Source organism: Ranitomeya variabilis, chromosome 6, assembly GCF_051348905.1.
Source record: "Ranitomeya variabilis isolate aRanVar5 chromosome 6, aRanVar5.hap1, whole genome shotgun sequence".
Lineage (NCBI taxonomy): Eukaryota > Metazoa > Chordata > Amphibia > Anura > Dendrobatidae > Ranitomeya > Ranitomeya variabilis.
In genome coordinates this window covers 490074009-490146097 of record NC_135237.1, presented here as the reverse complement: position 1 = coordinate 490146097, position 72089 = coordinate 490074009, and the positions used below count along the sequence as shown (strand labels likewise).

At 46.5% G+C, this 72089-nt stretch overlaps 1 protein-coding gene across 1 annotated transcript; it reads left to right on the top strand.

The window, feature by feature from the left end:
- Window positions 1-20806: 20806 nt before the first annotated feature.
- Window positions 20807-64232, top strand: ZBTB10 (zinc finger and BTB domain containing 10). Its single transcript, XM_077270710.1, has 5 exons — window positions 20807-21876; window positions 28572-29463; window positions 56252-56317; window positions 58669-58841; window positions 60389-64232. Exons 1-5 carry the CDS (start codon window positions 21166-21168, stop codon window positions 60785-60787), a joined length of 2241 nt encoding a protein of 746 aa, XP_077126825.1. The 5' UTR covers window positions 20807-21165; the 3' UTR covers window positions 60788-64232.
- The last annotated feature ends 7857 nt before the right edge of the window (window positions 64233-72089 follow it).

Genomic DNA, 72089 nt, shown 5'->3' with positions numbered 1-72089 from the left:
AACTACCTGCTGTGTTATTTACTCTCTTAGCTCTCAACAGCTGACTGTAGGGTAGAGATTTTTTCACGTGATTGGGGTGATAGCTGTCATAGTGTAATAAAGAATTGGCAGAAGTGGATTTACGGAAAATAGAGGTGTTAATCTCCCCTTCTACCACCTTAACTGCTACGTCTAGGAAATCAATACTCTGACCTCCAAACATGTGTGTGAAAGACATCCCCATCATGTTGTTGGTGTTGAGATAACTGACAAATAATTCAAAATCTCTTTTAGTGCCGTCCCATACTAGTATCACGTTGTCTACATACCTCATGTATAGTTTGATGTGCTTCGAAAAGGTATTTCTGTGGGAGTATATATAATCTTCCTGAAATACAGCCATATAGAGGTTAGCGAACGTGCATGCGACCGGGGTCCCCATGGCGGTCCCTGTGGTCTGCCTATACCAATTGTCGAGAAACATGAACGCATTGTGTGTGAGTATGAAGTTTAACCCCTCACACACAAAGTCTATGTATTCAGGACTTTTATCAGTGGTGAGTAGCACCCTCCTGATAGTATCCACACCCAAGACCTGGGGGATATTAGTGTACAGGCTTACCACATCGATGGACGCCAGGGAGAACCCCGGTTGCCAGACAAAATTATGTATTTGTCTTAAAAAAGAATTAGTATCTTTAAGATATGATGGAATATCTGTAAGAAGGGGACGCAGGAGCCAATCAATGTACTGGGACAGGGGCTCAGTGAGCGACCCTATCCCAGACACGATTGGTCTACCAGGGGGGCAGGTCATAGATTTATGAATTTTTGGTAAATAGTACCAGTGAGGTTTGGTGGGGTAGTTATGAAAAAGTTTTTCTGCCTTCCTCTGTGTCAGAATTCCGCTCTCCACTGATTTCCTAAGGAAGGTATTAAGGTTATTTTTATATCTTAGGGTGGGATCACCTGGTAATTTCACATATGTATTAATGTCCGACAGTTGCCTTTCCGCTTCCATTAAATAGGCTTCCCTAGGAATTAAGACCGTTTTTCCCCCTTTATCTGCGGGGCGTATAATAACGTCGGTCCAGCTGGCTATCTCGCTTAACGCCTTTTTTTCTTCCATTGCCAGGTTAGGGGGTGCTTTTTTATAGAAAAGAGCTTCTATATCTTTTGTTACCAATGTTTCAAACAGGTCGATGTTATTACCTGGGGACACGGGAGGCATGTATGTGGAAGGGACTCCCCCTGTAAATGGGAAAGATTTTATTACAACAGGAAGCCAAATGGATCTTGAGAACAAGAGCGACTGGTCCTGCTGGCTTTAATGACAGGACTGATATGTCCATCTTCCTGTAACAATTTTTGTATGTAACTGCCTGACTTATCCCCTAGTACAGAATTGATATATTTAAACTATATAATTTATAATGAAAATATCGAGGCAAGAGGCGTTTGTATTATTTCGCCGCATGCCTGTATGACAAGTATAGAAGTTACTGTCCATTTTTCTCCTCTTGTTGTATTTGTTTCCATTACAGAGAAAGATGCTTTACATAACCCGCCATGTATCCTAACAGGTATATTGAAAATGTATGTACCCTTAAAGAAAGAAAAAAAGGATAGTAATAGCTCTATATTTCTCTGTTTTCCCCATTAGGCTAAAACACCTATGTATGTCCTGTTATTGTAAGATTTTTCTAACGTTGTTTTTATAATTGCTTTTAATCTTACCCTTGCACGCTGCACTTTTTTCAGCCCGATCGGAGGTGACGCTGGAGGGGAGGAGTCTTCTCACCTTTTCTCCGGCGTGGCTTCCCCTCGGACTTAGACCCGTAGAAGCGCAACTATCTAGCGCAAAACGGCCGTCGTCCCACCTCACATGTTCTTTCCTCACTAAACTCCCCCGTGCCGTGAAGATTTGTTACCGCATGCCGTAATAAAGAAGATTTGACCACAAACAACGGTGAGTGCTGCGTTCTTTCTTTCATTTTTCAGTACCTGAGACTTTTTTCTAACGCTAGCACCGCCGTTTAGAATACGTCTATGGATTCCTTTTCATTGATATGCACCCTGTAAGATCCTCCGAAGTTGAGTTGTGCCACTTCACTGTTTTCTACTACATTGTCGGAACCATCTTAAAGATATCATCTGTAAACATTGGGAGGTACTGAGAGTGGATCCTGTTCTACGGTAGATCTGTTGTGAATTCCGCTCTTGGGCTCCCTCCGGTGGTTGTAAGTGGCACTTTTGTGAGTTCTGCTCTTGGGCTCCCTCCGGTGGTTTTGAGTGGAACTGCTGCTCCTTGGATTTAGCAGTCAGCAGCTGCTTCCACTGATCTTTCTGGCTCGGCTATTTATCCTGGCTCTATCCTTCAGCCTGGGCCAGTTGTCAATGGTTCCTGCTTGGATTCACATCTCTGCTTGGATTTCCCTGATATTCTGACCAGTTCAGCAAAGATAAGTCCTTGCTTGTTCTTTTGCTGTCCACATATTGTGAACTTAATCATTCAGCTTTTTCTATGTTTTTTCTTGTCCAGCTTGTCAATATGGATTTATTCAGTTAAGCTGGAAGCTCTGGGAAGCAGATTTACCCTCCACACCTTTAGTCAGGTGTGGAGATTTTTGTAAACTGTGGTGGATTTTTCTAGTTTTTTAATACTGACCGCACAGTATTCTGTTTTATTCTATCTATCTAGCTAGACTGGCCTCCTTTGCTACATTCTGATTTCATTCTGCGTATGTCATTTCCCTCTCCACTCACAGTCAATATTTGTGGGGGCTGCCTTTCCTTTGGGGATTTTCTCTGAGGCAAGATAGCTTTCCTGTTTCCATCTTTAGGGATAGTTAGTCCTCCGGCTGTGACGAGGTGTCTAGGGAGTGACAGGAACATCCCATGGCTACTTCTAGTGTTGTGATAAGCTCAGGAACTGCGGTTTGTACAGGTACCACCTCCTCCAGAGCTCGTCCCATGTTGCTCCTAAACCACCAGTTCATAACAGTACAACTGGACAAAAATGAATTAAATGCATCTCAAAAGAAGGAAAAAATAGTTCTGAGCCATTTTTTTTATTTGCAGTCTGTTTTGTCTTTTTTTTTCCTCTTAATCTCTGGGTGGTTCAGGATTTTGGCGCTGGCATCGATGTTCAGGGTTTGTTTTCTCGTGTGGATCAACTTGCTACAAGAGTACAGAGTATCCAAGATTATGTTGTCCAGACTCCGGCTTTAGAGCCTAAAATTCCTACTCCTGATTTGTTTTTTGGGGACAGATCTAAGTTTTTGAATTTTAAAAATAACTGCAAATTGTTTTTTTGCTTTGAAACCCCGTTCCTCTGGTGATCCCATTCAGCAGGTTAAGATTATCATCTCTCTGCTGCGTGGTGACCCTCAGGACTGGGCATTCTCCCTTGAATCAGGGAATCCGGCATTGCTTAATGTAGACGCATTTTTTCAAGCGCTCGGATTATTGTATGACGAACCCAATTCTGTGGATCATGCAGAAAAAACCTTGTTGGCCCTATGTCAGGGTCAGGAAGCGGCAGAATTATACTGCCAGAAATTTAGAAAATGGTCTGTGCTCACTAAATGGAATGAGGATGCTCTGGCTGCAATTTTCAGAAAGGGTCTTTCTGAAGCCCTTAAAGATGTTATGGTGGGGTTACCCACACCCGCTGGTTTGAGCGAATCTATGTCTCTAGCCATTCAGATTGATCGGCGCCTGCGCGAGCGCAAAGTTGTGCACCATATGGTAGTGTCCTCTGAGCGGAGTCCTGAGCCTATGCAATGTGATAGGATTTTGACTAGAGCAGAACGGCAGGGATTCAGACGTCAGAATAAGCTGTGTTTTTACTGTGGTGATTCTGCTCATGTTATTTCTGATTGCCCTAAGCGTACTAAGAGGGTCGCTAGGTCTGTTACCATCAGTACTGTACAGCCTAAATTTCTCTTATCTGTGACCCTGATTTGCTCATTATCGTCCTTTTCTGTCATGGCATTTGTGGATTCAGGCGCTGCCCTGAACTTAATGGACTTGGAATTCGCCAGGCGCTGTGGTTTTTCCTTGCAGCCTTTGCAGAGCCCTATTCCTTTGAGGGGCATTGATGCTACACCGTTGGCCAAGAATAAACCTCAGTATTGGACTCAGCTGACCATGTGCATGGCTCCAGCACATCAGGAAGATTGCCGTTTTCTGGTGTTGCATAACTTGCATGATGTTGTTGTACTGGGTTTTCCATGGTTACAGGAACATAATCCGGTGCTGGATTGGAAATCTATGTCTGTGACTAGTTGGGGTTGTCAAGGGGTACATTGTGACGTTCCTTTGATGTCAATTTCCTCTTCCCCCTCTTCTGAAGTCCCTGAGTTTTTGTTGGATTTCCAGGATGTATTTGATGAGCCCAAGTCCAGTTCCCTTCCTCCACATAGGGACTGTGATTGTGCTATTAACTTGATTCCTGGCTGTAAGTTCCCTAAGGGCCGACTTTTCAATCTGTCTGTGCCAGAGCATACCGCCATGCGGAGTTATGTCAAGGAGTCTTTGGAAAAGGGGCATATTCGGCCGTCTTCGTCACCATTGGGAGCGGGATTCTTTTTTGTTGCCAAGAAGGATGGCTCCTTGAGACCCTGTATTGATTATCGCCTTCTTAATAAGATCACGGTCAAATTCCAATACCCTTTACCTTTGCTTTCTGATTTGTTTGCTCGGATTAAGGGGGCTAGTTGGTTTACTAAGATTGACCTTCGAGGGGCATATAATCTTGTTCGTATTAAACAGGGTGACGAATGGAAAACTGCATTTAATACGCCCGAAGGCCATTTTGAATACCTTGTGATGCCTTTCGGGCTTTCTAATGCTCCTTCTGTATTTCAGTCCTTCATGCATGATATTTTCCACAATTATCTTGATAAATTCATGATTGTGTATTTGGATGATATTTTGATTTTTTCCGATGATTGGGAGACTCATGTGAAGCAGGTCAGGATGGTATTCCAGATCCTTCGTGATAATGCTTTATTTGTGAAGGGGTCTAAGTGCCTATTTGGAGTTCAGAAGGTCTCTTTTTTAGGGTTTTATTTTTTCTCCCTCGTCTATAGAAATGGATCCTGTTAAGGTCCAAGCCATTCATGACTGGATTCAACCCACATCGGTGAAGAGCCTTCAGAAATTTTTGGGCTTTGCTAATTTTTATCGCCGTTTCATTGCCAACTTTTCCAGTGTGGTTAAGCCCCTGACCGATTTGACGAAGAAAGGCGCTGATGTGACGAACTGGTCCTCTGCGGCGGTTGAGGCCTTTCAGGAGCTTAAACGCCGATTTACTTCTGCCCCTGTGTTGCGTCAGCCGGATGTTTCTCCTCCTTTTCAGGTTGAGGTTGACGCTTCTGAGATTGGGGCAGGGGCCGTTTTGTCTCAGAGGAATTCTGATGGTTCTTTGATGAAACCGTGTGCCTTTTTTTCCAGAACGTTTTCGCCTGCGGAGCGCAATTATGACGTTGGCAATCGGGAGTTGTTGGCTATGAAGTGGGCATTTGAGGAGTGGCGACATTGGCTTGATGGATCCAAGCACCGCGTTGTGGTCTTGACCGATCATAAGAATCTGATTTACCTCGAGTCGGCCAAGCGGCTGAACCCTAGACAGGCTCGATGGTCCCTGTTTTTCTCCCGTTTTGATTTTGTGGTCTCGTATCTTCCGGGATCTAAGAATGTTAAGGCTGATGCCCTCTCTAGGAGTTTTTTGCCTGATTCTCCTGGAGTCCTTGAGCCGGTTGGCATTCTTAAGGAAGGGGTGATTCTTTCTGCCATCTCCCCTGATTTGCGGCGGGTGCTTCAGGAATTTCAGGCTGATAAACCTGACCGCTGTCCAGTGGGGAAGCTGTTTGTTCCTGATAGATGGACTAGTAAGGTAATTTCTGAGGTTCATTCTTCAGTGTTGGCTGGTCATCCTGGGATTTTTGCTACCAGAGATTTGGTTGCTAGGTCCTTTTGGTGGCCTTCCTTGTCGCGGGATGTGCGTTCTTTTGTGCAGTCCTGTGGGACTTGTGCCCGGGCCAAGCCTTGCTGTTCCCGCGCTAGTGGGTTGCTTTTGCCTTTGCCGGTCTCTGAGAGGCCCTGGACGCATATTTCCATGGATTTTATTTCGGATCTTCCTGTTTCCCAGAAGATGTCTGTTATCTGGGTGGTTTGTGACCGGTTCTCTAAAATGGCCCATTTGGTACCTTTGCCTAAATTGCCTTCCTCCTCTGATTTGGTTCCATTGTTTTTTCAGCATGTGGTTCGTTTGCATGGCATTCCGGAGAATATTGTGTCTGACAGAGGTTCCCAGTTTGTTTCTAGGTTTTGGCGGGCCTTTTGTGCTAGGATGGGCATTGATTTGTCTTTTTCTTCGGCGTTCCATCCTCAGACAAATGGCCAAACTGAGCGAACTAATCAGACCTTGGAAACCTATTTGAGATGCTTTGTGTCTGCTGATCAGGATGATTGGGTGGCTTTCTTGCCGTTGGCCGAGTTTGCCCTTAATAATCGGGCTAGTTCGGCTACTTTGGTTTCGCCTTTCTTTTGTAATTTTGGTTTTCATCCTCGTTTTTGTTCGGGGCAAGTTGAGCCTTCTGATTGTCCTGGTGTGGATTCTGTGGTGGGCAGGTTACAGCAGATTTGGACTCATGTGGTAGACAATTTGACGTTGTCTCAGGAAAAGGTTCAACGTTTTGCTAACCGCCGTCGGTGTGTTGGTCCCCGGCTTCGGGTGGGGGATTTAGTCTGGTTATCTTCTCGTCATGTTCCTATGAAGGTTTCTTCCCCTAAGTTCAAGCCTCGGTTTATTGGTCCTTATAAGATTTCTGAGATTATCAATCCGGTGTCTTTTCGTTTGGCCCTTCCAGCCTCTTTTGCCATCCATAATGTTTTCCATAGATCTTTGTTGCGGAGATATGTGGTGCCCGTTGTTCCCTCGGTTGATCCTCCTGCCCCGGTGTTGGTTGAGGGGGAGTTGGAATATGTGGTGGAGAAAATTTTGGATTTTGGTTTTTCGAGGCGGAGACTTCAGTATCTTGTCAAGTGGAAGGGTTATGGCGAGGAGGATAATTCTTGGGTTGTTGCCTCCGATGTCCATGCCACCGATTTGGTTCGTGCCTTTCACTTGGCTCGCCCTGATCGGCCTGGGGGCTCTGGTGAGGGTTCGGTGACCCCTCCTCAAGGGGGGGGGTACTGTTGTGAATTCCGCTCTTGGGCTCCCTCCGGTGGTTGTAAGTGGCACTTTTGTGAGTTCTGCTCTTGGGCTCCCTCCGGTGGTTTTGAGTGGAACTGCTGCTCCTTGGATTTAGCAGTCAGCAGCTGCTTCCACTGATCGTCTTTCTGGCTTGGCTATTTATCATGGCTCTATCCTTCAGCCTGGGCCAGTTGTCAATGGTTCCTGCTTGGATTCACATCTCTGCTTGGATTTCCCTGATATTCTGACCAGTTCAGCAAAGATAAGTCCTTGTTCTTTTGCTGTCCACATATTGTGGACTTAATCGTTCAGCTCTTTCTATGTTTTTTCTTGTCCAGCTTGTCAATATGGATTTATTTAGTTAAGCTGGAAGCTCTGGGAAGCAGATTTACCCTCCACACCTTTAGTCAGGTGTGGAGATTTTTGTAAACTCTGTGGTGGATTTTTCTAGTTTTTTAATACTGACCGCACAGTATTCTGTCCTATTCTATCTATCTAGCTAGACTGGCCTCCTTTGCTACATTCTGATTTCATTCTGCGTATGTCATTTCCCTCTCCACTCACAGTCAATATTTGTGGGGCTGCCTTTCCTTTGGGGATTTTCTCTGAGGCAAGATAGCTTTCCTGTTTCCATCTTTAGGGGTAGTTAGTCCTCTGGCTGTGACGAGGTGTCTAGGGAGTGACAGGAACATCCCACGGCTACTTCTAGTGTTGTGATAAGCTCAGGAACTGCGGTTTGTACAGGTACCACCTCCTCCAGAGCTCGTCCCATGTTGCTCCTAAACCACCAGTTCATAACACAGATCCTACCTATACAACCTTCTTTTGTACCTAAAAGATCGGCAAATTTAAAAGACATCTTAGTACAGAGTCATTATGATCCAAAAAATACTGGTCTGAAATCGTTGCCTGGATCGCCTGGCTTCTTCCCCTGTGGCTTTTGTAAAGGCTGTCTCAACCACACTAAGTCCAAGACCTTCTGTAATCATGATGGATCTCGTCTCTTCCACATCTGGAAACACCTCAGTTGCAACTCCCAAGGGGTTATCTACCATGCGTGATGCCCGTATGGAAAGGTGTATATTGGCCTTACCACACGGGAATTGAAGGTAAGGACACGTGAACATGATAGAGACATAGAGAAGGCTAAGATGAGCGAGGATGATTCCTCGCTTAAACCTCTCCCCAGACATTTTAAAGGGTATCACAACTGTAACTCTAAGGGCCTGGTTATTAAAGCCATTAACCAGGTCAGTTTGGGTTCCGGGGGGTGATTTGGCCAAAGTACTGGCTCAGGCTGAGAGTAGGTGGATCTACCGTTTGGGTACTTTAAGTCCCAATGGCCTTAATGAAACTTTGGGGTTCTCTGCTTTTTTATAATGAACTATAATTAGTGCGGTCACTCCAAGCAGTTCTATTTAAGTCTTATAGGCTGTAGTTTACATAGTATGTAGTTTCCTGTTCTTTTTTAGGGGTTGAGTGTTTTGGGGTTTGTCTGTCTTTTTTAATAAAAAATTACTTATTTATTTTCTTTATTTTAGTATTATTATTTATATGGTTTTATGCATATTTCATTGATTAAATATCTTTTTATTTATAACTAATATATTTTTTTAATTAGTTCTCATTATCTGGGGTCGTGGTGCGTCCATCTGTGACAGTGTCGTAGGTGGTGTCTGTTGCTGGTTTGGCTGTCTCCCGGGAAATGGTGTTTCCATGTAATCAATGATAAGAATTGAAGAATCCGGGTTTTGGAAGCACCCATCTTTTCAACAAGATATAATAATAATTTTTTTGACATAAAGAAATAGTATATTTATGATATTCTTATTTATCTTGATGCTCTACACAATTTGCTGTTTTTATTATTATATGTGTGTATTATCTAGGATCACCAGCACCTTTTAATGGATTTGTATCTTTGTATTTTCAGTGGCCTTTTAATTATTACTATTCAGTTACATTATTATTATCCCCATATTGATTTTACGGAGCTCTTTAGAAGCTTTAAGAATTTGGGTGTTTGGTTTTTCTTTATTATTTTCTTACATATTTATTATTCACTTATATTTATTACTATATAATTATGGGTATATTTATGTCCTCAGTATTAAATTAAAGTATTTTCTCTGGGTATTTTGGCACTTTTTTCTTTAATTGTCACTCTTGTTATCATAGTTTGGCACACAGTATATTCATCCTTGGGGACGCTTCATTTTAATATAGTCTCCTATGTGCACATTTATGTATAAATTATTTGGCACTCTATTTAGTATATATTTAGTGTTTAGGATTTATATGCACGTTATAGGCACTCATGTGATGAGGTTAGCATTATTCAGGGGCACCGGCATGTGTAATTTCCGTCCTTGCCTTCACTTGCACTGAGCTCTCTTTCTATGGATATCTTATGCCACACTTTTTTATCCGGGATTCCAGAGAGGCGGCGCGCATGCGCTAGCTGTCAATCCTCCGTACACTTCCGACGACGCCTGATTGGGACCTGCATGCATTCCACATGCGGTCCTCTTGGCGCAAGTCAGGAAGTGTCTTTCCATTGCTGATCATTTTGATGGCCGCATGCGCCATGGAGCCCTCGCAGGACTTCCGCCCGGCGATCTTTGTTTTTTCACTGCCGGCACGGTCATTGGCTTCGGCCCCCTATAAAGGAACCCACTCTACCCCTTTAGTCACACCCCCGGAAGAAGAAGAGGGTGAAACGCGCGTCGGGGCGCCGGAGGGGAACATCCTTTATACCTCTTGTGCACGGTCCTTTTACTGATTCAGTGACCTTGGGTTAGGCAATATCTCTGGCTTATCATTATGCACCTGTGAGGACGAGCTTTGACAATGGGATTATTTTAGCTCTCACACTAGGACGGATTAGCTATTTGGTTATTGGGATGCTGTTTGGCACCTTTTATTCCTTCTTTTGTTACATGTCCTTTAGTTGTGATTATTGCTGTATATTTAACATTGTTGTACATACTGGTTAAGCATCGTCAGGTCTAACTTTCCCTTTCCTTTTCCCATGCATAGTGGATTATTTGATCTATATGTGTAAGGTTCTTATTGGATGTTCCCCTCTGATTTGGGGTATTTGTTCGTGTTAGGCTTCTTTCACACTTGCGTCGGTACGTGGCCGTCACTAAGCGTCGGCGCGACGTACCGATGGACGTTGTGAAAATTAAGCACAACGTGGGCAGCGGATGCAGTTTTTCATTGCATCCGCTGCCCATTGTAAAGTCCCGGGGAGGAGGGGGCGGAGTTCCGGCTGCACATGCGCGGTAGGAAATGGCGGACTCGACGTATGAAAAAACTTTCCCTTAAACGTTTTTTCGTGACGATGGTCCGCCAAAACATGACGCATCCAGTGCACGACGGACGTGACGTATGGCCATACGTCGCGATCCGTCGGCAATACAAGTCTATGGGAAAGAAACGCATCCTGCGGGCACATTTGCAAGATGCGTTTTTTTCCCAAAACGACGGATTGCGACAGAGGCCAAACGACGCAAGTGTGAAAGAGGCCTTAATTATTGAAGTGGTCTTTTTGGATCTTTTATACAATATTAATAAATGCTGTATTTTAAACTATTTCATGATTGGTGGGCTTCGTTGAGTCAGCGACTTAATTGCTGCTGCTCTGGTTGTATATGTTAATTGCTGCAGCAGAGCACAGTGTACATGTGTATGGGTGCAGCAGAGCACAGTATGCATGTTTATGAGGGGGCAGAGCACAGTGTACGTGGGTATGGGGCAGAGCACAGTGTACGTGTGTATGGGGGCAGAGCACAGTGTACGTGGGTATGGGGCAGAGCACAGTGTACGTGTGTATGGGGGCAGAGCACAGTGTACGTGGGTATGGGGCAGAGCACAGTGTACGTGTGTATGGGGGAGAGCACAGTGTACATGTGTATGGGGGGGGCAGAGCACAGTGTACATGTGTATGGGGCACAGCACAGTGTACATGTGTATGGGGACAGAGCACAGAGTACATGTGTATGGGGGAGAGCACAGTGTACATGTGTATGGGGGGGCAGAGCACAGTGTACATGTGTATGGGGGCAGCAGAGCACAGTGTACATGTGCATGGGGGCAGCAGAGCACAGTGTACATGTGTATGGCAGCAGAGCACAGTGTACATGTGTATGGGGCAGCAGAGCACAGTGTACATGTGTATGGCGGCAGAGCACAGCGTGAATGTGTATGGGGGCAGCAGAGCAGTGTACATGTGTATGGGGGGCAGCAGAGCATAGTGTACATGTGTATGGGGGCAGCAGAGCATAGTGTACATGTGTATGGGGCAGAGCACAGTGTACATGTGTATGGGGGGCAGCAGAGCAGTGTACATGTGTATGGGGGGGCAGAGCACAGTGTACATGTGTATGGGGGGCAGCAGAGCATAGTGTACATGTGTATGGGGGGGCAGAGCACTGTGTACATGTGTATGGGGACAGAGCACAGTGTACATGTGTATGGAGCAGCAGAGCCCAGTGTACATGTGTATGGCGGCAGAGCACAGCGTGAATGTGTATGGGGGCAGCAGAGCACAGTGTACATGTGTATGGGGGGCAGGGCACAGTGTACATGTGTATGGGGGGGCAGACCACAGTGTACATGTGTATGGGGGGTAGCAGAGCACAGTGTACATGTGTATGGGTGGGCAGAGCACAGTGTACATGTGTATGGGGGCAGCAGAGCACAGTGTACATGTGTATGGGGGGGCAGAGCAGAGTGTAAATGTGTATGGGGACAGAGCACAGTGTATATGTGTATGGGGGGACAGAGCACAGTGTACATGAGTATGTGGACAGAGCACAGGGTACATGTGTATGGCGGCAGAGCACAGTGTACATGTGTATGGGGGCAGCAGAGCAGTGTACACAAATCGCCGTCAGCTATAGGAGCGATCCGCGCTCCACCATATATACCTTACACTGCTGCCCCCAGGGTGGTATATACTGTACACTGCTGCCCCCAGGGTGGTATATACTGTACACTGCTGCCCCCAGGGTGGTGTATACTGTACACCGCTGCCCCCAGGGTGGTATATACTGTACACTGCTGCTCCCAGGGTGGTATATACTGTAGACTGCTGCCCCCTGGGTGGTACATACTGTACACTGCTGTCCCCAGGTTGGTATATACTATATACTGCTGCCCTCAGGGTGGTATATACTGTACACTGATGCCCCCAGGTGGTATATACAGTACACTGCTGCCCCCAGGGTGGTATATACTGTACACTGCTGCCCCCTGGGTGGTACATACTGTACACTGCTGCCCCCAGGGTGGTGTATACTGTACGCCGCTGCCCCCAGGGTGGTATATACTGTACACTGCTGCTCCCAGGGTGGTATATACTGTATACTGCTGTCCCCAGGTTGGTATATACTGTGCACTGCTGCCCCCAGGGTGGTATATACTATATACTGCTGACACCCGGGTGGTATATACTGTACACTGCTGCCCCCCAGTGTGGTATATACTGTACACTGCTGCCCCCCAGTGTGGTATATACTGTACACTGCTGCCCCCAGGATGGTATATACTGTACACTGCTGCCCCCCAGGTGGTATATACTGTACACTGCTGCCCCCAGGATGGTATATACTGTACACTGCTGCCCCCAGGGTGGTATATACTGTACACTGCTGCCCCCCAGGTGGTATATACTGTACACTGCTGTCCCCAGGTTGGTATATACTGTGCACTGCTGCCCCCAGGGTGGTATATACTGCTGCCCCCTGGGTGGTGTATACTGTACACTGCTGCCCCCTGGGTGGTATATACTGTACACTGCTGCCCCCCAGGTGGTATATACTGTACACTGCTGCCCCACAGGGTGGTATATACTGTACACTGCTGCCCCCAGGGTGGAGTATACTGTACACCGCTGCCCCCCCGAGTGGTATATATACTGCTGCCCCTCAGGGTGGTATATACTGTATACTGCTGCCTCCAGGTGGTGTACACTGTAGACTGCTGCCCCCCAGGGTGGTATATACTGTACACTGCTGCCCCCCAGGTGGTATATACTGCATACTGCTGCCCCTCAGGGTGGTATATACTGTACACTGCTGCCCCCCAGGGTGGTATATACTGTACACTGCTGCCCCCAGGGTGGTATATACTATATACTGCTGCCCCCAGGGTGGTATATACTTTACACTGCTGCCCCCAGGGTTACATAGTTACATAGTTATTAAGGTTGAAGGAAGACTTTAAGTCCATCTAGTTCAACCCACAGCCTAACCTAACATGCCCTAACGTGTTGATCCAGAGGAAGGCAAAAAAAAACCCATGTGGCAAAGAGTAACTCCACCATGGGGAAAAAAATTCCTTCCCGACTCCACATACGGCAATCAGACTAGTTCCCTGGATCAACGCCTTATCAAGGAATCTAGTGTATATACCCTGTAACATTATACTTTTCAAGAAAGGCATCCAGTCCCCTCTTAAATTTTAGTAATGAATCACTCATTACAACATCACACGGCAGAGAGTTCCATAGTCTCACTGCTCTTACAGTAAAGAATCCGCGTCTGTTATTATGCTTAAACCTTCTTTCCTCCAGACGTAGAGGATGCCCCCTTGTCCCTGTCTCAGGTCTATGATTAAAAAGATCATCAGAAAGGTCTTTGTACTGTCCCCTCATATATTTATACATTAAAATAAGATCACCCCTTAGTCTTCGTTTTTCCAAACTAAATAGCCCCAAGTGTAATAACCTATCTTGGTATTGCAGACCCCCCAGTCCTCTAATAACCTTGGTCGCTCTTCTCTGCACCCGCTCCAGTTCAGCTATGTCTTTCTTATACACCGGAGACCAGAACTGTGCACAGTATTCTAAGTGTGGTCGAACTAGTGACTTGTATAGAGGTAAAATTATGTTCTCCTCATGAGCATCTATGCCTCTTTTAATACATCCCATTATTTTATTTGCCTTTGTAGCAGCTGCCTGACACTGGCCACTGAATATGAGTTTGTCATCCACCCATATACCCAGGTCTTTTTCATTGACGGTTTTGCCCAGAGTTTTAGAATTAAGCACATAGTTATACATCTTATTACTTCTACCCAAGTGCATGACCTTACATTTATCCCCATTAAAGCTCATTTGCCATTTATCAGCCCAAGCTTCTAGTTTACATAAATCATCCTGTAATATAAAATTGTCCTCCCCTGTATTGATTACCCTGCAGAGTTTAGTGTCATCTGCAAATATTGAAATTCTACTCTGAATGCCCCCTACAAGGTCATTAATAAATATGTTAAAAAGAAGAGGGCCCAATACTGACCCCTGTGGTACCCCACTGCTAACCGCAACCCAGTCCGAGTGTGCTCCATTAATAACCACCCTTTGTTTCCTATCCCTGAGCCAGCTCTCAACCCACTTACACATATTTTCCCCTATCCCCATTACTCTCATTTTATGTAACAACCTTTTGTGTGGCACCGTATCAAAAGCTTTGGAAAAGTCCATATACACTACGTCCACTGGGTTCCCTTGGTCCAGTCCGGAACTTACCTCTTCATAGAAGCTGATCAAATTAGTCTGACATGAACGGTCCCTAGTAAACCCGTGCTGATACTGGGTCATGAGGTTATTCCTCTTCAGATACTCCAGCATAGCATCCCTTAGAATGCCCTCCAGGATTTTACCCACAGTAGAGGTTAAGCTTACTGGCCTATAATTACCGAGTTCAGTTTTTGCCCCTTTTTTGAATATTGGCACCACATTTGCTATACGCCAGTCCTGTGGTACAGACCCTGTTATTATGGAGTCTTTAAAGATTAAAAATAATGGTCTATCAATGACTGTACTTAGTTCCTGCAGTACTCGGGGGTGTATCCCATCCGGGCCCGGAGATTTGTCAATTTTAGTTATTTTTAGACGCCGTTGTACTTCCTGCTGGGTTAAGCAGGTGACATTTAATGGGGAATTTTTATCTCTAGTCATTTTGTCTGCCATGGGATTTTCTTTTGTAAATACTGATGAAAAAAAGTCATTTAGCATATTGGCTTTTTCCTCATCCTCATCCACCATTTCCCCCAGATTATTTTTAAGGGGGCCAACACTGTCATTTTTTAGTTTCTTACTATTTATATAGTTAAAGAATATTTTGGGATTATTTTTACTCTCTCTGGCAATGAGTCTCTCTGACTCAATTTTTGCTGCCTTGATTTGCTTTTTACAGAATTTATTTAATTTTCTGTATTTATTTAATGCCTCCTCACTACCTACTTCCTTTAATTCTCTAAATGCTTTCTTTTTGTCCCTTATTGCGCCCCTTACAGCTCTATTTAGCCATATTGGTTTCCTCCTATTTCTAGTATGTTTATTCCCATACGGTATATACTGTGCACAGGTCCTATCCAGGATGCTAATAAATGTCTCCCATTTTCTTTGTGTATTTTTGTGTCTCAGGATATCGTCCCAGTTAATTGCACCAAGGTCATCTCTCATCCGTTGGAAATTTGCCCTCCTGAAGTTTAGTGTCCTTGTCACCCCTCTACTACACATCTTATTAAAGGAGACATGAAAACTTATTATTTTGTGATCACTATTCCCCAAGTGACCCCCAACCCTTATATTTGATATGCGGTCTGGCCTGTTGGTTAATATTAGGTCTAGCAGTGCCCCCCTCCTTGTTGGGTCCTGAACCAGTTGTGAAAGGTAATTGTCTCTCATAGTTGTCAAAAACCGATTACCTTTGCTGGAACTGCAGGTTTCTGTTCCCCAATCTATTTCAGGGTAGTTGAAGTCCCCCATAATAATGACTTCTCCTTGAGTCGCAGCTTCATCTATTTGCTTTACGAGGATATTCTCCATTGCTTCCATTATTTTTGGAGATTTATAACAAATCCCTATCAGTAATTTATTATTTTTCCCCCTCCCCTTATCTCCACCCACAGGGACTCTACATTTTCATTAAATTCACCTATATTATCACGCAGGATGGGTTTTAAGGACGATTTTACATATAGACACACCCCACCCCCTCGCTTATCTGTACGGTCATTTCTGAACAGGCTATAGCCCTGCAAGTTAACAGCCCAGTCATGGCTCTCATCCAGCCACGTCTCAGATATCCCCACCATGTCATAATTATGCTCCAACAACATTAGTTCTAATTTGTCCATTTTGTTGGCGAGGCTTCTGGCATTAGTATACATGCACTTGATGTTACTCTCTGTACCTCTATTCTTTCTTAAATTACTAACTGTTCTAACCCCACCCCCCATGCCACCGCCACCCCCAACTTCCTTATTTGTGCCCAAGTCTCTATCTGCACTATCTTCCCCTCCTATAAAATGAATACCCTCCCCCCCAATCCCTAGTTTAAACACTCCTCCAACCTTCTAGCCATTTCCTCCCCCAGCACAGCTGCACCTTCCCCATTGAGGTGCAGCCCGTCCCTAGCGTAGAGCCTGTAGCCAACTGAGAAGTCGGCCCAGTTCTGCAGGAACCCAAACCCCTCCTTCCTACACCAATTCTTGAGCCACTTATTAACCTCCCTAATCTCCCGTTGCCTCTCTGGCGTGGCACGTGGTACAGGCAGTATTTCGGAAAATACCAAGTTGGAGGTCCTTGCTTTCAGCTTGCAGCCTAATTCCCTGAAATCATCTTTAAGGACCTTCCACCTACCTCTAACTTTGTCATTTGTGCCAATGTGCACCATGACCACTGGGTCCTCACCAACCCCTCCCAGTAATCTGTCCACCCGATCAGCGATGTGTTGTACTCGAGCGCCAGGTAGGCAGCACACCGTTCGACGATCCCTGTCTTTGTGACAGATTGCCCTATCTGTTCCCCTAATAATTGAGTCCCCCACTACCAGCACCTGTCTGGCCTGCCCTGCTCTCCTATTTCCCTCCTTACTGGAGCAGTCACTCCTCTGGCTTTCAGAGGACATGCCTGGCTGCAGCAGTGCTACCCCTGTACTGGCACCCCCCCTCATCTGCCAACTTAGCAAACTTATTGGGGTGTGCCAGATCAGGACTAGCCTCCCTGGCACTCTTCCCTCTACCCCGCCTTCTATCTGTCACCCAGCTAACTGCCTCACTGTCCTGCAGCTCCATCCTACCATCCCCCTCCTCATCTATCCCATTGAGCGTCTGCTCTGTGAGCAGAAGACTCCTCTCCATATTGTCTATGGATCTCAGTGTTGCCAGCTGCACATTTAGATCCAGTATCTGGGTTTCCAAATGCACAATGTGCTCACATCTCGCACAGCAGTATGCACCCTCGACCGGCTGGTCAAGGACTGCATACATGTGGCAAGATGTGCACTGGATGGCATTAACAATTGTGGAGCACATTTCCTAATGGGGATTGCACCACACAGAAACGTTAATTAAAAATTATATACTGTACACTGCTGCCCCCCAGGGTGGTATATACTGTACACTGCTGCCCCCAGGGTGGTATATACTATATACTGCTGCCCCCAGGGTGGTATATACTGTACACTGCTGCCCCCGGGTGGTATATACTGTACACTGCTGCCCCCCAGGGTGGTATATACTTTACACTGCTGCCCCCTAGGTGGTATATACTGTATACTGCTGCCCCTCAGGGTAGTGTATACTGTATACTGCTGCCCCTCAGGGTGGTATATACTGCTGCCCCTCAAGGTGGTATATACTGTACACTGCTGCCCCCCAGGGTGGTATATACTGTACACTGCTGCCCCCCAGGGTGGTATATACTACTGCCCCTCAGGGTGGTATATACTGTACACTGCTGCCCCCCAGGGTGGTATATACTGTGCACTGCTGCCCCCCGGGTGGTATATACTGTACACTGCTGCCCCCCAGGTGGTATATACTGTACACTGCTGTCCCCAGGTTGGTATATACTGTGCACTGCTGCCCCCAGGGTGGTATATACTGCTGCCCCCTGGGTGGTATATACTATATACTGCTGCCCCCCAGGTGGTATATACTGTACACTGCTGCCCCCAGGGTGGTATATACTATATACTGCTGCCCCCTGGGTGGTATATACTGTACACTGCTGCCCCCCAGGTTGGTATATACTGTACACTGCTGCCCCCCAGGGTGGTATATACTTTACACTGCTGCCCCCAGGGTGGTATATACTGTACACTGCTGCCCCCCAGGGTGGTATATACTTTACACTGCTGCCCCCTAGGTGGTATATACTGTATACTGCTGCCCCTCAGGGTGGTATATACTGCTGCCCCTCAGGGTGGTATATACTATATACTGCTGCCCTCAGGGTGGTATATACTGTACACTGCTGCCCCTCAGGGTGGTATATACTGTACACTGCTGCCCCTCAGGGTGGTATATACTGCTGCCCCTCAGGGTGGTATATACTATATACTGCTGCCCTCAGGGTGGTATATACTGTATACTGCTGCCCCTCAGGGTGGTATATACTGTACACTGCTGCCCCTCAGGGTGGTATATACTGTATACTGCTGCCCCTCAGGGTGGTATATACTGCTGCCCCTCAGGGTGGTATATACTATATACTGCTGCCCTCAGGGTGGTATATACTGTATACTGCTGCCCCTCAGGGTGGTATATACTGCTGCCCCTCTGGGTGGTATATACTATATACTGCTGCCCTCAGGGTGGTATATACTGTATACTGCTGCCCCTCAGGGTGGTATATACTGCTGCCCCTCAGGGTGGTATATACTATATACTGCTGCCCTCAGGGTGGTATATACTGTATACTGCTGCCCCTCAGGGTGGTATATACTGCTGCCCCTCAGGGTGGTATATACTATATACTGCTGCCCTCAGGGTGGTATATACTGTACACTGCTGCCCCTCAGGGTGGTATATACTGTACACTGCTGCCCCCAGGGTGGTATATACTGTACACTGCTGCCCCCCAGGGTGGTATATACTGTACACTGCTGCCCCCCAGGGTGGTATATACTTTACACTGCTGCCCCCCAGGGTGGTATATACTGTACACTGCTGCCCCCCAGGGTGGTATATACTATATACTGCTGCCCCCAGGGTGGTATATACTATATACTGCTGCCCCCAGGGTGGTATATACTATATACTGCTGCCCCCCAGGGTGGTATATACTTTACACTGCTGCCCCCCGGGTGGTATATACTGTACACTGCTGCCCCCCAGGGTGGTATATACTGTACACTGCTGCCCCCCGGGTGGTATATACTTTACACTTCTGCCCCCAGGTTGGTATATCCTGTACACTGCTGCCCCCCGGGTGGTATATACTGTAGACATGTACATTTGGGGTACACGGGGCTTTCTGTACACACCACTGGACGGTGCAGTAATGACCAGACTTGTGTATGGCCGCGGCAGGCTGCAGTCAGCTGTTCTCTGTTATCAGCCAGCAGCGGTGTTCCCTGCAATGACGGACGCGCAGTAAAGGCTCCTGTGCCCCCGTGCTGGCGGTGACGGCACCTGCTGCAGGTATGAGGTGACAGCCGGGCCGGGTACATGGGGTGCGGGGTGACCGTGTCCCCGGGCAGCAGTGGGGGGGTGCGGGGTGACCGTGTCCTCGGGCTGCAGTGGGGTGCGGGGTGACCCTGTCCTCGGGCTGCAGTGGGGTGCGGGGTGACCCTGTCCCCGGGCAGCAGTGGGGTGCGGGGTGACCCTGTCCCCGGGCAGCAGTGGGGTGCGGGGTGACCGTGTCCTCGGGCTGCAGTGGGGTGCGGGGTGACCCTGTCCCCGGGCAGCAGTGGGGTGCGGGGTGACCCTGTCCTCGGGCTGCAGTGGGGTGCGGGGTGACCCTGTCCTCGGGCTGCAGTGGGGTGCGGGGTGACCGTGTCCTCGGGCTGCAGTGGGGTGCGGGGTGACCGTGTCCCCGGGCAGCAGTGGGGTGCGGGGTGACCCTGTCCTCGGGCTGCAGTGGGGTGCGGGGTGACCGTGTCCTCGGGCTGCAGTGGGGTGCGGGGTGACCGTGTCCCCGGGCAGCAGTGGGGTGCGGGGTGACCCTGTCCTCGGGCTGCAGTGGGGTGCGGGGTGACCGTGTCCCCGGGCAGCAGTGGGGTGCGGGGTGACCGTGTCCTCGGGCTGCAGTGGGGTGCGGGGTGACCGTGCCCCCGGGCTGCAGTGGGGTGCGGGGTGACCGTGCCCCCGGGCTGCAGTGGGGTGCGGGGTGACCGTGCCCCCGGGCTGCAGTGGGGTGCGGGGTGACCCTGTCCTCGGGCTGCAGTGGGGTGCGGGGTGACCGTGTCCCCGGGCAGCAGTGGGGTGCGGGGTGACCGTGTCCTCGGGCTGCAGTGGGGTGCGGGGTGACCGTGCCCCCGGGCTGCAGTGGGGTGCGGGGTGACCGTGCCCCCGGGCTGCAGTGGGGTGCGGGGTGACCGTGCCCCCGGGCTGCAGTGGGGTGCGGGGTGACCCTGTCCCCGGGCAGCAGTGGGGTGCGGGGTGACCCTGTCCTCGGGCTGCAGTGGGGTGCGGGGTGACCGTGTCCCCGGGCTGCAGTGGGGTGCGGGGTGACCGTGTCCTCGGGCTGCAGTGGGGTGCGGGGTGACCGTGTCCTCGGGCTGCAGTGGGGTGCGGGGTGACCGTGTCCTCGGGCTGCAGTGGGGTGCGGGGTGACCGTGCCCCCGGGCTGCAGTGGGGTGCGGGGTGACCGTGTCCTCGGGCTGCAGTGGGGTGAGGCGGGGTGTTGTGTGCACGAGGCCTCCCCTCCCTCAGCTGCTCCCCCACCCCCCTGACTCCCCCTCTCCGGACAGCGCCCCAGTGCATTGTGGGCGCAGTCCGTTGTTCATTTGCCATCCGACCTCGGCCGCGCAGGAGCCGCCGCGTCTTGTGGGCGCTATCCGACCCCGGAGCCGGTGGAGGCAGAAGCCGCAGCATTTCAGGGGCCTGAGTGAGCGGAGCTGAGGCGGCGGTACCCAGCACCCCCCGCGGCGCACACAGCGGGCTCGTCACGTCTTGTACCGGGGGCGGCAGCGGGTCCCCCACCGGAGCTCCCGGGCGGCCTGTGTGCGTGCGGCGCGGACATGGCGGAGATGAACCGCAGGACCTTGGCCTTCCGGGGCGGCGGAGGCCTGGCTGCCGTGGCCCCCATGAACAATAACAACAATGGCGGCAGCGCGCTGTCTGTGGACGCCTCCGCGGCCTGGTCCCTAGGCCGGCAGCTGAATGGCGGGGGCAGCGGAGCTCCAGCCGGGGAGGAGGAAGAGGTGGAGGTGGAACTGGAGCCCGAGGGCCTGCTGGACGACGACGACGAGGAGACCGAGGCCTACCCGGGGGTCGTGCTGGCCGGCCGGGCGGAGAGCCGGCAGAATGCGGCCGGTGGCAGCGCGGTGACCGGGGCCTCGGGCAGCGGGGAGAGCAGCGACGACGACGAGGAGGAAGAGGACGACGATGAGGAGGACGAGGAGGCTGCGGGCGGCCGGAGGGAGGCGGCGGCCGCAGAGGACGAGGACTGCAGCATCCAGGGAGACGGGCCCCGCCGCTACGGCCTCCTCCCCGCCGCCCGCAGCCAGTCCCTGCTGCCCAGCCTGCACTGCTCCTTCCAGGGCTTCTGGCTGCAGGAGTTCCCGTGGCTGCGCTTCTGCCAGGAGACCGGCCTGATGTCCTGCGCCTGGTGCTACAAGGAGACGGGCGGACACGACGAGCTGGCCAAGGGCACCCGCAACTACAAGAAGGCGCTGCTGGTGCGGCACTGCCAGTCCCCGGAGCACCGCCTCGGCGACCCCTCCGCTCAGGTGAGCTGTTCTGTGTGGGCACTACAAGTCCCAGCATTCCGAACGATGTCCTCTACGCTGGGACTTGTAGTCCCCCGGCATAAATGGCGGCTCTAAACATTGTGATCACGTGTGCGCTCGTCCTTGGAGATCAGTGATCTAAGCTGATTACTGCACTGCCCGGGAGGGAGGGGGTGACCTACATTCTGCAAGAGGGGCCCAGGCCGGAAGTGTGCTCCCCGCCCCCCCTCCCCGCTGGCCTCAGGTGGGCGCCGCCTCGGACTTTCCCGGGTGACTACGTGGCTGCTCCCCGGTGGGTCCCTGCCTGTGCTGAGGTCATGTGCCCGGTCTCCAGTAATGGCAGCAGATGTACCCCGGGCACTGTACAGGGCGATTACGAGTAGAGGCTATACATCCACAGGGGCTGCACCTGCACTCACCATGCCCAGCAGGTGCAGGGGGTCCAACCTGTGAGAAGCCCCCCCCAGAGCATGTGAAGGGCTGCAGGTCTAGTGCTACAGACCCCTCACTGCATGTCCAGGGCAGCCGCAGCTGAAAATGAATGGGGTCTGCTGCACTGGGAGCGGTGCTGCGTTGGGGCGGCTGGGTGCTGTGCTGGGAGCGGTGCTGCGTTGGGGCGGCTGGGTGCTGCGCTGGGAGTGGTGCTGCGTTGGGGCGGCTGGGTGCTGCTGGAGCGGCTGGGTGCTGCTGGAGCGGTGCTGTGTTGGGGGGCTGGGCGCTGTGATGGGAGCTGTGCTGCGTTGGGGTGGCTGGGCGCTGTGCTGCGTTGGGGCGGCTGGGCGCTGTGCTGCGTTGGGGCGGCTGGGCGCTGTGCTGCGTTGGGGCGGCTGGGCGCTGTGATGGGAGCGGTGCTGCGTTGGGCTGGGCGCTGTGCTGCGTTGGGGGGCTGGGCGCTGTGCTGCGTTGGGGGGCTGGGCGCTATGCTGCGTTGGGGGACTGGGCGCTGTGCTGGAAGCGGTGCTGTGCTGGGAGCGGTGCTGTGTTGGGGCGGCTGGGTGCTGTGATGGGAGCGGTGCTGCGTTGGGGCGGCTGGGCGCTGTGCTGGAAGCGGTGCTGTGTTGGGGCGGCTGGGTGCTGTGATGGGAGCGGTGCTGCGTTGGGGGGCTGGGCGCTATGCTGCGTTGGGGGGCTGGGCGCTGTGCTGGGAGCGGTGCTGTGTTGGGGCGGCTGGGCGCTGTGCTGGAAGCGGTGCTGTGCTGGGAGCGGTGCTGCGTTGGGGCGGCTGGGTGCTGTGATGGGAGCGGTGCTGCGTTGGGGCGGCTGGGCGCTGTGCTGGGAGTGGTGCTGCGTTGGGGGGCTGTTCGCTGTGATGAGAGCGGTGCTGCGTTGGGCTGGGCGCTGTGATGGGAGCGGTGCTGCGTTAGGGGGCTGGGCGCTGTGTTGGGGTGGCTGGGCGCTGTGCTGTGTTGGGGGGCTGGGTGCTGTGATGGGAGCGGTGCTGTGTTGGGGGGCTGGGTGCTGTGATGGGAGCGGTGCTGTTATGGGGCTGGGCGCTGTGATGGGAGTGGTGCTGTGTTGGGGGGCTGGGCGCTGTGCTGCGTTGGGCACTGCACAGGGGAGGCGGAATCATTGCTGTATCCCTTAGTCTCAGTTATCCATGATGACACATCTTGGTGCTGTGCTGTCACTATATCTGCTGGGAATACTCCTGCAATTAGCGGTGCAGGGCCAGGACAGATATTGGCCTCTAGGGCACCAGTCACATTTGGTCACACAGGAGTTGTAGCTTTGCCATTAGTGTTTCTCTCTAGGGAAAAAGTTACAAAGAGCCATGCCGCCATTGCAGAAATCCTCACCATGACGCATTATTATAAGCAAGATTACGCACAACTTTCTTTTACATAGAAAAACATGAAAACTCTGGTCCTGCTGCGTTTTCTGGTAACGTGCAGGCAGCTCTGCTCAGTAAGGAGCCTTAGGATGTGAATGTAACCACTGCTTGCTTTCTGTGAATGGAACACGATCCTGAAAATGTGGAGAAACTGAAACTAAGCCCTCGTTCAGACGTCGGCTTCTCACGTGCATGTTCTTTAAACACGCACACACTATAATCTATATACATATTAGTCGTTGGTCCAGGGGTTATTTTTGTGTGTGGACTTCGTGTCTGCAAAAGATTTAGTGACGTCTGTTTTTTGATGCAAGTTGCATATGAAAATGCCCTATAGAGGTCTATGGATCTGTGAAAATCATTGACTCGGCCTTGTGCTGTGCGGCTATAGCATTGTAGTGGGTGATAGAACTTTGCCATATTAATTTTGTGTACAAGACAATCACTGAGGAAACTGATGGTTAAAACACTGACCAAATGCTGACTGCCATCAGTGTTATGGATCAGATTCTAATCTGTCCATTTTATTTTTTCACAATCAGACATGTGAATGAGGCCTAAGGCCTCGTATAGACGAGCGTTTATTCGGTTCTGGAGCCAGACTTCTTATGGATCAATGCGAGTGAGTTGGGTGGGTTAGTACTCTGCATGCACTTAAATCTGACTTTGTCCATTAATCTCACTGGGTGCTTAAAATAAAAAACGGCATACAGACACTGCACCAGAAAGATGTCAAGCGGATCTTACTTCAGCTCCTTTGATCGAGTCTAAGACTTCTTTCAGAAGTCAGTGTGTCCGGTACGTGTGGTGACAGTTTTCGCAAGTACCGGAGACACATAGACCCATTCTATGCACATGTCAGTGTGTCTCCACGGACCGTGTGTCTAAGGGCAAAATACGCGTAGATGTCCATTTTTTTTAAAAGCACGGACCGTAAAACGACCCACACATGGATGACATCCGTGTCATCAGTGTGACACGTAGCTGCGCCTGGGAAACAGTTCTCCGGCGTTGGGTGCTGAAGACCGCTCTCATCATTCTCGCGTCACGATCAGCGTAAGCAGGGGAGAATGTTGAGTTGTATTCAACTGATAACAGCGAGAGTAGACAACAGCTGATGGGGTTACTACTCCCATCAGAATACACCTGCTGCCGTTAATAGTGAGAACATTCGGCAGCTGGAGTATTCATCAGCCGGCACCTGCACTATTAATATATAAATAAAAATAAAACTGCATGCATTCCCCTGTATTTTTGATAACCAGCCAGGCAACACCGACATCTGCGAGCTGCAACCCCCATCTTTCAGCTTCAGTAAGGCTGGTTATCAAGAATAGGGGGGTCCCCAAGCCATATTTTTAACTATTTAAATAATGAAAAAAAAAAAAAAAACATCTGGACCCCCTCCCATTTTTGACAACCAACCTTGCTAAAGCTGATAGCTGGGGGGCTGGTATGCTCTGGCTGGTAAGGGGCCATTGATATTGCCCCCCCAGCCTAAAAATAGCAGCCCGCAGCCGCTCAGAAAAGGCGCATCTATTAGAAGCGCAATTCTGGCATTTTGCCCAGCTCCTTCCACTTGCCCTATGGCGGTGGCAAGTGGGCTTCATATTTGTGGGGTTGATGTCACCTTTGTATTTTCTGGTGACATCAAACCCATGGATTAATAATGGAGAGGCGTCTATAAAACATCTATCCATTACTAAACGTATAGTTGTATGCTAAATAAACACAGCCAGAATAAAGTCTTTTATTTGAAATAAAAACAAAACACACTCTTCCCTTTGTTTATTTAAAAAAAAAAAAAGTTAGGCTACTTTCACAGTAGCGTTAACTGCATTCCGTCACAATGCGTCGTTTTGCTGAAAAAACGCATCCTGCAAAAGTGTTTGCAGGATGCGTTTTTTCACCATTGATTAACATTAGGCGACGCATTGTGACAGATTGCCACACGTCGCACCCGTCGTGCAACGGATGCGTCGTGCAGTGGCGGACCGTCGGGAGCAAAAAACGCTACATGTAACGTTTTTTGCTCACGACGGTCTTCTTTTTCCGACCGCGCATGTGCGGCCGGAACTCCGCCCCCACCTCCCCGCACTTCCCCGCACCTCACAATGGGGCAGCGGATGCGCTGGAAAAATGCATCCGCTGCCCCCGTTGTGCGGCGGAGACAACGCTAGCGTCGGGAATGTCGGCCCGACGCTAGTGTGAAAGTAGCCTTATACTCACCTAACGCCCATACTCCTGTAATAAAACAAAAATAAAAAAACATCAGTGAGCAGCGGTGATCTCATCAAGGTTACTGCCGGTCACTGAGGCTGCATTCCCAGCTGGCCTGAACTGCGGTGGGCAGGCAATATCAATGGCCTCTTACCAGCCTGAAAATACCAGCACCCAGCTGTTTGCTTTAGCAAGGCTGGTTGTCAAAAATTGAGGGGAACCCCACCCTGTTTTGTTTTTGTTTTTTTATATTTATTTGATTAAAAATAGAGTGTGGGGATCCCTCTATTGATAACTAGCCTTGCTAATGCTGAAAGCTGAGGTTGCAGCCTGCAGCTGTCAGTTTTTCATAGCTGATTATCAAAAATACAGGGGAACACATGCCATTTTTTTTTTCTGTTTATTTGTAGCTCTAGCGGTGGCTGATGAATACTCTCATCAGCCGCTGCCTGCTCTTATTAGCGGCAGCAGGTGTAGGCTGATGGGAGTAATTGTCCCATCATCTGCTGCCTGCTCTTGGTGTTAGCAGTTGAATACAGACGGACACAGATTTTCTCCTGTACTGGTTTTTCTGGTACTGGAAAGATCAGGATGTGAGAGAGATTTATTCATACATTTGTGCCAGACTTCTGCAAGTTTGTGCGCATTTCATTCTTATAATAAAATTTGCAGTTGTTTTCCCTTCTTACTATTCTAAGGCCACGTTCACGTGTTCAATATTCGGTCAGTATTTTACATCCGTATTTGTAAGCCAATACCAGGATTGGAACCATCACAGGAAAAGTACAATAGAGACACGTCACCACTTGTGTATTTCTCAGCCTCTCTTGGTTTTGGCTTACAGATACTGATGTAAAATACTGAACGTGTGAATGTGGCCTAAGAGGTGTGAAGGGGCAGCACCTGCCACCAGCGCAGCAGACTTATCAGTTATGCTGGAGAATGCAAAATCTCTGTACGTCTTAGTAAATTTGCCACATTTCATTCCTGTTGAAAACAATTTGACCGGTTAGTGAATCGCTCATCTAAGTAACTATCTTGGTAATGTTGCATTCTGACTGGCAAACTGCAGCCTTTAAATGGCTTCCAATCGGCTACATGCAGTCATTTAATAGCCTGTTTAGACCAGCCTCCTTCTATTTCATGTACACAGAGGGTCTGCATTTTGTGACACGTTAGTTGGTCCCATCGGGGCTCATGTCTGAATGCCCTGCAAAACTGGCTGTACGGTATGCGCTGATGGGGCCATAGACTATAATGGTGCCGGCACAGCAAACATGCTCTGCTGTGCATCGTTTTCTGGAGTGTACACTTAATGGAGACGGACACCCAGACGTAGTAGACTACCGTTTTACCTGCTGATAGGCGGCGTGGTTAGACTGGCTGATAATTGGGAAACAAGCTCTCCTTTGAACTTGGAGCTCTCATTCCTGAATTTTTGTCCTGTTTAAATGCACCTTAGGGGTATGTGCCCATGATCCGGAGTTGCTGTGGGGTTGACTCTGCGTATTTTTGCAGCGTCAAACCTGCAGTGGCCAGATGTGACAGCATAGTGGATTGGATTTCTAGAAATCCCATGTCCACTATGCGTCCACAGACTCCTGCGCATCACCTGCGGACACTGACATGCGGTGCGTCTTTCCAGTTGTTACCATGACGCTAGTCTCCGCAATAGAAATGACATCAATAGAATTTATTGAACACGGTAAATCCGCATGGTGCAGTGAACACGTGTGGATTCACCTGCGTTCAGTAGAAGGCAGCGCTTTGGACCCAGCAAATATACACTGTGTCGAAAGCGCTGCTAGTTCTGGTTTGTGGGCACCCGGCCTAAGGGCCTGATTCATAAACTCTGAGCACGATGGTCTTGATGAGGGTTGTGCTGGAGTCACACACATGATACACTATGAGATACACACCTCTTCATGGGTTGGGAGCGGCAGACAAGTAGTGTACACCGCCGTGTGCACCTTGCTACAAATCCTACTGTAGTCCATGCCGGAGTAAGATTTGTCACCACGCTCCCGACCTACCCCAGCTCCATCCACTGGCGTTAAGACTCAAATAGTCTCAAAATTTAGGCACAACTCTGGAGTTGTGATTAAATTTTGCAGCTTTCCAAATCAAAGGCCTAGGTGTATTAGAAAGTTTTAGAACCAAATGATGGCTAAGTCTCCGCTCCCCAATCTGCTCTTAATTGGATGCTGTCTTCAGTTGATGTCAGCAGGATCACCCAACCATTTGGTGTGTATGGCAGATGCCCCTCGTGTCCGATCCTGTGTTTCCCAGCTGTCGGGGAGCATGCACGTTCTGCTGATTTGAGTGTGCACGCTCATTAGAAGGGGCTGTTATCTAAAAATCACTATATTATGGCTGCTTGTGTAAAATGCCTTCAGACTGATCACACGCTTTAAGCTGTAACCTAAATCTACCTTTTGGGAGGAACTGAAAAGGGTTCATGATGACAGGTAACGTGTTCTTGGTATTTTCTGTAATAAAGTTTCAGCATTACCCTCCTGGACAGTGATCATGTGCCAACGTTCTTATAATAAGATGGGGGTGTATGTTGTGGTCACAGATATTGTGTGTGCACACTACTGATGGTGATTTTGCCAAAATCATTAATTTTCACTTTTCTTTGCAGGAGCCTGTAGTAAAAGAGGAAGTGCCAGAAACCTTCAATGACTATAGTATAAAGCCAAATGAGAATTCCTACTGTTACCAGCTTCTGCAGGAACTAAATGACCAGAGAAAGAAGGGCATTCTCTGCGACGTCAACATCGTGGTAAATGGCAAGGTTTTCCGAGCTCACAAGAACATCCTGGTTGCAGGCAGCCGCTTTTTTAAAACTTTATACTGTTTCACAAACAAAGAGAGCCGTGACCAAACCACTGTTACGTACTTGGACATCGTCGCCGTTCATGGTTTTTCGGTCATCTTGGACTTCATGTATTCTGGTAATCTCGTACTCACAAGCCAAAACGCCATAGAGGTGATGACTGTGGCTAGCTACCTCCAGATGACTGAGGTGGTCCAGTCGTGTCGCAGTTTCATCAAAGATGCCTTGAATATAAGCATAAAGTCTGAAGCGCCGGAGTCTGTTGTTGTCAGCTATAACAAAAGGAAAAACAGCGAGGGGAAGCCTTCGCGTGAACAGAAGTCTGCTAGTTTCTGGGCCACCCGCAACCTTACCAGTTTAGCAAGCAACGTAAAGCTAGATACAGAAGGGTTCAGCATTGAAGAAGCCTCCACTGAAAACTTCCAGGCCAATGATTCAACATGGATTCAGGATAGTTCTCCAGAGGTTACGGAGATCGAGCCACCAGCTCAGGGAAAGGTGTTTGTATGGAATGAAATGGCTTCGAATGCAGTAAGCACGCAAGAGGGTAATAAGCAAAGGAGGAAAAACCAAACTACAAAGAGATTTGTGTATAACATCCCTCCAAACAGTGAACTTCAGGTAGATGGGAACACAATGCTGCAGCAACCTAACCCTTACCAGGAGGAGTATGTGCAATGCTTCCAGGACGGAGCAGGTAGGTCCCGGGCCCATATATCTTTATTACTCATGGCTTTTTTTTTTTACGTGGAGAATATATTAATTAAATGGGGTGTCTTCAAAGCAGGAATATTTGAGCATCAGCCTCGGGGGTTTTGTCCAATCAAAGATCTCAAGCATCATGTAAATGTAATTCCTAAATTACTCATTAACTAGTTAAGTTCCATGCACGTCTGCAAAACCATTTACGTCATTCTACTCCATCATATGAAAGTGACAGAAGCACTGGCTCCTTCATGTGATGGACACCATCAATACCCAAGTTATCCCATTGGTATAGCTGACAGGGTTTTTCTAGGGCAGAGAAGTGTTCTTTAGCCTTTCTGGCATCACTAATCTTTTAAAGAAACTGAATCTGTAGTACATATTGCTTAGTTGGTTTAAAGACTGGGATAGTGACATTGTAAGGTATTACATTGGTTGTACACTACTAGGGCAACCCCTTCCTGATCAAAATACTTGGCGCTGATAAAATCATAAAGCCTGTACTGGCCTCCCATGCCGGCGTCGTTCCCGCGGTGTCAGCACTCCCAGTCCCGGGGCTGCAGTGCGGTTGTTGTGACACCGGCTGTTAATTAGCCCTGGCGTCACTGTCTTCGTCTTCGGACAAATCGAGCATGAAGAGGAAGCCGGGGCTGCAGCTGATCTCGGACTTCCTCTTCCTGCTCCATTCCAGAGGAGGCAGGGACAGTGACGCCACCACGGTTTGGCGCCAGCGGCACATTTCTCAGCAACATAGGAGAATAGTGGCAGGATGGGATGGGAGAGGTGTATAAGCTTTATTATTTTATGGGGCCATGCGTGGGGTAGGAGAAGAAGTTGTTCAAGTACTGGACGACTTCTTTAATATTAGGAAGGATCAGGTGCCTACGTCGTGGTACCTGTGGTTGTACCAATTTAACCATAAAATCTCAGAAAGCTTTATAGATGGATCAACTGGAAATAAGTAAAAGGCAGAAGGCTAGCACTCGATTCTTATGGATATGACGGTGCTAGTGAACGGAGCCGATGGTCCCATAAACAATAGAGAATATAATCACTGCACTCGTACAAATTGAGGAATTTTGCTTCAAGTGAAAAATACAGGTGGCATGTGAACTGACAGGCAAATTAACATTTCGGCCAGTTAATGGCCTTGATCACAATGCCGCCCTTGGAAAATTTCTCTAGGTTAGAACAAGAAATGTCAATATGGATGGTTGCAGTAAAAATGAATGGACAAAATCCAAAATAGGGGAAGTTATGCCCAAGGGTCAACCCCGCGCTCTGACACACGTGTACCAGCGTCTCCCACTTGTCCACCAACGCCGGCTCCTGCAGCTGCGTCTCTCCTATGCTCCTGGAGTATCGCTGTACCGGTTTCCACACCTGCGCTATCGCCATTGAATTCGGCTCCCTAACCTATATGCCATCATTCACTAAATAGCCACTGGTGTCGGCTTCTGCTGCAACGCTACCCAGCTGTTCCCAAGACGCATTCGTGTCTGCATACACAACTTTACCACTTACGGAATTAGTCTTATTGACCTATATAATCAGCGTGGTGTCATTTTTGACCCTTGTGCATAACTTCCCCTATTTTGGATTTTGTCCATTCATTTTTACTGCAACCATCCATATTGACATTTTGTGTTCTAACCTAGAGACATTTTTTCCAAGGGCGGCATTGTGATCGAGGCCATTAACTGGCCGAAACGTTAAATTGCCTGTCAGTTCACCTGCCACCTGTATTAAATCTTTCACTTGAAGCAAAATTCCTCAATTTGTACGAGTGCAGTAATTATATACTCTACAACTGGAAATAAGGGTACTGATGGTGAGCGGATCAGCAGCGGTCTGCTGCTCCAAAGGAAATACTGCAGTTTCAAGTGCAGCCATTATCATTGGGTCTTCCTCTGTGCAGTGCCTCCTTTTTATGGGTAATTCTAGCTTAAATTTCTTCCTTGGATGGGTATTAGACAATTGTGTCTTCACTTTGGAAGTTAGTAAATCTCTCCATAAGTCAATATTCTTATTGATAAAGCTGTCGGAAGCAATTTTCTTTTTAGGTTTTTCCTAAAAGTAAATCCTTCAAACACTTGTGATGATTTCAGAGTATGTACAAGCCCATTAACACAATGCTGCAGCAACCTATCCCTTACCATGAGGAGTATGTGCAGTGCTTTCTGGACAGACCGTTAAGAGTACCCAGCAGTCGACTAGAATTGCTGTCGCTAGCCTAGCAGGATAACATCAGTATTTGAACATTTCATCACCTTGCTTATGGGGTATTCCAGCCCTATGGCAATAGTAGCTGTAGTCAGAATGTGGTCTTTGCAGGAGGTTGCTCCTGTGTATAGAATCCAGTAAATGAGGGTCGTTAAAATAACGCAGGGAATGAGCCCAGGCGCACTGACCCCTGCATAAAGAAGCATTCCCATTAAAATTATGGGCTAAACCTCTGTGAATGTATATGTGGCGAAGGTCCAGTAATATACCCATCGATCGCCGTCTTCTCTGATGTCCAGGTCCGCTTCATTCTCTTCTGAGTCACGTGACTGAAATTCTGACTCTACAGCTCACACTGCTGTGTATGTGTGACCTGGAAATCGCTATTAGGTCGGGATCACACAAGCGAGAAACACAGCTGAGTCTCGCATGTTAATACCCTGCCGCCTACATTTCGGAGCAGAGCGTGCGGCCAAATAGCAATACATGCAGCAGCACGCTCCGCTCCTGAGTGACGGCGGCAGTGACGGGTATTAACATGCGAGACTCGGCCGTATTTCTCGCTTGTGTGATCCAGGCCTTACAATGCAAAACTATGTAGCTTCTTCTCCAAAGACTTACAATGCCATAATGTCTTCAGGGTCAAACATAGAAGCCTTGTGTTATCCGGATAGTTGGAATCACCGTCACGTGATCCAGAATAGGGTCACAGCGTCACTGAAAACAGATGACATCAGTCAGTGAGTGTATTAACCCCTTCCCGACCTTTGACGCATACGCTGCGTCATGAAAGTCGGTGCCAATGCGACCTATGACGCAGCGTATGCGTCATGGAATTATCGCGTCCCTGCAGATCGGGTGAAGGGGTTAACTCTCATTTTACCCGATCTGCAGAGACAGGGGGAGTGGTGCTTCAGCCCAGGGGGGGTGGCTTCACCCCCCCGTGGCTACGATCGCTCTGATTGGCTGTTGAAAGTGAAACTGCCAATCAGAGCGATTTGTAATATTTCACCTAAAAAACAGGTGAAATATTACAATCCAGCCATGGCCGATGCTGCAATATCATCGGCCATGGCTGGAAAACCTGGTGACCCCCCCCCCCCCCCCCCCCCACCCCACCGATCGCCCCCCCAGTGCTCCGTTATGGGGTCCGGTCCCCTCCGTCCGCCTGCCGGCTCCCCCGTCCTCCTGTCCGCTCCCCCCTGTGGTCCGATCACCCCCCCTGTGCTCCGATCCACCCCCCCCCCACCACCCCTTCATACTTACCGATCCTCCCGGTGTCCGGACGTCTCCTCGCTGGGCGCCGCCATCTTGGAAAATGGTGGGCGCATGCTTAGTGCGCCAGCCGGCAGATTCCTTACAAGTACATTTTGATCGCTGTGGTAGGTTCTATCACAGCGATCAAAATAAAAAAAATAATAAATACCCCCCCCCCCCCCTTTATCACCCCCATAGGTAGGGAGAATAATTAAAATAAAGAAAATATTTTTTTTTTTTTTCTTTTCGTTTTCCACTAGGGTTAGGGTTAGAACTAGGGGTAGGGTTAGGATTATGGGTAGGGTTAGGGTTATGGCATGTGCGGATTTGGCTGTGGATCCGCAGCGGATTGGCCGCGGATCCGCAGCGGATTGGCCGCGGATCCGCAGCGGATTTGGCTGCGGATCCGCAGCGGATTGGCCGCTGCAAATTCGTTGCAGTTTTCCATCAGGTTTACAGTACCATGTACACCTATGGAAAACCAAATCCGCTGTGCCCATGGTGCGGAAAATTCCGTGCAGAAACGCTGCGTTGTATTTTCTGCAGCATGTCAATTCTTTGTGCGGATTCCACAGCGTTTTACACCTGTTCCTCAATAGGAATCCGCAGGTGAAATCCGCACAAAAAAAACACTGGAAATCTGCTGTAAATCTGCAGGTAAAACGCAGTGCCTTTTACCTGCAGATTTTTCAAAAATCGTGCAGAAAAATCTCACACGAATCCGCAACGTGGGCACATACCCTTAGGGTTAGGGTTGGAATTAGAGTTAGGGTACCGTCTCACAGTGGCACTTTGATCGCTACGACGGTACGATCCGTGACGTTCCAGCGATATCCATACGATATCGCTGTGTCTGACACGCAGCAGCGATCAGGGACCCTGCTGAGAATCGTACGTCGTAGCAGATCGTTTGGAACTTTCTTTCGTCGCTGGATCTCCCGCTGTCATCGCTGGATCGTTGTGACAGCGATCCAGCGATGCGTTCGCTTGTAACCAGGGTAAACATCGGGTTACTAAGCGCAGGGCCGCGCTTAGTAACCCGATGTTTACCGTGGTTACCAGCGTAAAAGTAAAAAAAAAAAAAAAAACGTACATACTCACATTTCGGTGTCCTTCAGGTCCCTTGCCGTCTGCTTCCCGCTCTGACTGTCTGCCGGCCGGAAAGTTAGAGCACAGCACAGCAGTGACGTCACCGCTGCGCTCTGCTCTCACTGTACGGCGGCACTCAGTCAGAGCGGGAAGCAGACGGCAAGGGACCTGAAGGACACTGAAATGTGAGTATGTACGTTTTTTTTTTTTTTAACTTTTACGCTGGTAACCACGATAAACATCGGGTTACTAAGCACGGCCCTGCGCTTAGTAACCCGATGTTTACCCTGGTTACCCAGGACCTTGGCATCGTTGGTCGCTGGAGAGCGGTCTGTGTGACAGCTCCCCAGCGACCACACAACGACTTTCCAACGATCACGGCCAGGTCGTATTGCTGGTCGTGATCGTTGGTAAATCGTTATGTGAGACGGTACCCTTAGGGTTGGAATTAGGGCTAGGGTTGGAAATATGGTTAAGATTAGGCTTGTGGTTAGGGTTAAGGATAGGGTTAGGGTTGTGTTGGGGTTACAGTTGTGGGTAGGGTTGGGATTAGGGTTAGGGTTGGATTTAGGGTTACGGGTGTGTTGGGGTTAGGGTTGTGGTTAGGGGTGTGTTGGGGTTAGGGTTGTGATTAGGGTTATGGCTACAGTTGGGATTAGGGTTAGGGGTGTGTTGGGGTTAGTGTTGGAGTTAGAATTGAGGGGTTTCCACTGTTTAGGCACATCAGGGGTCTCCAAACGCAACATAGCGCCACCATTGACTCCAGCCAATCTTGCGTTCAAAAAGTCAAATGGTGCGCCCTCCCTTCCAAGCCCCGACGTGCGCCCAAACAGTGGTTTACCCCCACATATGGGATACCAGCGTATTCAGGACAAACTGGGCAACAACTGTTGGGGTCCAATTTCTCCTCCTACCCTTGTGAAAAAAAAATTGCTTGCTAAAACATCTTTTTTGAGGACAGAAAAATGATTTTTAATTTTCACGGCTCTGCGTTGTAAACTTCTGTGAAGCACTTGGGGGTTGAACGTGCTCACCACACATCTAGATAAGTTCTTTGGGGGGGTCTAGTTTCCAAAATGGGGTCACTTAGGGGGGCTTTCTACTGTTTAGGCACATCAGGGGCTCTGCAAATGCAACGTGACGCCCACAGACCATTCCATCAAAGTCTGCATTTCAAATGTCACTACTTCCCTTCCGAGCCCTGATGTGCGCCCAAACAGTGGTTTACCCCCACATATGAGGTATCAGCGTACTCACAGCAAACTGGGCAACAAATATTGGGGTCCAATTTCTCCTGTTACCCTTGTGAAAATAAACAATTGCTTGCTAAAACATCTTTTTTGAGGAAAGAAAAATGATTTTTTATTTTCACGGCTCTGCGTTGTAAACTTCTGTGAAGCACTTGGGGGTTGAACGTGCTCACCACACATCTAGATAAGTTCCTTGGGGGGTCTAGTTTCCAAAATGGGGTCACTTGTGGGGGGTTTCTACTGTTTAGGCACATCAGGGGCTCTGCAAACGTAACATGATTCCCGCAGACCATTCCATCAAAGTCTGCATTCCAAATCGTCACTACTTCCCTTCCGAGCCCCGGCATGTGCCCAAACAGTGGTTTACCCCCACATATGGGGTATCAGCGTACTCAGGAGAAACTGCACAACAACTTTGGGGTCCAATTTCTCCTGTTACCCTTGGGAAAATAAAAAATTGTGGGTTAAAAAATCATTTTTGAGGAAAGAAAAATAATTTTTTATTTTCATGGCTCTGCGTTATAAACTTCTGTGAAGCACTTGGGGGTTCAAAGTGCTCACCACACATCTAGATTAGTTCCTTGGGAGGTCTAGTTTCCAAAATGGGGTCACTTGTGCGGGAGCTCCAATGTTTAGGCACACAGGGGCTCTCCAAACGCGACATGGTGTCCGCTAATGATTGAAGCTAATTTTCCATTCAAAAAGCCAAATGGCGTGCCTTCCCTTCCGAGCCCTGCCGTGCGCCCAAACAGTGGTTTACCCCCACATATGGGGTATCATCGTACTCAGGACAAATTGGACAACAACATTTGGGGTCCAGTTTCTCCTTTTACCCTTGGGAAAATAAAAAAATTGTTGCGAAAAGATAATTTTTGTGACTAAAAAGTTAAATGTTCATTTTTTACTTCCATGTTGCTTCTGCTGCTGTGAAACACCTGAAGGGTTAATAAACTTGAATGTGGTTTTGAGCACCTTGAGGGGTGCAGTTTTTAGAATGGTGTCACTTTTGGGTATTTTCAGCCATATAGAACCCTCAAACTGACTTCAAATGTGAGGTGGTCCCTAAAAAAAAATGGTTTTGTAAATTTTGTTGTAAAAATGAGAAATCACTGGTCAAATTTTAACCCTTATAACTTCCTAGCAAAAAAAAAAATTTGTTTCCAAAATTGTGCTGATGTAAAGTAGACATGTGGGAAATGTTATTTATTAACTATTTTGTGTCACATAACTCTCTGGTTTAACAGAATAAAAATTCAAAATGTGAAAATTGCAAAATTTTCAAATTTTTCGCCAAATTTCCGTTTTTTTCACAAATAAACTCCGAAATTATCGACCTAAATTTACCACTAACATGAAGCCCAATATGTCACGAAAAAACAATCTCAGAACCGCAAGGATCCATTGAAGCGTTCCTGAGTTATTACCTCATAAAGGGACACTGGTCAGAATTGCAAAAAATGGCAAGGTCATTAAGGCCAAAATAGGCTGGGTCATGAAGGGGTTAAAGGGGTACTCTAGGAAGAATAAAACATTTTTGTACAGTCCGTGCCCTCATAACTATAAAGTTGAGATGCCCAGTGTACTTTAATTGTGTTTAGAAAACTTATAATTCCGTGTGACAAGAGCTGCTCCTCACTGCTCCCCCCACCTGTCTGGTACATGACTTCACACAGCAATGTGCGGCTCCCCACTGTGAGTGACAGCCAGCCTGAGAAGAGGGGGTGGCCACGCTGCAGAGAAATCAGGACTGGCTGATAACGGCATGGGATACAGCACTGCTGTAATGTCCCAGACCAGGGGTGTGAATTCGGTATAAAATGGACAGACTCTGACTCCTAAAATATATAATAAATTGGGTACAGTAGTTCAATGCAGGATGTGCTGTAAATGTTTTCATAAGAATTGGGAAAATTGTGAATTGTCCTATAAATGACTGTTTTGCAGAGTCAGTCGTGGAGTCTTGAGGCGGAGGTTTGGCTGAATCCATAGCCCTGTCCCAGACGGGAGGGGTGAGCAGTGAAGAGCAGCTCCTGTCATGCCAGACCCCTGATAATGTCTCCCTATCTGCAGTCTGAGGTGAGGGGGTGTGGCCATTCTCCCTCACCTCTGACTGCAGACAGTGGCATTATCAGGGGTCTGGTGTGACAGTAGATGCTCCTCACTGCTCACTTCTCCATCTGGGACATTGCAGCAATGTCCAGCTCCCTGCTGCTTCCATCCAGTCTCCTGATAATAGCGGTTTCTCTGCAGAAATTAGGGAGCATGGCCACGTCCCCTTTTCTCAGGGTGACTGTTACTCACAGTGGTGAGCTGACATGACTGATGTGAGGTCCCAGACTGGAGGGGGAGCAGTGAGGAGCAGCTTCTGTCACACGGAATTACAAGGGTTATAAAGATAAAGTGCACTAGGCATCTCATGTTTATAGCGTGAGGGCAGGGACAGTACAAAAATGTATCTCCCCAGAGTACCCTTCTAATGCACCTACACTAGATTACATATACATTCACACAGGTTTAGCCCATAAACATTTTAATGGGGTGTGCTTCTTTAATCCAAGCCCTATGAGGTTCTCTTTGTGTTTAGGGCCATTCCTAGCTGCTTTCCTGTCAGAAACATTATATGGTTGCTTGGTGTTTTTGAAGGTACATGTGGGTTTTTCCATTCAATGCTGAAAGCATAGAACTTTAAAGGGGTATTCCCATCTCCAAGAGACATAGCGAATCAGATCAGCTATTGCTATTACTATTATTACACCTACATTTTCGGTTAAAATCTTTGAGATGGGAATGCTCTTTTAAGTCTGCAGCTGCATTCTTGCGTGCATTTTTACAGATCAACGTGCTGACCGTTATTTAATCTCAAGGCACAACAAGGACTTTAGAGTTTTATTTGTATGAAAAAAGGGGAATGGTTAACAGGAGAAGTCAGCTCACGATTTGCAGTCTCTTTCCAATGAGTTCCACGCACAGAGCCGCTTGGGCATTCTAGTTCCAAAGAATGAAGAAAAGAAGGTACTCCAGTGTTGAAAAATATAAAACTTCGTCTTTAATGGAAAAAAGTCTTTAAAAACGGGCACAGTGCGGACAACCTATAGATCCCAGAGAACGAACAACCGACGCGTTTCAACACTCCGGTCTTAATCCTGGTTGAGAAGTTTTATATTTTTCTACGCTGGCGTACCTTCTTTTCTTCATTCTTTAGACTTTCATTGTTCCTTAGGCTATGTACCCACGTTGTATTTTTTTAAGCGTTTTTTCCACTGGGGAATCGCTTACAAAACGCATCACATTATTTTTAGTGGAATTCCACATTGTTGTGCCCATGCTGCGGAAAAAACGCAGCATGTTAATTATTTTTGCAGAATTGCAGCGATTTTGTCGCTATATAATTGTATTGGGACTCATGGGAAAAAAAAACGCTAGAAAAACGCGAGCAGATTTCCTGGCATGGAAGTCTGATTTTGATGAGGAAAGTTCTGCAAACGTTCTGCAACGCGCGCACATAGCCTTACACATACAGTTTAGAAACTGATCTGCTTGTCTAATCTGTGAAACTCGGAGAATGTCCTATTGTAATATAGTTTGCACATTAGTTGCCATTAACCCCTTCCCGACCCATGACGCCACGTAGGCGTCATGAAAACTGTGCCAATCCGACCCATGACGCCTATGTGGCGTCATGGAATGATCGCGTCCCTGCAGATCGGGTTAAAGGGTTAACTCCAATTTCACCCGATCTGCAGGGACAGGGGGAGTGGTACTTCAGCCCAGGGGGGGTTGCTTCAGCGGATTGGCCGCGGATCCGCAGCGGCTTGGCCGCTGCGAATTCGTAGCAGTTTTCCATCAGGTTTACAGTACCATGTACACCTATGGAAAACCAAATCCGCTGTGCCCATGGTGCGGAAAATTCCGTGCGGAAACGCTGCGTTGTATTTTCCGCAGCATGTCAATTCTTTGTGCGGATTCCGCAGCGTTTTACACCTGTTCCTCAATAGGAATCCGCAGGTGAAATCCGCACAAAAAAACACTGGAAATCTGCTGTAAATCTGCAGGTAAAACGCAGTGCCTTTTACCTGCAGATTTTTCAAAAATCGTGCGGAAAAATCTCACACGAATCCGCAACGTGGGCACATAGCCTTAGGGTTAGGGTTGGAATTAGTGTTAGGGTTGGAATTAGGGCTAGGGTTGGAAATAGGGTTAAGATTAGGCTTGTGGTTAGTGTTACGGATAGGGTTAGGAGTGTGTTGGGGTTACAGTTGTGGTTGGGATTAGGGTTGGGATTAGGGTTGGGGTTAGGGTTGGGGTTAGGGTTGGGGTTAGGGTTGGGATTAGGGTTACGGGTGTGTTGGGGTTAGGGTTGTGGTTAGGGGTGTGTTGGGGTTAGGGTTGTGATTAGGGTTAGGGCTAGAGTTGGGATTAGGGTTAGGGGTGTGTTGGGGTTAGTGTTGGAGTTAGAATTGAGGGGTTTCCACTGTTTAGGCACATCAGGGGTCTCCAAACGCAACATGGCACCACCATTGATTCCAGCCAATCTTGCGTTCAAAAAGTCAAATGGTGCTCCCTCCCTTCCAAGTCCCGACGTGCGCCCAAACAGTGGTTTACCCCCACATATGGGGTACCAGCGTACTCAGGACAAACTGGGCAACAACTGTTGGGGTCCAATTTCCCCTGTTACCCTTGCAAAAATAAAAAATTACTTGCTAAAACATAATTTTTGAGGAAAGAACAATTATTTTTTATTTTCACGTCTCTGCGTTATAAACTTCTGTGAAGCACTTGGGGGTTCAAAGTGCTCACCACACATCTAGATAAATTCCTTGGGAGTCTAGTTTCCAAAATGGGGTCACTTGTGGTGAGTTCCTACTGTTTAGGCACATCAGGGGCTCTGCAAATGCAACCTGACGCCCGCAGAGCATTCCATCAAAGTCTGCATTTCAAAACGTCACTACTTCCCTTCCGAACCCTGACGTGTGCCAAAACAGTGGTTTACCCCCACATATGGGGTATCGGCGTACTCCGGAGAAACTGGACAACAACTTTTGGGGTCCAATTTCTCCTGTTACCCTTGGGAAAATAAAAAATTGTGGGCTAAAAAATCATTTTTGAGAAAAGGAAAAATTATTTTTTATTTTCATGGCTCTGCGTTATAAACTTCTGTGAAGCACTTGGGTGTTCAAAGTGCTCACCACACATCTAGATTAGTTCCTTGGGAGGTCTAGATTCCAAAATGGGGTCACTTGTGGGGGAGCTCCAATGTTTAGGCACACAGGGGCTCTCCAAACGCGACATGGTGTCCGCTAATGATTGGAGCTAATTTTCCATTCAAAAAGCCAAATGACGTGCCGTCCCTTCCGAGCCCTGCCGTGCGCCCAAACAGTGGTTTACCCCCACATATGGGGTATCATCGTACTCAGGACAAACTGGACAACAACATTTGGGGTCCAATTTCTCCTATTACCCTTGGGAAAATAAAAAATTCCGGGCCAAAAATCATTTTTGAGGAAAGAAAAATTATTTTTTATTTTCACGGCTCTGCGTTGTAAACTTCTGTGAAGCACCTGGGGGTTTTCTCTTCGCCACGACAGCACCCACTGAGAGAGGGGATCCGCCCCTAGGAACAGGAAACCCTACGGAGAGATAAAAGGGGCGGTCCCCCTCGCTCCCCCAGTTTGGTTTCCTGTTCCTACGGGAATCCACGGAGAAGAGGATGCCCAGCCTGGATGCCGCTTGCGCGGTTTACCTGAGAGGACGGCAAGGGCTCCAGAGCTGGATGCAGCGTCGGGGGTTCCTTTTCAGTTTCCCCCCTCTGCTGGCAGGCGCCGTGAGGCCAGAGCTGTGGGAGTTTCTGGCTCATGGGAATCCACCCGGGGATCGTCTGCGGGACCAAGCGCGAGAGGACCGCTTGTGGAGCGTTCTGGCAGCGTGGAGGTCCATTGTTTCCCCGGGAGGATTGCGGTATCCTCCGGGGTGAGGGAGGAGACAGACGGCACCTGCGCTGATTCCGGTGGCAGCGCAGGCGCATAATGCAGGGCCGCGACCCGGAAGTGGTTAGCACTTCCGGGTTCAACCGGAAGAAGATGGCGGCCCCCATATGAAAAGGACGCCGGCGCATCGCCCCGGCGTCCACAATGGATTCATCGCAGATCCCTGCGATGCTTTCTGTAGAAGACACCGCCGCATCTACCCCACGTACTCATGGCAGCAGCAGTCGCTCTAAGCAGAGCGGATCCTCAAGGAAAAAGTCGGACCAGGCTGGTCCTTTGTCTCGGTCTCCCCCTCGTCAATCGGTACTGTCAAGGCTTCACTGGGGTAAGTGTGCATCTACCCACATAGGCTGACTAGTGTTCCTTTTTCCTTCTACACACCCTAGGGAAAGAAAACTGAAAAAACGAAACACAAACAGTGTGCATTATGTCTCCAGCCCCTCCCGGATAGTTACCAAAAGAGGCTTTGTAAGTTATGTATTGATTCCACCTTGCGAGAGGAAGCCTCAGTTAAATCAGAGGACATCAGGCTTCTAATCAGACAGGAGTTACAAGCCTTACATAGTATAGATAAAGAACCGCGTGCCAAGGGTAAAAGAGGATACGAATCCCCTATATCTGATCCATCCTCTGACGTGGAGAAAGCAGACTCTGATATTTCCCACGAATATGTATCCTCTGAGGAAGACCAGGATACATGCTTTCCCACCGACAGTATTGACAACCTTGTCAGGTCTGTGTGTAATACGATGGGCATCGAGGATTCTAAAGTCCCCAGAACACAGCAGGATATTATGTTTGCCGGCTTATCGGAAAAGAAAAGGCCTTCTTTTCCGGTGATAGCAGCAATAAACACTTTAGTTAAAAAAGAGTGGGAAAGCCAGGGCCAAAGAGGATTGCCTCCGTCCTCAAAAAGACGGTACCCCTTCAATGATGAAGAGTTTTCAACATGGACAAAAGCACCCAAAGTGGACGCTGCGGTAGCATCCACATCAAAAAAATCCTTGCTACCTGTGGAGGATTCTGGCTCATTACAAGACCCGTTAGACCGTAAAGCCGACTCACTATTAAAAAGAGCCTGGGAGTCGTGTACGGGAGCCTTCAGGCCATCTATCTCCGCTACTTGCACCGCCAGATCTATGTTGGTCTGGCTGAGTGACTTGGAGGAAGGACTTAAAAATGGTCTTTCTAGAGACAAACTGATGTCCTCTATACCCTTAATTAGAGGAGCTGCAGCTTTCCTGGCGGATTCATCTGCCGACTCTATACGCCTGGCGGCCAAATCAGCAGGTCTCACAAATGCGGCACGTAGAGCCCTATGGCTCAAGGGCTGGAAAGGCGATCCCCAGACGAAGTCCAAATTGTGTGGCCTCCCATGTCAGGGTGAGTACCTGTTTGGTACCAAACTGGACGAAATATTAACTAAGGCGGGAGAAAGAAAGAAAGGCTTCCCTAATAATAATTACCTTCCATTCTATAGGAAAGCATTCCGGAAGCCCATATTTAATAAAAGAAAAGATTTTAAAAACCAAGATCGCTGGACCCCTAGAGACACCAAACAGAGGGGTGCATTCTTTGGGAAGCGCCCTTTTAAAACTGAAGACAAGCCCCGTTAAGGCAGATCTACCTGTGGGAGGTAGATTATCCTCCTTCTCAAACCAATGGAGAAGAATAACATCGAACGTTTGGGCAAATAGCCTCGTCACCTCTGGCTTAAAGTTAAAGTTTGCCCGAGTCCCTTCGGACTCATTTCTATTGACTTCTTTAAAATCACAGTCTCAACAGGAAGCATTACAGCAAGAAGTAATGAATCTTCTATCCAAAGGAGTTTTGGTGGAGGTTCCATTTCTTCAGCCGGGGAAAGGGTTCTATTCCCCGCTATTTCTAATTACAAAACCTGATGGATCATTCAGAACCATCATAAATCTTAAAAAGCTGAACACCTTCTTAGAAAATCAAACCTTTAAAATGGAATCTATTCGATCCACCGTAAAACTCCTGTTTCCCCATTGCTTTATGGCGGTTCTGGACTTGAAAGATGCGTATTACCATCTGCCAATCTTTAAAGAACATCAACAGTTTCTCCGCGTAGCGGTTGTGTTGAATGGTTGTGTCCGGCACTTTCAGTATACGGCAATGCCCTTTGGGCTATCAATTGCTCCAAGGGTGTTCACTAAACTAATGTCAGAGGTCATGTCATATTTAAGATTAAAAGACACCCTCATAATCCCATACCTAGACGACCTTCTAGTAGTGGGAAAATCCCCCTCACAATGTCAGCAAAGATTATGTCGTATGATTTCATCCTTGCAGGACTTAGGATGGTTAATAAATTGGGAAAAATCTAGGCTAATCCCGACTATGCGCCAGGTATTTTTGGGAATTATATTAGATTCTGTAAGTCAAAAATGTTTTCTCCCGGAAACTAAACAGATAACAGTTAGGAATAAAGTTCAGTCTATACTAGATAAATCTATAATTTCCCTCCGTGAAGGCATGTCCTTGCTTGGCTCCTTCACGTCATGTATCCCAGCGGTTCCATGGGCCCAGTTCCACTCGAGGTGCTTACAGTATACAATTTTACATGAGGAGATAAAATTACAAGGGCGGTTAGACGGTAAAATTTCCCTTTCTAATGACGTAATCCAATCCCTAACCTGGTGGCTACAACCAGATCATCTAGTTAGCGGGGTTCCCTGGGAGGTTAAACCCTCAAACATAATATTTACGGATGCCAGCCCTCATGGTTGGGGGGCACACTTGGGGGACCAGGTTGTCCAAGGGTTGTGGTCGGTTACGGAATTAGGCGACTCATCTAATAAAAAAGAACTAAAAGCCATCTATCATGCCCTATGTGAATTCCTCCCACAGTTGCACGGAACACATACCAGGGTACTCTCAGACAACATGACATCAGTGGCTTACGTCAACCATCAAGGCGGAACGAGATCAGGCACTCTCATGTCTATAACCGAAAACATCTTGACTATAGCCGAAAATCATCTTCTGTCCTTATCAGCACTTCATGTCCGAGGGATAGACAACGCAAAAGCAGACTTTCTCAGTCGTCATACCCTCCATCAGGGGGAGTGGGTGTTAAATCGTCGGATATTCAAGATGATAACTATAAAATGGGGTATGCCCGACATAGATCTCTTCGCTACAAGAGACAACAGGCAAGTAAAAACATTCGCCTCAATGTTCCGATCCGACAACCCCGATATTCTCGACGCCCTCCAGATCCCGTGGACATTTCAGAAAGCATATGCCTTTCCCCCAATGGTTCTTCTTCCAACGGTAATCAGGAAGATAAGAGAGGACAGAGCGAATATAATCTTAATTGCCCCATTTTGGCCAAAGAGACCATGGTTTTCCCTGCTCAGAGCCATGTCCGTCTCGGATCCATGGATTCTCCCAGAGAATCAAGATCTGCTTTTCCAGGGGCCCTTCAACCACCCTCATGTGAAGGGTCTACGGTTGACAGCCTGGGATTTGAGAGGCAGCTATTAAAGCTAAGGGGCTTCTCTGAGAAAGTAATTGATACCCTATTGCTGAGTAGGAAAAGATCCACTACATCAATATATGTGAAAGTATGGAAGAAATTTCTAAGCCTCTATCCCTCAGCCCTGTCAAAGGAAATTCCAGTCTCTATTATTCTTGAATTTCTTCAAAGAGGACGTGATTTAGGCCTTTCAGTTAATACCTTAAGAGTGCAAATTTCTGCGTTAGGGGCTTTGTATAGTCACAACGTTGCAGGAGATAGGTGGATATCCAGATTCATTTCAGCCTGCCAGAGGGCAGAACCAGTCCATATTCCCCATTCACCGCCTTGGGATGTTAATCTGGTCCTTGAAGCCTTAACAGATCACCCATTTGAGCCTCTACATTCTGCTCACATTAAACATGTCTCCCTCAAGACGGCTCTTCTTGTCGCCTTAGTGTCGGCAAGAAGGGTAAGTGACATACAGGCACTATCAGTAGATCCTCCGTTTATGTCAATATTGCCAGATAGGATTGTCCTAAAAACAGACCCTTCCTACTTGCCTAAAATGTGTACTAAATTCCATAGATCTCAAGAAATTCTTCTTCCTACCTTCTATGATAACCCTACAAATCAGGAAGAAGAAAAGTACCATACTTTAGATGTGAGAAGGGCTGTAATAACCTATCTAGATAGGACTAGTCCCTGGAGGAAGAGCAGGGCTCTCTTTGTTTCCTTCCAGGGTCAAAGGAAAGGAGCTGGTGTTACAAAAGGCACATTATCCCGATGGATTCGGGAGGCGATATACCTGGCCTATTCGTCTAAAGGGGAAGATCCACCTGAGACTGTAAAGGCACATTCCACCCGGGCGATAGCATCATCCTGGGTAGAGCGAGGGGAGGTTCCAATAGAACTTATATGTAAGGCCGCAACCTGGTCGTCTCCTACTACCTTCTATAGTCACTATAGACTAGATTTATCTGCCTCCACTGACTTGTGTTTCGGTAGATCAGTTCTTAACACAATAATCCCCCCCAAATAACTATCTCTGAAAGTCTCTCAGTGGGTGCTGTCGTGGCGAAGAGAAAACACCGGATTACGTACCGGTAATGCTCTTTTATAGAGCCACGACAGCACCCCTTCACTTCCCTCCCTTATATATATTAGTTTGCATATGAGCACTATTAAGGGTGATTTGGTTCTTGTAAATATACGTAATTTAGTTAAGATAGAATGTTAATATAGAATGACATACTAAAACTGGTGGGCGGTTCCTCGCAATCTCTGTAACCCAAACTGGGGGAGCGAGGGGGACCGCCCCTTTTATCTCTCCGTAGGGTTTCCTGTTCCTAGGGGCGGATCCCCTCTCTCAGTGGGTGCTGTCGTGGCTCTATAAAAGAGCATTACCGGTACGTAATCCGGTGTTTTAAGTGCTCACTATGCATCTAGATAAGTTCCTTGGGGGGTCTAGTTTCCAAAATGGGGTCACTTGTAGGGGAGCTCCAATGTTTAGGCACACAGGGGCTCTCCAAACGCGACATGGTGTCCGCTAACGATTGGAGCTAATTTTCCATTCAAAAAGTCAAATGGCGCGCCTCCCCTTCCGAGCCTTGCCGTGCACCCAAACAGTGGTTTACCCCCACATATGAGGTACTGGTGTACTCAGGAGAAATTGCCCAACAAATTTTAGGATCCATTTTATCCTGATGCCCATGTGAAAATGAAAAAATTGAGGCTAAAATAATTTTTTTGTGAAAAAAAAAAGTACTTTTTCATTTTTACGGATCAATTTGTGAAGCACCTGGGGGTTTAAAGTGCTCACTATGCATCTAGATAAGTTCCTTAGGGGGTCTAGTTTCCAAAATGGGGTCACTTGTGGGGGAGCTCCAATGTTTAGGCACACAGGGGCTCTCCAAACGTGACATGGTGTCCGCTAAAGATTGGAGCCAATTTTTCATTCAAAAAGTCAAATGGCGCTCCTTCCCTTCCGAGCCCTGCCGTGCGCCCAAACAGTGGTTTACCTCCACATATGAGGTATCAGCGTACTCAGGACAAATTGGACAACAACGTTCGTGGTCCAGTTTCTCCTTTTACCCTTGGGGAAAATAAAAAAAATTGTTGCTAAAAGATCATTTTTGTGACTAAAAAGTTAAATGTTCATTTTTTACTTCCATGTTGCTTCTGCTGCTGTGAAACACCTGAAGGGTTAATAAACTTCTTGAATGTGGTTTTGAGCACCTTGAGGGGTGCAGTTTTTAGAATGGTGTCACTTTTGGGTATTTTCAGCCATATAGAACCCTCAAACTGACTTCAAATGTGAGGTGGTCCCTAAAAAAAATGGTTTTGTAAATTTTGTTGTAAAAATGAGAAATCACTGGTCAAATTTTAACCCTTATAACTTCCTAGCAAAAAAAAAATGTGTTTCCAAAATTGTGCTGATGTAAAGTAGACATGTGGGAAATGTTATTTATTAACTATTTTGTGTCACATAACTCTCTGGTTTAACAGAATAAAAATTCAAAATGTGAAAATTGTGAAATTTTCGCCAAATTTCCGTTTTTTTCACAAATAAACTCAGAAATTATCGACCTAAATTTACCTCTAACATGAAGCCCAATATGTCACGAAAAAACAATCTCAGAATCGCTAGGATCCGTTGAAGCGTTCCTGAGTTATTACCTCATAAAGGGACACTGGTCAGAATTGCAAAAAACGGCCAGGTCATTAAGGCCAAAATAGGCTGGGTCATGAAGGAGTTAATGTCTACAGGGTTCCTTGAATAAATGGAAGACATCCTTTTTTGTTTAAAGGGTTCCCTAGCCACCGGTGACGGTCACTACTAGGGCAGGCAGGCCCCCGGCAGTTTCTAACTGCCCGCTCCTCTTGAGTGATAGGTCTCTCCGCTGAGGACCCGCCTGTCCAACTAGTCTCCTGTGTGGCTCAATCCCCGGTAGTTATTAAAGTACATTTTTGTCAGGAATGCCACAGCGTCTGAGTTACACACCTGGCTGAAATTCTACAGCCACGATCTGATACATGCTGTATGAGTCAGCCGACAGGTTCGTTTTCCATCTGTTGTTCACCGATCCATTGTTTAGAGCTCATGGATAAAGAAAGATCAGACTGACTGATTCTGTTTTTTTAATGGATGGAAAAATGAAGATGGGTGTGTGACTGTAGCCCAATTCTGAAAGGTGATCTAAAGCTGGATGTTATGAGAGAATCCAGTGCACAGAGCCGTCTGTACATAGCGGTGTCCTATGGTGGCAATGCTCGGTGCTGCCCCTGCACTGATCTGTAGCCGCAGTGCTTTGCAGGTCCGTACACAGGCCCTCATAGATGGTGGTGGGGAGGGCTGTGATTGCTCCCAAAGTTGTAGGTCCGCTCTGACTGTAGAAATAGAGGGGAGTGTGAAGGACACAGCAGCAGAGGGTCACTGCTGACATGGGTTTTAAAGAGAACATTGTGCTGATACTGGGGGAGGGGCAGATCCACGGCGCTGGTCATTTTATCATGTGGGTTATCTCTGCCAGTTTGTGGGTGGCATTTCATCAGTTCTCCTCCCCAATGCTGGTACTGTAATAGGTTTCTATTCACTGGTGATACATTTGTTGCAGACGTTTTGGTTCAATACTTCTGCGGTGGTTTTAATCTTAGCATCCACATTTAGATGAATAGGACAGTCCCCAAAAATTCTGATTACAATCTGCCATTTGTGAATTCACAGTTAAAGTGGTGACTGTCCTTTCTGCAGCAGAGGCGCTGTAGGTTCGATACCTGTAAAGGCTGATCATAGAGCAGGTGCTGAACTCTACATTGTTGTTGGTTCTCACATTTACTCTTCCTAAAAATTTACAAAGAGGTACATTTAGGACCTAATTCATCAGTCTACGTCCTTTTTACAAGTTGTGGAAACATTTTGTGACCGTTCCGGTAATTACTCCACCTCCGCCATCTTCTTTAAAAGTTGCCAGAACTATAAAGGGTTTGCCATAGTGATGAGCGAACGTATTAAGGTGTTATCTGAGCATGCTTGGGTGCTAACAGGGTCTTCGGCATGCTCGAAAAATATGTTCAAGTCCCTGTATCTGCATGTCCAGCTGCTATTTGACAGCCGCAGCCATGCAGGGATTAGCTAACAAAGCAGGCAATCCCTGCTGTCGAACAGCCGCGAGACATGGAGCCGCGGGGACTCGAACATATTTTTCAAGCACGACGAAGACACCTGTTTAGCACCCGAGCATGCTCAGATAACACCTTATCCCAGCACGTTTTCTCATAGACTTGTCCACCTTTTGAAAAGTTTATTTTTTTCTTTCTACTTAAATCTTGTAATTGGGGCTACAAATCATTTCTGCAGGTTTCATTAAAGATGCTGCACTTTGCCTCCTTTAGCTGCTGTATTACACCGTCTATTGCTGGCTGCAGAATGAGTAGACGAGGGCGGCCACATTATCGTTATTTTATCAGTTGTGTTGGGGACATGGTTCCCAGCACTTATTATACAGGTATGGCAGGTTCTCCTCCTGCTCTTCTTGGTGCAGCTTTCATCACAGCACAGAATCCCGATCCATACAATGGCTGCTGGTGGAGGAGCAGTGACCGGACCTGTCCATCAGCCTCCTCCAATAGAAAACCTCACATGGAAATGCTTTTGTATTGGAGGAGGCTGATGGACGGGTCACTGCTCCTCCCCCAGTAGCCATTGTACAGATTGGGGACCTGTGCTGTCTGTGATGGAAGCTGCACTAACCAGAGCAGGAGGAGAACCTGTCATACCTGTATAATAAATGTAAGGAACCGTGTCCCCGACACATCTGATAAATAACGATAATGTGGCCGCCCTCGTCTATTCATTCTGCAGCCAGCAATAGATGGTGTAACGTAAATTTTTAATGAAACCCAATTGCAATTTTTTTTTTTTTCAGCCCCAAATGCTTGCATTTAAGCAAGAAAAAAAAAATTAGTCCCCAAAGTTGGACAGCCCTTTTAGCTAAAGGTTGTGCGCAGTTCATCAGATTGATCAAAATGTACACCACGAGTGAACGTTTGACATATGTGTTCCAGCCTTTGATTAGGGGTGCATTTCTTACTGTGGCACACATCTGAACGATGGCCGAAATACATTGAGCTACATTCTTAATGACTTGGGCACATGTTATTCCAGAGCACCCTACCCACATCAAGACTGGCACACAGTTCTGCAGTCCTGAAGCTGGGCCGTAGGCTGTGTGCACTGAAAGATGACGTTTGACGAGTCTCCATATTAACATTCTTTACACCATGATCTTTCCGTGTAAACAGGCAAAAATCTTTGTCATCAGATGAAATGAACTTTTGTTCATTCTGGCGGTGCATCCTCCTGTGTAAACGGGACACTCGCTGGGGAAAATCATGGTTTCCTTTGTGCAGTGCGCGATAGATTACCGATCGTCGAGTTCACATTGTTTACTGCAGTCTGCCTGTGTAGTGGATGGCCATTGGTAAAACTTTACATTTAGTGCCGCTGGTCCTTCCGTATAAATGGAGCCTTAGATTATAAAATGTTAGCAAGTGGCCTTAACGTTGCCATATATATGTATAAGAAACGTTAGGAGTATGTATAAAGTAAGGCGTTTCCACTTTTCCCCTTGTCCTATTGTAGCCCATCTGTCAGCTCGGGGGCTCTGCCCAGGTAGGTGGTACAGGCCTCTGAGCTGAGCTAACTTATTTATCTTTTCCCTCTCCCTTCACCCACGCTTTGCTTGGGGCAGTAGAAATCTCCATTGATTGGCAAATGTAGGGTTCCTGTTTATAAAACAGCCACCAGGGGATAATGGTGTAGGTACATCTGCATCAATTAGGTTACTGTTTCCAGAGTGGGGCAATACAATGTGTTACCAGTAATTTGGGAACACTTGCTCCTAACAAATCCTTTTCTGTCCCTTCCCAGTATCTGTATCTGTATGCACAGGGCATCTTTTAGGCCATGTGCACACGTTCAGGATTTTTCGCGTTTTTTGCGCTATAAAAACGTGATAAAAACGCGAAAAAAACGCTAACATATGCCTCCCATTATTTACAGTGTATTCCGCATTTTTTGTGCAAATGTTGCGATTTTTTCCGCGAAAAAATCGCATCGCGGAAAAAAAAGCAACATGTTCATTAAAAATGCGGAATTGCGGGGATTCCGCACACCTAGGAGTCCATTGATCTGCTTACTTCCCGCACGGGGCTGTGCACACCATGCGGGAAGTAAGCAGATTATGTGCGGTTGGTACCCAGGGTGGAGGAGAGGAGACTCTCCTCCACGCACTGGGCACCATATAATTGGTCAAAAATAAAAGAATTAAAATAAAAAATAGTCCTATACTCACCCTCGATGTCTTCCCGCCTCACCGCTGCATGCTGCCGCTTCGGTTCCTATAGCTGCTGTGCGGTGAAGGACCTGTGATGACGTCACTGTCTTGTGATTGGTCGTGAGCGGTCATTTGACCGCTCACATGACCGCGACGTCATGGAAGGTCCTGCGCGCACAGCAGCTATAGGAAGAGGAACGGACGCCGCTGAGGAGATGTCTGGGTGAGTATAAGCATTTTTTTTAATTATTTTTAAACATTCTATCTTTTACTATAGATGCTGCATAAGCTGCATCTATAGTAAAAAGTTGGTCACACTTGTCAAACAGTATGTTTGACAAGTGTGACCAACCTGTCAGTCAGTTTTCCAAGCGATGCTACAGATCGCTTGGAAAACTTTAGCATTCTGCAAGCTAATTACGCTTGCAGAATGCTAAAAAAAACGGAAAAAAAGCAAAAAAAAAAATGCGGATTTCTTGCAGAAAATTTCCGGTTTTCTTCAGGAAATTTCTGCAAGAAATCCGGACGTGTGCACATACCCTTAGACTTTTGAGCTGCTGTTTTGTTTTTTTTCTTCTGGGCTCTAGTCTATTCCCTTTTTGCTCTCTTTTTTTTTTTTGTGAGAAGTAGTGTTGAGCGATACCGTCCGATACTTGAAAGTATCGGTATCGGAAAGTATCGTCCGATACCGGCAAAGTATCGGATCTCGCCAATACCGATACCCGATACCAATACAAGTCAATGGGACTCACGTATTGGAAGGTATCCTGATGGTTCCCAGGGTCTGAAGGAGAGGAAACTCTCCTTCAGGCCCTGGGATCCATATGAATGTGTAAAATAAAGAATTAAAATAAAAAATATTGATATGCTCACCTCTCCGACGCAGCCTGGACCTTACCGCTGTGAACCGGCAGCCTTCTTTGCTTAAAATGAGAGCGTTCAGTACCTTCCATGACGTCACGGCTTCTGATTGGTCGCGTGCCGCTCATGTGACCGCCACGCGACCAATCAGAAGCCGTGACGTCATCCCTCAGGTCCTAAATTCCTAGAAGGGAATTTAGGACCTGAGGGATGACGTCGCGGCTTGTGATTGGTCGCGTGGCGGTCACATGAGCGGCACGCGACCAATCAGAAGCCGTGACGTCATGGAAGGTGCTGAACGCGCTCATTTTAAGCAAAGCAGGCTGCCGGTTACTACCAGGGCGCGTCAGAGGGTGAGTATATCCCTATTTTTTATTTTAATTCTTTATTTTTTTACATGGATATGGATCCCAGGGCCTGAAGGAGAGTTTCCTCTCCTTCAGACCCTGGGAACCATACACTGGGAACTTCCGATTCCCGATACCACAAAAGTATCGGATCTCGGTATCGGAATTCCGATACCGCAAGTATCGGCCGATACCCGATACTTGCGGTATCGGAATACTCAACACTAGTGAGAAGACATCTTGATATGAACTATTGAGCAGAAACTGCTTAATGCGTCTTTTGGCCACTTCATGGCTTTCGAAGCCTAAAGGCCCCGTCTCACATAGCGAGATCGCTAGCGAGATCGCTGCTGAGTCACAAGTTTTGTGACGCAACAGCGACCTCCATAGCGATCTCGCTATGTGTGACACGTACCAGCGATCAGGCCCCTGCTGCGAGATCGCTGGTCGTGTCGGAATGGCCTGGACCTTTTTTTGGTCGTTGAGGCCCCGCTGACATCGCTGAATCGGTGTGTGTGACACCGATCCAGCGATGTCTTCACTGGTAACCAGGGTAAACATCGGGTTACTAAGCGCAGGGCCGCGCTTAGTAACCCGATGTTTACCCTGGTTACCAAAAAAAACAAACAGTACATACTCGCCTTTCGGTGTCCAGGTCCCTTGCCGTCTGCTTCCTGCTCTCACTGAGTCTCGCCGTACACTGAGAGCAGAGCGCAGCGGTGACGTCACTGCTGTGCTCTCACTTCTCACTGTACGGCCGGCAGTCAGTGAGAGAGCAGGAAGCAGACGGCAAGGGACCTGGACACCGAAAGGCGAGTATGTACTGTTTGTTTTTTTTGGTAACCAGGGTAAACATCGGGTTACTAAGCGCGGCCCTGCGCTTAGTAACCCGATGTTTACCCTGGTTACCCGGGTGCTGCAGGGGGACTTCGGCATCGTTGAAGACAGTTTCAACGATGCCGAAGTCGTTCCCCTGATCGTTGGTCGCTGGAGAGAGCTGTCTGTGTGACAGCTCCCCAGCGACCACACAGCGACTTACCAACGATCACGGCCAGGTCGTATCGCTGGTCGTGATCGTTGGTAAATCGCTATGTGAGACGGGGCCTTAAAGCAGTTAAAACAAGCTGAAAAGGGCTGAACACATGCGCAGTAAGTCATGTTGACGTCGCACTGCATGCGTTTGTTATTTTTAGCCTTTTAGAAACACTTTTTCAGTTTTTTGGTGGAGTCTCATGAGACATTGTGCTGGATGTAACCTTATTGTTTTTAGTGATGCATCGTATTTGTCATGTTTTGCAGCAGCGTATTTTAGTCTTGTATATAAATAGTCGGCTGCTAGACATGAGCTACCTGCAGAATTGTCAGGTTTACGTCTTTCAGCTGCTTCACAACTTTTTGAAGCCTAAAGCCGTGAAAATAAGGTAAAAAGATGGTAAAATAGGCACAGGAAGTCATTCATTTACATGCTTTATCTGGAGGGTTCCAGGCAGAATCTGCCTGAAGATGTGTATGTACCCTTAGGTTCCCAAAAAAGGCAGTTTCAGAGCACGATCACTGCTTGAGCATAGAACCGTCTACCATTTAATAATAAAATGTAATTATTTTTTTTCTTTTATGATTTGGTAATTACCTGAATTGTCCGTGTTCTTATGTCACAGTGAATCACATTCACATCCTTCACTTTAATTGGACAAGGAGGTAATCTGGTTCTGGGAGCTTTGTACTAGTCATAACAAAGGCATGGGGGTGGGAGGCTCTGTTTCTCTGAGATGAGGCTTGGACTGTCCTTTGATGCCTACCCCACTATTATGTATGGAATATGAGATGGTGCGCGCAAAAAGGCAGTGGTTTAAAGCAGAGGTCCCCAACCTTTTTTGCACCAGGGACCGGCTTTAAGCAAGACCAGTTTTCCATGGCCCGGTGGGGGTGGGGCAGAGGCGGGGCTTTGGTCATATGGGGGTGGGGTTATGGAGGGATGGAGCTTAGTGCATACTTATCATATAATTATGACATTTATAATGAGAATGTGATTCAAACTGATTCAATGTGATTCAAACCTATAAAGCTGTGCCTTATATATAGTGCTCTGCACCGTTGCCCCATAGATGCTCCACATAAAGCTGTGCCTTATATATAATGCTCTGCACCGATGCTCCACATAAAGCTGTGCCTTATATATAGTGCTCTGCACCGTTGCCCCATAGATGCTCCACATAAAGCTGTGCCTTATATATAATGCTCTGCACCGATGCTCCACATAAAGCTGTGCCTTATATATAGTGCTCTGCACCGTTGCCCCATAGATGCTCCACATAAAGCTGTGCCTTATATATAATGCTCTGCACCGATGCTCCACATAAAGCTGTGCCTTATATATAGTGCTCTGCACCGTTGCCCCATAGATGCTCCACATAAAGCTGTGCCATATATATAGTGCTCTGCACCGTTGCCCCATAGATACTCCACATAAAGCTGTGCCTTATATATAGTGCTCTGCACCGTTGCCCCATAGATACTCCACATAAATCTGTGCCATTGCTGCTGCAATAAAAAAAAAAAACAACACATACTCACCTGTCTTGCTTGCAGCTCCTCAGCGTCCGGTCCCGGCGTCTCTCCGCACTGACTGATCAGGCAGAGGGCGGCGCGCACACTATATGCGTCATCGCGCCCTCTGACCTGCACAGTCAGTGCGGAGAGACGCCGGGAAGATGGCGCGACGCCCGGCGTGTGGAACGAGGACAGGTGAATATGTAATACTTACCTGCTCCCGGCGTCCCGCTCCTTCCCCCGGACAGCTGGTCTTCGGTGCCGCAGCCTCTTCCTCTGTCAGCGGTCACCGGCACCGCTGATTAGAGAAATGAAGCTAGCTGTCAGCGGCGCCGCGGACCGGCTGAAAAACCCCAACGGCCCGGTCCTGGTCCGCGGACCGGCGGTTGGGGACCTCTGGTTTAAAGTACTAGTTCCATTTCCCAAAATAATTTGCCCTTTTATTGTGAACTCAGAATTTCTGGCTGCTGTAAATACAAATATAATAAAGGATCTGAATATTTTGGGTAAAGTGGACCGGACTTTTCACTAGTTTGACTATAGCCACATCATGGAATAGTGGCTACTGTGCTGAATAAAACAAGTCTTTATTTTTTTTTTTAATGTTTCCGCTTTGGTGCAGAGGTATTGGCCTGTAAAGTTTGTTGTAATGTTCCTCTCAGCCGAGGAGGTGTTGGCAGAGGTTCGTCTCTAGGGGCGGTTATTTTTTCTCCTGCATGATGTTGACCAATCATAAGCAGGAAGTGTTATGTAGGGGAGAAAAAGGAGAATGTCAACTGCTCTGTATATGCAGCTGTCATCTCCTAGTGCTGCCAGTGTGGGGACGATGTGCAGCAGAGCTGACAGCGCTGTGACATGAGAGCTGCAGAGGTGTATGTAATGACACACGACTCTGCTCTACTCCCTCCTCGCCCATTTGTAATCACAGTACATGGCGGCAGTGAGGAGAGCAGGGCTGTGCCTGGGGGAATTTTGTTTCTCTTCTCCCACCCCATGACTTCTTATGATTGGTCAAGGTCATGTAGAGGCAAAGTACACTCCACAAGAGACGGATGTCTGTTACACTGCCTTGGTTGAAGGGGCAATTGGAATCTATGCGTTACAAGCTAATATCTCTGCAGCCGAGATGAGAAATAAGAATGTTCAGCCCCGCAGCCACCACTCCATGATGTGGGCAGTGTAACATACAAAGTCATTTTTTAAAGCTCATATTTTTTGTCTTCTTGACGATGCTACAATTGCAGCATCATAAGAAGAGCACTCAAGTCTCGACTATATTGAAGGAACATTATCAGCTGCTGCCTGTAGCGTTTGGATCCTGTAGTAGTAGATATGTTAGAATGATTTCATTTTTTAATGTTTAGCCTGTTTTTTTTTTTTTGTTTGTTTTTTTTTTTCAGGTACCTCAAATGAATTTAAATTCAGTATGCTCCCAGAAACCTGGCAAAGGGAATCGTGGGAAAACGGTAATCCATCTTTTCTCCTTTCTAGTTGGATTGCTTCCTATGTTGTTCTCAGGGATGATGGGGCACAAGCTCCAGCCTCCCAAGGTCCCATTAGGAGACACAATGGCAGATCCGTGTTACAGCAGAGATATCCTGCTACCCGTCACTATTTGAGCAGCGGCGATCACATCATCAATATGCTATTAATAATCACCCCTCAACAGGGCATTTTGGGAACGCCGAAAACCATTTTTTTTATTTACGCCAGGTGCACACGATCTGGAAGTGGCAGCACATTGGACACGGCACATGTTTGCCGTCTATTGGACGCAGGTAAATCCGCATGTGTTCACTGTACCATGTGGATTCACCGCGTCCTATACATTCTATGGGTGAATTATCTCTTACGCAGACGCTAGAAATTGACATGCTGCGGTCTGGAGAGACACGCCACATGTCAGTCTCCGCAGGCGTCTGTGGCGCGTAGTGGACATGGGATTTCTGGAAATCCCATCCACTGTGCTGTAACATCTGGCTGCTCTGGGCTTGACATAAGTACACAGCATCAAGCCCGCAGAGATTACCGATTGCGTGCATATACCCTTAAAGTTCCAAAATGAACAGGGATAATTAAAGGGCTTGTCCACTTTGGGAGAACCCTTTCTTATTCAATTCAGGGCCCCAAAGAAATTAAAACAATGGCTACTTCTCTCCTGCAGCAGCACAGTTCCGGCAATGTTGCTGGTTCCAGTGCCATCTTAAATAATCCATATCCAGGTATAATTGCAATATGTATGTACTGCTTCAAGTCACATGCCTTTTTCTTAAAGGGAATCTGTTGCCACTTATAAAGTTATGTAGGGGGCTTAGGCCTTTAATAATCATACCTGCAGTAGAGCTCTCACTACTTTAGTTTAACATAAAAACAATATTACGTATACAAATGTGGGGTCCATGGTGCACCCTTGGTGTGGCCAAGAACTTGGTGCACTATTCTGTCCCCATGGCATCCGCTGTACCTGCTCTTAGCTTGTTTTTACACCCTTCCCCCATCGCGAGCGCTGACTAATCTGCAGTATACACACAGGGGACATTTCTCTCCTCTTTCATGACTACAGCGGCCACACGCAGGATCACAGAGTAACAGATAAAAGATAGGAAAGAGGGAGGAAAGCATGCGTATACTGATACCTCCGCTCTGGGCAACGGATCAGTGTCAATCAGGCTAAGGGGAGGTGTGGGGGATGCGGAGTGCAAGGAATGGGACACCGAGCCCTTGGGCAGGCCAAGGGTGCACCGAGGACCCCTCACATGCATGTGCAAAACAACATTTATGTGAAACTAAAGTAATAATCTATATTTCAGAAACAGTTTGTATTTGTTATTACATCAATACAAAGCAATACCGCACGGATCGCAAAATATATCGTGCAAAAAAATATAATAATTAATAAATATGCAAAAGTATGTGTAAAAAAATGAGGAGAAGGGGTTATTCAAACCCTATAATGAAAATCACACTAAGGTGCACTCAAACAAAGTGACATAGTGCTAAGTGAATTAGGTGATGTGCATGCTTGCAAACAGCTGCCAAAAGTAAGCGGTGATACCATCCACCCAATGAGGCATACCCAGTATACAACAGCACAGCCGTGATAAAATGTTTACCTACGCCATATATTTATTAATTATTATATTTTTTTGCACGATATATTTTGTTATGTGAGCAGCGTTTGCATTTTTAGAAAAAAGTTCTATATAAATATTTTATAATTATAAAGAACTCTATACCTCCATCCTCTCCTTTGTTTGCACCTGAGTGTATACGGTGTAGCCCATATATAATATCCTGGCATGGTGGGTCATATTGCTGGTTAATACATACAGCCCCACAATCCTGTACTACGCGGATGTGTTTGTTTTTATGTATATTTTTTAATAATATTATTTTTCTTTTAAAATGATTTCTTCCTGATTATGTAAATCATTTGGCATCTCTTTGAATAAAGCCGCATTTTGAAATCCCTACGCTTGGTATATAATTTCCTTTTTTCTTGCGATCCGTGCGGTATTGCTTTGTATTGATATATGTCTAGGCAGTGGTTTTTCATTGAAATCGGACACAGCGCACCTTGGTGGTTTTATTAATTTGAATTTAAAGTGATTATCTCTTCATTGAGGATCAATATAAGAATCTCTTAAACCAACTGTGGGTATTCTGTGTGTTACTTATTTGTTATTACAGGCTAAGTTCCCTATATAACTGTATACGTTGTATAATTTGAGTGGGGGGAGGGGGGACAGGCTCACGAAATCTTTTAATACATTTGTCATTAATGTGATTTATCATTTTGTGTATTTTTCTTCTTTAGGAGATGCATCGGCGGGGCTCAACAAACTAAAATGTCCTCACTGCAACTATGTAGCAAAATACAGAAGAACGCTGAAAAGACACTTACTCATTCACACAGGAGTGCGATCTTTTAGCTGTGATATCTGTGGAAAACTGTTTACTAGAAGAGAGCACGTCAAGAGACATTCCCTGGTATGTTCCTCCGCAGCCATCGCATTACAGCCACATTAATAATCAGAGAGCAGGTCTGACAGCCTGCCTTCTATTTAGTCACTGCGTTCTGCTATTATGTTCTTTGCCCTACGTGTCTGATAATAGTTTAAGGCCTCATTCGCACTGGGGTATTTTAATTCAGAATTTCTAAGCCAAAACTTTGAGGTGGAAGTCTTTCTAAAGATCCATTTTTTTCCTGTGCTTTTGGTTTCCTTTTCTGAGCCAACAAATACTGCTATATTGTCCTGACCAAAATATGGCCGAGCCCAGACAGTGGGACCATGAGATCCGGGCTCGGGAGGAGACTAAGAGTCACAATAAGCAGTAACTACATGAATTATTATTTGTTGTCTTGCCATTAAAATCCACTTCATTGCCAATAATCCTGAGTTGGAGATTGCAGTTTTCCTAAAGTATCTTCTGACATTAAAGGGAACCTGTCACCCCCTCAGGCGTTTGTAACTAAAAGAGCCTCCTTGTGCAGCACTAATGCTGCATTCTGACAAGGTGGCTCTTTTAGTTATGCTCCTTGCACACGCTGAAATAAACGTTTATAAAATGTGCCCCCTCATACCCCGAAATCGTCCCGGGGGCGGGACTTTCCTTCCTAATCAGACACAGCACAGCTGTCACTCCGGGCCTGTGCATGCCGGGCGCCGCCTCCTCTTGCTGCATTATCGTCCACGGTGCCTGCGCTGTAAGTACAAAGGGCAGCGCAACTGCGCATGCTCCCCCAAAAAAACTTAATGCGCAGGCGCCAGGGACGATAATGCTGCAAGAGGAGGTGGCGCACACAGGCCCGGAGTGACAGCTGTACTGCGTCTGATTAGGAAGGAAAGTCCCGCCCCCGGGAATGATTTCGGGGTATGAGGGGGCACATTTTATAAACATTTATTTCAGCGTGTGCAGGCATCATAACTAAAAGCCACCTTGTCAGAATGCAGCATTTGTGCTGCACAAGGAGGCTCTTTTAGTTACAAACGCCTGAGGGGGTGACAGGTTCCCTTTAAGAAGCATTTTCATTTTCACAAAGCTTCAGCTGTCAGCCACAGGCAAAAAATATATCTATGGTGCCGTTATGGAAGAGTGCAGGAGAGTTGAGCTGTGCTAGAACCAGCTAATGATGTAAAGCCACAGGCAGCTTTACTGATGTGGATGCTCCAGCAGTGTACTCTACTCTGGCAGAGGGTGAATTCTACACTTATTTAGCTTGATGATAGCTCAAACGTGGAGATGGGAGCACACTGGAGAGGGGTCTGCAGCACTGGGAGAGGGGTCTGCAGCACTGGGGAGAAGCAAGTGCTGCTGGGAAATGTAGATTTGGCAGATAAGAATAAGACCGCTAATTCTATGTGAAGCTGAATGCACAAAGGTGCAAATAGACAAAAACAAAGGTAAAAGAAAGAAACTTTGTTTGCTTAGTCTGCATATTAATAGTTATGCATTTACTGCACTTTGTGAAAAATGGTGTATTGTGGGAGCAACCCTGTAATTGGTATCTCAACTGCCTTTCTGTTTTTGTCCAGGTGCACAAGAAAGACAAGAAATACAAGTGCATGGTATGTAAAAAGATCTTCATGCTGGCAGCAAGTGTTGGCATTCGGCATGGCTCCAGACGATACGGAGTGTGTGTAGACTGTGTGGATAAATCCCAACCGGGGTTTCAAGAGGCTGGTGTAGATCAAGTGACAGACCAAGACTTCCCCAGGGATGAAGAATACGACGATAATGACCCTGTGGAGACGGTTGATGCAGATGATGACCTAGTTGATGAAGGAGAAGATCAGAATGACCATTCTCGGTGGTCAGAGCAAAATGACCCATCGCGCTGGGGAGAACAGAATGATCCGTCTCAGTGGGAGCGACAGAAACCTCAACCGCGGTGGGACGAGTCGGGAGACGTTTGTATGACAATAGATGATTGACTGCCGATTGGCATGTAAAACTCAAGGGTGCTGCAGCTGGAGGGGACATTACTAAAACATTGGACTGAAGGCTTACAATACATGGTACCGTGCTGGACGATAGTTGTTGCTGTGAAAACTGTAGGGTTAAAGCCTTATAGCAAAAATAAAATTATTTTGTTTTTATTTTTTTTTATATATTTTTTTTTTTTGCACAGGACTGTACAGAATACAACCATTTGGTTGACATTTACAGAGCCCTAACATCTCCAATCAGTTATCAAAGAAATTTATTTTTATTTATAGGATATAGCTATGTCGGTCCTATCGGAGCCTAAAAACTACTATTGTAATGTTAATGCGTGTCTCAGTTACGTTTTGTTAGTATGAGGAGGGATGATGAGCCGGGGCGTGTATGTGATGCTCTTACACTACTAGGGTGTGAATAACGGTCACTTTTTTATTTTATTTTTTTTGCGTTGCTACCCCTTATTGCTCTGTAAAGATCCATCTACTGCTTTAAGCTAAACTGCAGGTCTATATCCGATGGGTCTGGGGAAATTTCTGACATTTTTTCTCTGCAAATGGGTGATGAAAACAAGATGTTGGTGTTAGATCACATTTCTGCCACGTAGAAAAAAAAAACCGTATGTGTGTTTTGGGATTGTTTTTCCTTTATTTTGTATCATTCACTGTGATTGTATTCCCATTCTCTTTAATTTATTGTCGGTAAAGTCCACCAGTTTCGTTACTGCTCTGTCCCCTGACGTTGGCCCGAGTGCTGAAATCACAAGCTCTGTGTGGGCGCCACCTCGATCTACACTTCAGCAATATGCATATAAAGGGATTACTGAACTGGGGGGCGGCAAGTCGCTCAGGATTGTAGGATCATTTCTGTTTTATCGTTCAGTGACTTGCTCCTGAATTGCTGCTTTTTCTATTCTCCATGACACATGGCTGAATGTAATCTTTTTTTTTTTAGTAAGGCAGTGCGTTCCACGTTCTTTTATGTCCTCCTTTATTAAATGTGGCAATATTTTCCCATAAATGCCTGACTTTAGCACTTGGCATGCAATTTTTACTTTTCCCCCCCCCCCCTTAAATCTACCATTATATGTTGTCTTTTGATAAGCAGACTGTCCATTGTGTCCTCGCTTCTCCCAAATAGGCATTTTCAGTAGTTCAGATGATGAGAAACTTGCTCTCGACAAAAATAGTTAAAACCGAACGTCCTTGCAGAGCGTCACTGCATAAGGGAACATATTTCTGTACGTATCTGATGCCTGTGAGTGGCGGATTGCACGACGTCTCCCGAGGATGGTTATATCGCACTCCAGAGATGTCTTCCCCCTAGTAGTTAAGTGCCGCAGCCTTCAGCCAGGAACCCGAAGGCTAGCCTAAAATTCTTGTATGTGGTCCTTTGTTTCCCTCTGTGTACATTTCCTGTTTTTTTTTTTTTTTTTTTTTTTTAAATATATAATTGGTTGAAACTGAATTGTCCTAGCTGTTTGGAGTTTTTATGTAGAGCGCCCGGCAATTCTTAGTTGCTCAGAGGTTTTTTTTGTTTTTTTTAATTTGTTAAATAATTGCTTTATGATTGTCTTTTCTGTTAATAGGAATATCATGTCAGGTCGAGATTTCAGATGTGTACAAACTGCAATTATCTTTACAGTTTTATTATTTATTTTCTATATATATATATTTTTGGGGGGCGCAATATTGCATTGACTATCTAACTAGAAGAACAATGAAGTCTGTTTTATTTACATGCTACCATGTGTTAATTCTTTGCTTCTTACTCCAGAACATCAGGTATTTCTATACAGCCCAGCAGTTTGCAGGTTCTTTACTCTTATTCCTGCTGCTGATACTTCTCCCAAGTTCAGTTTAGGGTTGAATTGATGATAATGGGGTTGTCTGGTTTGCAGTCACTCTGTGATTACAGACGTCTGAATCCTTGCACCACACACTGTCAGGATTCTCTGGTGTTGTCGCTACAAGGACTCCGAAGTCTGCAGTCACATGGTTACTGCAGTTTTATCAGAACACAGGACAATCCCTTTAAGGGGAAGCTGACAGCTGATTCATGCTGCCAGAACTATGGGAAGAATGAATCAAGAGTCCGGCTCCATCATTTCAGCCAGGTATGTGTTTTTCTGAAACGCTGTCATATTTGAGAAGAAATATACTTTTAGCATCCTGGTGGGAACTATGAAATTAGGATGACTAGTCCAAGAAGCCGCTTACTGATGGTTTCCCCTCCCCATGATCAACTTACAGGCCTGTTTCTGTACATAGGGGAAGACCTGCTAAGGACCGATGCCACCATGGAACATACTTGTCGCATAGCCCCGACTGGCTTATCAAACTATTTTTTTTCTCTGAAAAGCCGCGGCATTTCAGATTAATAACATGCATGGCTGAAATGAGTGTCAGGTCCCCTTTATACTCCCTTCTTCATACTGTGTACTTGCCTAAGGTCTATGCTGCTGCTATTGTGGGTGTCTTGTTGTAGTGGGTATTGCGGCCATTGGTTGGCGCTCTACTTTGCTGCCCTGCTGAGTGACGCATAAAAGCGTCATACACTATAGTGAGTAAGGACAGCCGGCTAGAGCCAGGAATTCCCATTATCAATAAATCTTAAGGTGGGAAATGAATATGAAATGTTGCCCGAATCCAGACTTTGGTGGAGTGTTCCCCCTTTAAGTATTTTATAAGCTACTATAAACTGTATAAAGGAAGAGAAAAAAAAAGCATTTAGGCAATGTTCATTGTAATGTGTCGCTGCATCCTGTAATGTCTCTTTAAAACAATATTGCTGTCTAAATTGGAATATATTTATTAAAAGTCCCCCAGAATAATGGCCGCCGGCTTATAATGGGAATCTGCAGTCAGTAGATTTTCATTACATTATTGGAAAGCTAATACCTCCTAACCGTTAAATGTTACTTTTTTTTTTATTATTCGGTCAATTTGTTTTTAATTTTTTTTTCTCCTTTGGTGAGGTCCAAAATAGATTTCGTTTACTGACGAGTATTTTTTTTTCTTTAAATTGTGAATATCATGTTCTGCTTTGTGAATATGTAAGTAGTGTGTCATTTTTTTTTTCCCCCAACCTCCTATTTCTCATGTAGACTCCTATAAATAGTTTAAATAATTTGCTCCGTATAGATATGTCAATATATACGTATATATATAAGAAAATATAATATATACATTTCACAAAAATCTGCATTTATATTAGGAGCAAACTCACTCAGAAGCGTAGACCCTCGGACCTGGCTTTAAATTCTGTTGTGTAATTATTATTATTTTTATTTCCCTCCCTCCCATTTGTTCCCACAAATTCTTATTCTATTGAAAATGAGTTTTTATTACTTCAATCATTTATGTATATTCGATAAATTATGACCAAATGTGATGTTAGATTGCATACAGTAAATTGAAATATACACTTGGTACACTACAGCATTGTTGTGGCGTTTTATTTCCCGTTGCATGACGGGTGCCTGTGTGGCTGGTTGGATGTTTTGGTCTATAGTGGTACATGTTGTGTGTGCACCTAATCACAGTGGGATACTGAAGGATCTGCGCTCACTCAAATCACCATATGATGTTTCTCTAAGCAATTTGGTAAAGAACCAGACCAGATGCCAAGGAGTCCGCAATTTGAGAACTTCCGACTTGTGTGCAATGCCCTAGCTACAAATGTCAGAAACTAATATACCCCCTACTGCTGACATCTCTGGCCATTGTCCGGTCCCCTTCTTTCTACCGTCGCAGATCCAGTCTATGTATACATACATAGTGTGTGTGTGTGTGTGTGTGTGTATATGTATGTGTATATATGTGTGTGTATGTATATATGTGTGTGTGTGTATATATATATATATATATATATATATATATATATATATATATATATATATATATATATATATATATATATATATATATATATATAATCTAGTGGCCAATGGGAAGATTTGTTATTTTTTTTTTTTTTCTCAGTCATGTAAAATTGAAAATAAAATGTGTGTGTGTGTTTATGTGTATATATAATATATATTAATAATAGTATTATTATTTTTTTTTTTATTTTCAGTTAAAAAAAAAACACAAATTTTCCCATTGGCCACTAGGTTGTGATATTTTTTTTTTTTTTCTTAATATTTTTATTGAAAGCTTTATAACGAACATGGTAACATTTTAAATTGCAAAAATACAAATTTTACAATGCACAAAGAGCATGCGAGGGGGACAAAAGGTGGAACCTAAAGGTATTTTACTTAAATGACGACTTTTGTCAGGCCGGGGTCACACTTGTGAGAAAGTCGCGCGAGTCTCTCGCCTCAATACCCGGCACTGCCGCCGGCACTCGGGACTGGAGTATGCAGCTGCATGTATTTCTAAGCAGCTGCTATGGCCCATGACTGAGAGGATGAGAGCTATACTCTATTCCAAAGTTTACGTGTTTGGGACAAAGTCACCATGTACAGTAGTGTTCAAAATAATAGCAGTCCACTATGATTAACCCGATTAATCACTGTTTTTGGTATAAATTACATTACCACGTCACACAATTTACCATTTGGTGCAGTAGGTTCTAAGAAAATCAACAGACTGCATTCATGATCTGCAGGTTTTTGAGTCTGTGTTAGAATATTTAATTGAAAGGAGGAGTGTTCAAAATAATAGCAGTGTGGAGATCAACTAGTGAGGTCAATCATTCTGTGAAGAAACTGATGTGAATCAGGTGGCCTTTAACCCCTTCATATGACCCCAGCTTTTTTTCTGTTTTGCGTTTTCGTTTTTGCTCCCCTCCTTCCCAGAGCCATAACTTTTTTATTTTCCCGTCAATATGGCCATGTGAGGGCTTATTTTTTGCGGGACGAGTTGTACTTTTGAACGACCTAATTGGTTTTACTTTGTCGTGTACTAGAAAACGGGAAAAAAATTCCAAGTGCGGTGAAATTGCAAATAAAACGCAATCCCACAGTTACCGTATTTTTTGTTTGGCTTTTTTGCTAGGTTCACTAAATTCTAAAACTAACCTGCCACTATGATTCTCCAGGTCATTACGTGTTCATAGACACCAAACATGTCTAGGTTCTTTTTTTTTATCTAAGTGGTAAAAAAAAAATTTCCAAACTTTGCTTTAAAAAAAAATTTGTGCAATTTTCTGATACCCATAGCGCCTCCATTTTTTGTGATCTCAGGTTGGGTGAGGGCTTAGTTTTTGCGTGCCGCCCCCTTCTGTACGCACGGTGATTTCGGATGTGCTCATTGCACACATCCGGATTCTCCGAACCCCATACATAGGACCCTGTGATTTACCTTGCTACGACGGAGCGTCGCTGCAAGGTAAACAGACATGCTGTGGTCTAAAAAGACGCGCCGCATGTCAGTTAATGCAGTGACGCTGGGTGCGTGTTTGCACTCATAGTGGAGACGGGATTTCATAAAATCCCCTCCATTATGCTGTAACATCTGGACTCTGCCGGTTGAACGCTGAGGCTGTACGCAGCGTTCAATCCGCAGTTAATCCGAATGTAATCCTGCCCGTGGACACATACCCTAAGGCTGTGTGCACACGTTCAGGATTTTTCGCGTTTTTTCACTATGAAAACGCATACATATGCATCCCATCATTTATAATGCATTCTGCAATTTTTGTGCATATGTTACATTTTTTTCCACACAAAAAAACGCATCGCCGTAAAAAATGCAGCATGTTCATGGATTTTTTGCGGATTTCCCACAATAGTATTGCATTGGGATCCTCTGGAAAAAAACAATGCGAAAAAAACACATTTTTTTTTCTTGCAGAAAATGTCCAGTTTTGTTCAGGAAATTTCTGCAAGAAATCCTGACTTGTCCACATAGCCTAATAGTTAGAAGACCTGTGTGAAGCTAATCTCTTAGCAAGAAGTCCCCGCAAAGTCCCACTGTTAGGGCGGAGTCACACTAGACCGTAATACGGACGAGTGCAATGCGATAAAAAATCGCGTAGCACTCGGCCCAATGTTAATCTATGGGGCAGCTCCTATTATCCGTTGTTTTCTCGGCCATATTCAGGATCCGAGTGAAATCGCAGCATGCTGCGATTGTCAGCCTATCTCTGCCGAGAATCGCCAATGCAAGTCTATGGGTGTGAGAAAAAAACGGATTACACACGGACCATCAGTGTGACTTGCGAGAAATACGCACCGGTGTTCTATAGAAAAGCCGGCAATTCATTGAGGTGTACAGTAAAATCACACTGACAGGTTAGAATAGAACACATAAAATTAATGTATCCACATAGTATAGGTAGGTATATACAGTTATATGAAAAAGTTTGGGCACCCCTATTAATCTTAAGCTTAACCCCTTCCCGACCTTTGACGCAGCGTATGCGTCATGAAAACCTGTGCTAATCCGACCTGTGACGCAGCATATGCGTCATGGTCGGATCGCGCTCCTGCAGGCCGGGTGAAAGGGTTAACTGTAATTTCACCCGACCTGCAGGGACAGGAGGAGTGGTACTTGAGCCCAGGGGGGGTGGCTTCGCCCCCCCCCCGTGGCTACGATCGCTCTGATTGGCTGTTGAAAGTGACGTTTCACTTTCAATCAGAGCGATAGTAATATTTCACCAATGAAAATTGGTGAAATATTACAATCCAGCCATGGCTGATGCTGCAATAGCATCAGCCATGGCTGGAGATCGCGATCTGCCCCCCTCCACCGCCACCGATCTTGTCCCCACGGTCCTCCGTCCTGTAATTGCTGTCCTCCGCTCCCCTCCGTCCTCCTGTCCGCTCCCCCCGCAGTCCGATCCCTCCCCCCGCTGTCCGATACCCCCACTTCATACTTACCGACCTCCGGTGTACCTCCCGGTGTCCGTCCGTGTGCTCCATGGGCGCCGCCATCTTCCAAAATGGGCGCATGCGCAGTGCGCCCGCCGAATCTGCCGGCCGGCAGATTCGTTACAGGTACATTTTGATCGCTGTGATAGGTTCTATCACAGCGATCAAAATAAAAAAATAATAACCCCCCCCCCTTTGTCACCCCCATAGGTAGGGACAATAATAAAATAAAGAAAATATATATATATATATATATTTTTTTTTACACTAGGGCTAGGGTTAGGGCTAGAACTAGGGTTAGGGTTAGAATTAGGGTATGTGCACATGGTGCGGATTTGGCTGCGGATCCGCAGCGGATTGGCTGCTGCGGATTCGTAGCAGTTTCCCATCAGGTTTACAGTACCATGTAAACCTATGGCAAACCAAATCCGCTGTGCCCATGGTGCAAAAAATACCGCGCAGAAACGTTGTGCTGTATTTTCCGCAGCATGTCAATTCTTTGAGCGGATTCCGCAGCATTTTACACCTGTTCCTCAATAGGAATCCGCATGTGAAATCCGCACAAAAAACACTGGAAATCCGCAGGTAAAACGCAGTGCCTTTTTCCTGCGGATTTTTCAAAAATGGTGGGGAAAAATCTCACACGAATCCGCAACGTGGGCACATAGCCTTAGGGTTGGAATTAGGGCTAGGGTTGGAAATAGGGTTAAGATTAGGCTGTGGTTAGGGTTATGGTTAGGGTCAGGGGTGTGTTGGGGTTAGGGTTGGGATTAGGGTTAGGGGTGGGTTGGGGTTGTGGTTAGGGGTGTGTTGGAGTTAGGGTTGTGATTAGGCTTATGGCTAGAGTTGGGGTTAGGGTTGTGTTGGGGTTAGTGTTGTCGTTAGAATTGAGGGGTTTCCACTGTTTAGGCACATCAGGGGTCTCCACACGCAACATGGCGCCACCATTGATTCCAGTCAATCTTGTATTCAAAAAGTCAAATGGTGCTCCCTCCCTTCCGAGCGCCGACGTGCACCCAAAATAGTGGTTTACCCCCACATATGGGGTAACAGCATGCTCAGGACAAACTGGGCAACAACTATTGGGGTCCAATTTCTCCTGTTACCCTTGTGAAAATAAAAAATTGCTTGCTAAAACATCATTTTTGAGGAAAGAATAATGATTTTTTATTTTCACAGCTCTGCGTTGTAAACGTCTGTGAAGCACTTGGGAGTTCAAAGTGCTCACCACATATCTAGATAAGTTCCTTGGGGGGTCTAGTTTCCAAAATGGGGTCACGTGTGGGGGGTTTCTACTGTTTAGGCACATCAGGGGCTCTGCAAACGCAACGTGACGCACGCAGACCATTCCATCAAAGTCTGCATTTCAAAAGTCACTACTTCCCTTCCGAGCCCCGATGTGTGCCCAAACAGTTGTTTACCCCCACATATGGGGTATCTGTGTACTCAGGACAAACTGCGCAACAACTTTTGGGGTCCAATTTCTACTGTTACCTTTGTGAAAATAAAAAATTGCGGGCTAAAAAATAATTTTTGAGGAAATAAAAATTATTTTTTATTTTCACGGCTCTGCGTTATAAACTTCTGTGAAGCACTTCGGGGTTTAAAGTGGTCACCGCACATCTATATTAGTTCCATGGGAGGTCTAGTTTCCAAAATGGGGTCACAAGTGGGGAAGCTCCAATGTTTAGGCACACAGGGGCTCTCCAAACGCGACATGGTGTCCGCTAACGATTGGAGCTAATTTTTCATTCAAAAAGTCAAATGGCGCTCCTTCCCTTCCGAGCCCTGCCGTGTGCCCAAACAGTGGTTTACCCCCACATGTGAGCTATCAGTGTACTCAGGAGAAATTGCCCAATAAATTTTAGGATCCATTTTATCCTGTTGCCTATGTGAAAATGAACAAATTGAGGCTAAAAGAAATTTTTTGTGAAAAAAAAGAAGTACTTTTTCGTTTTTACGGATCAATTTGTGAAGCACCTTGGGGTTCAAAGTGCTCACTATGCATCTAGATAAGTTCCTTGGGGGGTCTAGTTTCCAAAATGGGGTCACTTGTGGGGGAGCTCCAATGCTTAGGCACACAGGGGCTCTCCAAACGCAACATGGTGTCCGCTAACGATTGGAGCTAATTTTTCATTCAAAAGTCAAATGGCACGCCTCCCCTTCCGAGCCTTGCCGTGTGCACAAACAGTGGTTTGTGACCACATATGGGGTATCGGCGTACTCAGGAGAAATTGCCCAACACATTTTAGGATCCATTTCATCCTGTTGCCCATGTGAAAATGAAAAAATTGAGGTTAAAAGAAATTTTTTGTGAAAAAAAAGTACTTTTTCTTTTTAAGGATCAATTTGTGAAGCACCTGGGGGTTCAAAGTGCTCACTATGCATCTAGGTAAGCTCCTTGGGGGGTCTAGTTTCCAAAATGGGGTCACTTGTGGGGGAGCTCCAATGTTTAGGCACACAGGGGCTCTCCAAACGCGACATGGTGTCCGCTAAAGATTGGAGCCAATTTTTCATTGAAAAAGTCAAATGGCGCTCCTTCCCTTCCGAGCCCTGTCGTGCGCCCAAACAGTGGTTCCCCCCCACATATGGGGTATCAGCGTACTCAGGACAAATTGTACAATAACTTTTGAGGTCCAGTTTCTCTTTTTACCCTTGGGAAAATAAAAAAATTGTTGCTAAAACATCATTTTTGTGACTAAAAAGTTAAATGTTCATTTTTTCCTTCCATGTTGCTTCTGCTGCTGTGAAGCACCTGAAGGGTTAATAAACTTCTTGAATGTGGTTTTGAGCACCTTGAGGGGTGCAGTTTTTAGAATGGTGTCACTTTTGGGTATTTTCAGCCATATAGACCCCTCAAACTGACTTCAAATGTGAGGTGGTCCCTAAAAAAAATGGTTTTGTAAATTTCGTTGTAAAAATGAGAAATCGCTGGTCAAATTTTAACCATTAACTTCCTAGCAAAAAAAAATTTTGTTTCCAAAATTGTGCTGGTGTAAAGTAGACATGTGGGAAATGTTATTTATTAACTATTTTTTGTCACATAACTCTCTCATTTAACAGAATAAAAATTCAAAATTTGAAAATTGCGAAATTTTCAAAATTTTAGCCAAATTTCCATTTTTTTCACAAATAAATGCAAAAATTATCGACCTAAATTTACCACTAACGTGAAGCCCAATATGTCACGAAACAACAATCTCAGAACCGCTAGGATCCGTTGAAGCGTTCCTGAGTTATTACTTCATAATGGGACACTGGTCAGAATTTCAAAAAACGGCCAGGTCATTAAGGTCAAAATAGGCTGGGTCATGAAGGGGTTAATGTTTTATAAAAATTGGGTTTTTTTTGCAACAGCTATTTCAGTTCCATATATCTAATAACTGTTGGACACAGTAATGTTTCTGCCTTGAAATGAGGTTTATTGTACTAACAGAAAATGTGCAATCTGCATTCAAGCTAAATTTGACAGGTGCATAAGTATGGGCACCCTTATCATTTTCTTGTTTTAAATACTCCTACCTACTTTTTACTGACTTACTAAAGCACTTTTTTTGTAACCTCACTGCGCTTTGAACGTCATAGCCAGGTGTATGCAATCATGAGAAAAGCTACGTAAAGTGGCCACTTGCAAGTTGTTCTCCTGTTTGAATCTCCTCTGAAGAGTGGCATCATGGGCTCCTCAAAACAAATGTCTAATGATCTGAAAACAAAGATTGGTCAACATAGTTGTTCAGGGGAAGGATACAAAAAGCTGTCTCAGAGGTTTAACCTGTCAATTTCCACTGTGAGGAACATAGTAAGGAAATGGAAGAACACAGGTACAGTTCTTGTTAAGGCCAGAAGTGGCAGGCCAAGAAAAACATCAGAAAGGCAGAGAAGAAGAATGGTGAGATCAGTCAAGGACAATCCTCAGACCACCTCCAGGGAGCTGCAGCTTCAACATGCTGCAGATGGTGTCACTGTGCATCGGTCAGCTATACAACGCACTTTGCACAAGGAGAAGCTGTATGGGAGAGTGATGCGAAAGAAGCCGTTTCTGCAAGCACGCCACAAACAGAGTCAGCTGTGGTATGCAAGAGCACATTTGGAGAAGCCAATTTCTTTTTGGAAGAAGGTCCTGTGGACTGATGAAACCAAGATTGAGTTGTTTGGTCATACAAAAAGGCGTTATGCATGGTGGCAAAAAAAACACAGCATTCCAAGAAAAACACTTGCTACCCACAGTAAAATTTGGTGGAGGTTCCATCATGCTTTGGGGCTGTGTGGCCAATGCCGGCACCGGGAATCTTGTTAAAGTTGAGGGACGCATGGATTCCTCTCAGTATCAGCAGATTCTTGCCAATAATGTTCATGAATCAGTGACAAAGTTGAAGTTACGCTGGGGATGGATCTTTCAGCAAGACAATGATCCAAAACACCGCTCCAAATCTACTCAGGCATTCATGCAGAGGAACAATTACACTGTTCTGGAA

What these genes read in the sequence shown, in the direction of transcription:
- ZBTB10 (XM_077270710.1), top strand. Translation starts at nt 21,166, where the DNA reads ATGGCGGAGATGAACCGCAGGACCTTGGCCTTCCGGGGCGGCGGAGGC. An exon ending in TCGGCGACCCCTCCGCTCAG is followed by an intron (nt 21,877 to 28,571) that starts GTGAGCTGTTCT and finishes TTTTCTTTGCAG; the next exon opens with GAGCCTGTAGTAAAAGAGGA. An exon ending in ACGTCAAGAGACATTCCCTG is followed by an intron (nt 58,842 to 60,388) that starts GTATGTTCCTCC and finishes GTTTTTGTCCAG; the next exon opens with GTGCACAAGAAAGACAAGAA.